The sequence below is a fragment of the Nannobrachium achirus genome, assembly GCF_963921795.1.
Source record: "Nannobrachium achirus genome assembly, chromosome: 11".
NCBI classification, from domain to species: domain Eukaryota; kingdom Metazoa; phylum Chordata; class Actinopteri; order Myctophiformes; family Myctophidae; genus Nannobrachium; species Nannobrachium achirus.
This window is the reverse complement of record NC_137820.1, coordinates 13,352,616-13,424,704: the sequence shown is the minus strand read 5'-3', so window position 1 is coordinate 13,424,704 and position 72,089 is coordinate 13,352,616. Positions and strand designations below refer to the sequence as shown.

At 42.6% G+C, this 72,089-nt stretch overlaps 2 protein-coding genes across 2 annotated transcripts; both read right to left on the bottom strand.

Moving 5' to 3' along the window:
• Positions 1 to 44,509: 44,509 nt before the first annotated feature.
• On the bottom strand, positions 44,510 to 45,496 carry LOC308294144 (kelch domain-containing protein 3-like; the record flags this gene model as incomplete). Its single annotated transcript, XM_080736868.1, has 1 exon — positions 44,510 to 45,496. One exon carries the CDS (start codon positions 45,494 to 45,496, stop codon positions 44,510 to 44,512), a length of 987 nt encoding a protein of 328 aa, XP_080592994.1.
• Positions 45,497 to 55,544: 10,048 nt separating this feature from the next.
• LOC308293754 (transmembrane and coiled-coil domain protein 3-like) lies at positions 55,545 to 71,881 on the bottom strand. The gene is made up of 4 exons (XM_080736376.1): positions 71,750 to 71,881; positions 59,749 to 60,734; positions 56,680 to 56,815; positions 55,545 to 55,981 (listed from the first exon to the last, which is right to left on the bottom strand). The coding sequence occupies exons 1-4, from the start codon at positions 71,813 to 71,815 to the stop codon at positions 55,679 to 55,681; spliced, it is 1,491 nt and encodes a 496-aa protein (XP_080592502.1). The 5' UTR covers positions 71,816 to 71,881; the 3' UTR covers positions 55,545 to 55,678.
• Between the last annotated feature and the right edge of the window lie 208 nt (positions 71,882 to 72,089).

The window sequence follows — 72,089 nt, the reverse complement described above, 5'->3', positions numbered from 1 at the left end:
GTTTTCTTGCACATACTGTAAATGAGGTGGTGGTAGGAAAATACAAAATAGACTTATGTAACTTGTGGGTGGAGAGGCAGTCTATCTAATCAGAAAATCATCGTTCCGCCTCGTCTCGTCTGATTCTGTCCAAAGTGTCTCTGAGCATGACACTAACTGCTGGCCAGAACTTCTGGGAACTCAGATTAGTGTTAGGGTGGGATGGGGTTTCTTTGTCACAGCACTGCTTTTAAAGTGTGGTTCAGAATCGGAATTTACTGCAATATTTGATGGTGATCTGAATCTGAGAACTCCCAAGATTGAAGATTGCTTTATGGGAGAGTGCTCATGTGCGTCTTGCGGTGACACGCTTCCTAGTTTCTTCTCTGAGCTGTTTTTTAGTTTTTTTCGCACTGACATTGCACTATTAGGTTGTGTTGGTAGTTTCTGAGTATTTTGCTTTGTTTAACAATGACAGTGAGATACTTGTTGCACTAACTAGCATTGACTGTTACGGTCTCTTTTTGTAAGACACTTTATGTATATATACTGTCTTATATATTATTCGCCCCCTCTATTGATGCACCTTCTCTTTATTGTCTCCACCAGCCGAAGGCTGAGGGAGAGTATGTTTTCCCCTCCGTCCGTCCGTCCGTCCGTCCGTCCGTGCGTCCGTCCGTGCGTCCGTGCGTGCGTCCTCGCAGTTTGTGAACAGCTAATCTCAGTCACCGTTGGCCCGATCGCTGCCAAACTGAGCACACACACTCCCTGGATTCCAATCTAGAACCTCTGCCCCACATTTTTCAAATCGGCCTCATGGTGGCGCTATAACAGGCCGATTTGTGTGGCCTGGTTGTTACCAGCTAATCTCCGGCGCCGTTGGCCCGATCGCTGCCAAACTGAGCACACACACTCCCTGGATGCTAATTCAGAACCTCTGCCCCACATTTTTTAAATCAGCCTCATGGTGGCGCTATAACAGGCCGATTTGTGTGGCCTGGTGGAGACCTGTGCTCGTTGGTACTGTACTGCACTGCTTTTGTTTTAGTTTTTTCCTCTTATCTATCTTTTTTTCTTACTTCTCTGTAACTTTGTAAATAACTGTATACTGCTGTGCTACAACTGGACAACTGAATTTCCCCCTTGGAATAATAAAGGTATCTATCTATCTATCTATCTATCTAGTCTTTTTCTTTTTTTCTTCTTCAGAAAAAAAGACAGCAAAAAATCATGAAAGAATAAATACATAAGGTAAGTAATAAGTCTAATAACAAGATCGCTGGCACTGATTCTTTGGTACCATTGCTTATCTACCGATCAACTGTGTCAAACACCAGCTTGCTGCATGCACTAATGTCACTATTAGCGTCAAACTGAATCAAAGTCCAGCATGTAATGACCTCATACCAAAACGGTAATGTGACTGCATGATGGCAGCTGGTGTTTATTATCATCTGTACGGGACAAACGGGTGACCACGGGTATATTGGGACCTTGTGGCTTTGGGGTCTTTCCTCACACACATTATGAGTCAGCCTATGACTATGTAACCCCCCACCCCCTTCCTCTCCCGCACGCACGCGCACGCACACACACACACACACACACACACACACACACACACACACACACACACACACACACACACACACACACACACACACACACACACACACACACACACACACACACACACACACACACACACACACACACACACACACACACACACACACACACACACACACACCACAAAGAAATAGCCTCAACAGCTGAGCATGCCCAGTGGGAGTAACCCACACCTCCCAGCAGTGATGTCACAGTGCACTCTGTCTGGAAGCTTCCTTGAGGCAGGGTGAGTGAATGCGTCTGTGGTTGAAAAGGTACTCACGTGTTTTACTAAAGTAAAAGTATCAATACTGCACTGTGGATGTGCTCCGTTAGAAGTAAAAGTCCGGAATTAAAAATAAAAGCATGAAAGTGTCGGCATCGAAATGTACTCAAAGTACCAAAAGTAAAAGAACAAAATGTTTGAAAATAGCAGATATACAAGATATATATCACAATGCGTTGCGATGCGACGCGTTGTGAGCTTGTAGATCGGCTATTTTCAAACAGCCTAGGTATGAAATAGGGCTAAAGTGGTTTATGTATGTTTTATAATATTATAATTTATGTCTGCAAAATAACTAGTGACTAAAGTTTTCAAATCATTCTAGTGGAGTAAAAGTACAATATTTGGATCAGAGATGTAGTGGAGTATAAGTAAAAGTATATTGGAAATTGGAAATACTCAAGTAAAGTGCAAATACTTCACAAGCGTACTTAAGTACAGTACTTGAGTAAGTGTACTTAGTTACTTTACACCACTGGAATGCATCTGAGGAATGCCTTGCCTGAAGTCCTGCCAGACAAACAACTGACCTCACCGCACCATGCAGAGCTCTGTAACACCCAACCCACCCACCCACCCTCCCTCACACACAGCGAGTGCGCTATGTCCCCGTGGTTCAGAATCCCACTCAACACTAGTGTGCCTAAATATCTAAGCAGCACATCATCAGCATATCATTTCTGAGACATGACGCGATCCTAAATGGCTATGGCGAAAGAGCCCTGTCAGTGGTCGCACGTAAACATTTACACTACAAGATGTTGCACTGGATTATGATTGAAAGATGTGTGTCCAGCACGGTGCAGACTGCAGAGTGATGCATTGCAGATAAAAGTTACAGTAGACAGACAGACATAGACAGATAGATAGACAGATAGACAGATAGATAGATAGATGTTTAAAAACTAAAGAATCTTTGTATTAAACATCAACAACAAACACATTACAAATAAACAGATGAATAAATACTAACATCTCTGTAGTGAAACAGAGGAATGCTGTCGCTTTGTTTTGGTTCCCTCCGTTTGTTTCCCCAATCCCTATTTAAATACTCGAGTAGCCTAATGTAGTCTTGCCTGTCGCTACGAGTTGGACTAAAAGATGCATATATACCAAACAAATTTTCCAAAAGCAAAACTACTCCGCATCAAGGGGTTTATTAGGTAGGCCCTAAAATTATGTCCTTGAGTCCTTTGGGGTTAAAACGGTTTCCGGTTTGATACTTCCGGTCAACGTGTAGTCCGTCTAGGACTACAACATGTCGTAGAGTGGTTTCCGCTCCCGACCGGATCAAACCCTGTAAAGTGAAGGGACCCTAGGCTAACCTCAGTCAAACTAATGCTGGTGAATGCTAGCCTTGTGAAATGCTAACCTACCGACGCTGGTGAATGCTAACCTGGTGAAATGCTAACCTGCCAACGCTGGTGAATGCTAACCTGGTGAAATGCTAACCTGCCGACGCTGGTGAATGCTAACCTGGTGAAATGCTAACCTGCCGACGCTGGTGAATGCTAACCTGGTGAAATGCTAACCTGCCAACGCTGGTGAATGCTAACCTGGTGAAATGTTAACCTACAGACGCTGGTGAATGCTAACCTGGTGAAATGCTAACCTACCGACGCTGGTGAATGTTAAACTGGTCGGACCAACGGTGCTTAACCCAGTTGCTTTTTTTGATACACCCGGACTGAAAGACCTGCTAAAAAACCCTCTCCCCTCACCTTGCAGCTCGTGGACGCTCTCCTGGTGCTTGTTGGACCTCTCCCTGGCCTCGTCCAGCTCCAGGAAGAGGTGCAGCACCTGCGAGCGCAGCTCCTCCAGCTCCTGCTCCTCCGTCAGCGGGTCCTCGTGTTCCTCCTTGCGGTCCTTCTCCTCCTCCTCCCCTCGCAGCTTCCTCTCCTCCCCTCCTTCCTCCTCCTCCTCCTCCTCCTGCGCTGCTCTCTCCTCCTCCTCCTCCCGGTCCATCTGCTCCTTCTCGTTGTCCTCCTCCAGGACGCCGCGCTCCTTGGCCGTGATCTCCGTGTTGTCCATGGTGGGGCTGCACTCCGCTTTCAGATCGCACTGGTCATCTGTCCGTGGGGGGAGGGGGGGGAGAGGTAAAAAGGTCGCGAGGTGAGAGATTGAAAGAGATATGCGGAAGGAAGCAGGGACGTGCAGAGAATGTTAGCGAGGCAGGGGCTGAGATTTCTAAAAGGGCCTTTGGTGGTAATATCGAAAATAGCCAACCTCCAAGCTCACAACGCGTCGCAGCAAGCATAATCATAAGCATCATTTATACACAGAAAGGGCAATTCTTTCAACATAAGATGCTGCATTCAAGTTCAGGAGAGTTTGGACAAGGCAATTCTCTTGAATGCCGCCTCAGGTATGGCATTGGAAAGTGAATTTCTTTCACCATAGTGAATACTGCATTCATGGTCTGGAGAGGGCACTTTTTTACAGACGTGTAAAGGGGCAGGGGCTCAAGCCCGCTTTGATGTCTATGCGTGTGCACATACGTTCCTGATGCGGAGAAATAGAGACGGAGGGAAACAGAGAGAGAGAGAGAGAGAGAGAGAGACAGACAGGAGGAGAGAAGTTCAGGTGTCAGAGGGCCTGTGTGTGACTGACTATGTCAGAGTGAGCCTGCTGCAGCAGATGATATTTTCGAAGACCAACAGCACCACCTTGTGATTCAAATCTCACAGAATCTATTGTACACAAATCAGACTGTAGGCTATGCTGCTCATGCTGAAGTCTGCTTAAGGTGCTAATTTGAATGTGCAGCATGACTGACAACCCCCCCCCCCCCCCCCCCCCCCCCCACCCACCGGAAACATGAGATCAGAAAGAGCTGACGTTTTGCCAAGAAATTGCCCCCAAGGGCACAATTCTTGGAAAAGAATAAAAACGTGTGTCGAAATGTGTCAAATGCGGATCGCTGACGTTAGACGGGACAGAATTGAACAAAGACCCGTGATGATGTTGTCGAGGGCAATCTTCAATACATCGGGCTCTGATAAAAAAATCCATTATTTTTCTTCTACAAAGAACCACAAATGGATTTGAATTCATGTCCAGTAGGTGGGGTGAGAAGCTGAGAAGTGAGAAGGAAGAGAGAGAGAGAGAGAGAGAGAGAGAGAGAGAGAGAGAGAGAGAAAGAAAGAAAGAAAGAAAGAAAGAAAGAAAGAAAGAAAGAAAGAAAGAAAAAGAAAGAAAAGAAAGAAAGAAAAGAAAGAAAGAAAGAAAGAAAAGAAAGAAAGAGGAGGGAGTTGGGTCAGCATGATGACTCACTCCTCAGCAATGCACCCCAAAGTCCACAACAACACAAACTACCATTCACACACTGAGCAAAAATGTGACTCTCATTTAATTTCAACAGCTGGCCTGTTGCTCACTAGGAGCTGTGCCCTGGATTATTTCAACAACACAGAGAAGCAAGCTTAGCTCTCCATTAGTAAGCAATGAGAGGGGAGCAAATCCACAGTTAATACGAAGTCACTTCCCTATTTATCGTTTTAGATTTAGGAGGCAAAAACAAAACAAAAAGGTCTTATGCCATTTGGGCCACACCAAAGCCAGTGGCTAAGTGGAGACTGGTGACAGTCACATCACAACAAATGCTGTCACTGAAACATGTGAATGCACGCGCACACGCACGCAAACGTACACGCGCACGCATGCGCGCGCGCGCACACACACACACACACACACACACACACACACACACACACACACACACACACACACACACACACACACACACACACACACACACACACACACACACACACACAGGGGGACAGAAATCTTTTCACATTTCATCGCTGGCCTACTGTCAAAAGGGTCAAATGAAATCCATCAGAGAGACAAATGGTTATGTGACATGAGCCATTCACATGGGAGCCATCTCCAAGTGCCTTGCTATTATTTGCCCTGGGAATGAGAAATAGATTAATGTTTACCGACCAAGCAGCAAGAAGAGAGAGAGAGAGAGAGAGAGAGAGAGAGAGACCAGTGTTGATTTTGTCGACTAAAACTATGACTAAAATGTTTGTCGACTGTTTTTTTTCACTGACGAAAACGAAATAAAAACTAAGCTGTGATGACTAAAACTAAGACTAAATATATTGACAATTTCGTCAACAAAATAAAAACTAGACTAAAACGTTAGGGAGGGACTGGTGGAGAAGAGAGTCATTTTATGTTTGGTTGCTCTCAGGTTTTGCGTGCTGAAAATAGCAGATCTACAAGCTCACAACGCGTCGCGCTGCGACGCGTTGTGAGCTTGTAGATCGTCTATTTTCAGCACGCAACCAAGTGTAAAATCAGTCATTACGATGCCATCAAGGCCCGCCAAAATACTTGAGTTGACTAAATCAATTAACTGAAGATTTAGTCGACTAAAACCTTATGATATTTAGTTGACTAAAATTAGACTAAAACTAAAACTTTTCAGGTGAGTAAAATGATGACATTGCCATTTTATTCAAAAGACTATGACTAAAACTAAATCAAAATTTGCTGTCAAAAACAACACTGTGTGACACAGGAGAGGAAAGAGACAGAGTAATACTCTAACTCAAAGGCTGCTTAATTTAAAATGACGCTATCTGGCATTATTCTGGCCTGGTTGACTATGAGGCTGGGGATGTGTTGATGTGCGAGCAGAATTGTTTCTTTGTCTTGTTATAGGCGAGAGAGTTAACCTTTTAACTGTAACAATGGGACACAGATTATACATTCTCATCCCACTGTGTTCATATGACATCAAATAGAGGGCATGCGGCCTTGCTCTCTGTCTGGTAATGATGTTAATTTGTACAGTGTTGCCCCGGAGAGCGCCGACGAGAGGTTTCATTGAGCGCCCGGGCGAGCGTCTCATTAAAGTTTGATACTGGTGTAATGAGCTAGTCATAAATGAGAGAGCCGGAAGGAGTGGAGAGAGTTGGCGCTGGCTGTGTGTGTGTGTGTGTGTGTGTGTGTGTGTGTGTGTGTGTGTGTGTGTGTGTGTGTGTGTGTGTGTGTGTGCAGCCACAGGCAGCAAATAGGCTATCAGGAGACCATAACGGGCCCCCTAAAACCGAACATTACTCCCCCTTACTTTTCAACCTAGCCTCAGAGTGAAATTACTCGGGTGGTTGAGATCATACACGCGTGGCTCATTCAGTTTCATGTTTTTTTTTTCTTCACAGAAGCGTCCATGCTGTTCCACCAAAGAAAGCAGACCCCGGGCTATGACATAAGAGCGTGCCAAGAGTGTGTACAGTACTGCAACGAAGCACTGTGTGACATTTGTACAATTGTACATACAGTAAACGCCATTAAAGGACAACTTTGTTTTTTTACAACAAGGGTTCATATTTTAGATTGTAATTAGAGAAAAGAAAAAGTGAGTGTTAAAATGTTTTCATTTGCTTCGTTCTATTGTTTTATCGCATTTACCGTGCTAAAATGTGCGGCATGCGTACACATGGGGGCATGCGTACAAGTGGCTAAATATGTCTTTTTAGACACAATAAGCCAGCAGTTTCTTTATTGCTATTTACAGTAACACTTCTAGCCCCCATCAGTCACATCCAACCATAAAAGGTTGCGTTGTATCGTGGGAATGGGCTTATTCTGTGTAAAATGACATATTTAGCCACATGTACGCATGCCCCCAACCACTGAAATAAGAATCTCTAAAACAATAGAAAGAAGTAAATTAAATAATTTTACAATTACAATCTAACAGATGAACCCTTGTTGTAAAAAACTAAAGTTGTCCTTTAAGGCATCACTTTGTTTCTTAGAGGGCATTTATAGCATGGGCCTCGGGTCTTGATGTGTTCAAGGCGTAGGTTACGTCATCTCATCATGTTGACTGCTATGCGCATTCTGGCTGCAGCACCTGAGCTGACGCTGCTGCAGCCTGCAGTCTTGGCACAGCGTCTGCGTCACACTGGGATTGCACTGGACACAGTAGAAACGGACCTTGAGAGCAGGGACGGAGTCGGCTCAGGGGACCGTTATCTAACCGCCGCACATTCCTTTGTAATCCCGTCGAAGCAAAACACATCCAAGCGTCAGTATACAGTAATAACTCGTGTTCCGCTTAGAGAAGAGACAAACAAACAAAGAGACCATTAGTTGTCTGTGCATGGGCTGACTGAAATCGAATTTAAACATTTTAACACAGAGGCATGGTCTGTTTGCTTCCCCGTCTTAGCCGTGTCTTAAACGACCCGAGCGCTCTCTCTGTAATGGAGTGTGCATTTTTATAGCGATGCAAGCAATGAGACTTTCAGCAGATGAGCGCAAGGGTTTTGGGGGAAGCGCTGCTTCTTTGAAGTTCCCAATCAAAGGCCTTCTATCCTCGAGAGAATCATTTCATAATACTGTGTAAGCATTTGAAAAAAGAAAAATGTCTACATATATAGCAGAGTTAAAAGATAGTAGTCAAATTATGTTTTAAAAAAGTTGGTGGAAAAAATAAATCTTGTCATTAACCCAGCTGTAACTATGCATCCCCCTTGCAAAACTGGGGACTGCAACACTGTGGCTTACATTAGCCTGCAGTATACAACCCATTTCCTAATATAAATATTTTACAGATGCTAAATAATGAAATCTTTTCCAGTATAGACTACACGCGTGGCATTTTGTCATAGAATTCCTGAAATGTTTGTTGGCATGTTGCCAGTTGCTGCAGGATGATAGCCTGTGTGCTATCTCATCTTATCGCTGGTAACATCTGGAGCAAAAAACAGACTTTGAAGAGAACTGAAAATCAACCGTAACAGAAAGAGCCGGAAGCCGTCCTCTGATCCAGTGAACACCCGAGTTGACAACACCGACTTGAACAGGCAGGTGCCAGCGGTGATGATGGTGTATGTGTGTGTGTGTGTGTGTGTGTGTGTGTGTGTGTGTGTGTGTGTGTGTGTGTGTGTGTGTGTGGGCGCGCCCGTGCTGTGAACGAATGTTTGTGACACACATAGAAAAGAGAAAAGCTATGCGAGTGGAATCTTGCTTCAAATTAGTTCCGTGATATGGAACTAATTCCATGATATGGAGCTAATGCAAGCAAGATTCTACTCACACGCATATTATGTGAGCGGCACAAGTACAGGGCTACGCGTGTGTCCAGTCTAATGCAGTACAGTATATACAGTATGCCCAGTTTGCATGGCCTATCCCTACACAAGGCTGCTGCTACACTGTGTGTGTGCGTGCCATGGATCTGCGTGGCTGTGGAGGAGGTTATGCATAATGCACAACGCCTCCTCCCGCTGCCTGCTTTCAACACGGCCCAAGAGCTCTGATGTTGGAGGCTCATCTCTCTTGTTGGCACACTCACTCCCTCAGCAACACCACCACTCAGCGGAGGATGAGCGAGCTGGGAACGAGAGAGAGGGAAAGAGAGAGACAGAGAGAGACTAGTCTGCTGTTTCTCTCACTCTCTTTTAGTTGATGAATCAAGTCATTTTCAGCGTGCAACATGGTCGTACCACCAAGTAGGGCATTCACCAAATATTCGAATATTCGAATATCAAAGTCACTATTCGACGTTGTTCACCGAAGTCGTATATTCGCTTTTTTTTATTGTTTTCTCTTTAAAAAATATATAGCCTAGTTTATAAAGCTTGGCTAGATAGGAAGTCATAAGAATGAGTTGTCAATGCCCGTTCTCAAACCTTTTTAGGCCGTGACCCCCAAAATAAACATATTTGAACTGGGGACCCCCACCATGACAAGCACTTGGAATGTATTACATTTAATGTGACTCGGTTCCGCAGATAAATATTGTGAAAATAGCCGATCTACATGCTCACAACGCCTCGCAACGCGAGGCGTTGTGAGCATATAGATCTGCTATTTTCACAATGTTCGCCTCTTGCTTACTTAATATTTGACAGCTTGGCCAGTTTGGCCAGTCCTGTCGAATATGCGACTATTCGAATACTTTGAGGTTGAATAATTAGAATACTAAAAATCACTATTCGTGAATGCCCTACCACCAAGTATAAATTCACTCAATGCGGCCCGCAGGTCAATATCGGAATGCCGATATATCATTGATTTCAGCTGTTACCAGGCCTGGAATTTCGTCATTTTAGGGGCAAGGCCACTTGGCCTTTGTTGTTGTCTATTTTTTGAGGGCACAAAGGTCAAATGCCAGGGCAGGAATTGGGCCATAAAATAAATCAAGATTTTAGTCCATTTAAATAATTAATTGAATGTAAGGCTTAAGGATGATTTAAATTTGAATATGTATATGACTATCTGCAATGAAATATATAACTGTATTTACAATCGGATCAATGCTGAGCCCTGCACCAATTAAACTGGATTGGTTTAAAGATGGGGATTCAGGGAAGTTAAGAATTCCGAATCTCAACAAAAGACACTGTTGTCTACATGACAAGAAAGAGGCAGAGGATGATGAGGCGAAGTGATACAGTCAGCTGGGGCATTAAGGCCACTGTGGCCTCAGGGCATGACATTTTTTGGAGGGGCACAAGGCCAAACTGAGGGGCAATAGCGGCCATGGCCTTTGTAAGTAAAGACAATTTCTTTGCATCTAAAGAGCCTCAGATTTCATCTTTCAGTGTGCGAGCCCCATCTTGTTGTTTATGGACTTTCATGCCGGCCTCTAGCACCTGTTTCCACTCCAGTAAGCCTTGAGTTTAGAATTAGAGCGCCAACTTCCCTAGCTCTTTCCTACCCATAGCAGGGTGAAGTGGCCTTTGGGCACGGCACTATGCTACTCAGTGGTGGAAAAAGTACTCAAATGTTTTACTTAAGTAAAAGTATCAATACTGCAATATAGAAATACTCTGTTAGGGTGCCCTCACACCAAAATACCTATGAGAGTGGAATCCGCGTTCCGCCAATGCATTTCAATGAGAGTGAAGAGGTTTCATGCCAGCAGAGGATTTCTGCAAAAAATGCTCCCTTATCATTGAAATGCATTGGCGGAACGCGGATTCCACTCTCATAGGTATTTTGGTGTGAGGGCACCCTTACAAGTAAAAGTCCAGAATTCAAAATGTACTTGAGTAAAAGTCCAAAAGTATTGGCATCAAAATATACTACAGTACAAAATGTTTACGGCTATTTTCAAATAGCCTCTGTATACAATAGAGCTAAAGTGGTTAATGTATGTTTTATAATATTATAATTTATATCTGCAAAGTAACTAGTAACTAAAGTTTTCAAATAAACGTAGTGGAGTAAAAGTACAATATTTGGATCCGAGATGTCGTGGAGTTGAAGTAAAATTATTGGAAATGGGAAATACTGTACTTAAGTACAGTTTTACACCACTACTACTCGCACGGGAGAAACGTGATACGATATACGGCGGTCGCATGGCCATGGTGACTCACTGCTCTCACCTCAGTGTTCAGGGTCTGTACCATATGGAACGTCCCCATGCTAATAAGCCCCACACTGTGCCATTTCCCCTCTGCGATTTCTGGCTCCGGAATTAAGAAGCGCTCCATCTTCCATCTGCCCCTCCCCATCCCAACCCCACCCAAACCCTCAGTTCCTTCAGTGACAGTCCAACGCCACCCTTCAAAAAGGCAGGTGGCCACAGCTTATCGTCTGCCCCGCGGTGGTGACACGGCTCTGCGTTGGCATTATTAAGGTCATCATCAAAGAGTGATAACACAAATCACACATGACATGAAGCCCCTGGGATAATCACAGAACGAGTGTGTGTGTGTGTGTTAATGTATGTGTGTGTGTGCGTGTGTGTGTGTGGTGGTGGTGGGGGGGGGGGGGGGGGCAAAGACAACCACGTTGCAGTAACCACAAGCATGGAACCCGGGATCTACTTAATGAGCCACACTGTTATTTAAATAGGAAATCCATGTTTGCACTTTAAAAGGGAGATGAGACTCGAAAGTGGGTCAGTATTCTGTAGGAATACAGATGTGATGCAAAATGTGTTGTAGTTTGACCTCATTAAATGAGCGTTCACCAAAAAAAGTGTGTCACTGTGTACGTGGGCGATTGCAGGGAATGCGTTTCTCCGTGCTTGCAAGTGTGCATACGCTCATCTGTTAGGTGAGTGTAGTATGCCTGCAGTGTGTGTGTGTGTGTTGGGGAGGTTGGCGAGTGCATTTCACACATCCATTGATTCTATTGAGGGCTATGAATAGAGGGGAAAGTACAAAGCATAGAAACCAGCCATGCAGGTGTAATCCTTTTGATCACAAATGAGTGCCTCCCACCTGAATGATATCTCTAAGGAAGAGCTATCACAAAAGGAAGGTGTGTGGGTGCGTGCATTGCGTGTGTGTGTGTGTGTGTGTGTGTGTGTGTGTGTGTGTGTGTGTGTGTGTGTGTGTGTGTGTGCGTGCGTGCGTGCGTGCGTGCGTGTGTGTGTGTGCATGTGCGTATATGTGTATGCGTAGGTCGGTATGCATAATATGCATGTGTGTGTTTAGCTAGGCAATTGCTAATAATGTAGCCTCCACCTTTGAAAATGGATAAAGACAGCAGCAGAGAGAAGCGCAAATGATGCTGATAGGATGAGCCATGCGAGATGAGAGAGAGAGAGAGGGAGAGAAAGAGAGAGAGAGAGTAAAAAAGAAACAGCTGTAGAGGAAAAACAAGAAAAAGGAGCCCTGTGAAATCATCGACCTCCTCTATCCACTGGAACTTTGGAGTGCAAAGTTTTCCATTATGCAAGCAAAGGGAGAAAGCATATGGCATAGTCGATTTCGTCAGGCGGTCGTGAAAGCGATGTGAGCGCATGCACTAACAAAACACCTGAAGTTGTCCAAAAATCCACCACTCGTCCTAGATAATGTGCCCTCTTGGCCCCCAAACTGTGGAATAAACTCCCTGCTGCACTTAGAACAACAGACTCACTCCCTAGCTTCCGCCGTGGTCTGAAGACTCACCTCTTCAGCCTCCACCTAAGAAGACCATAGCACTTCCCGTAGCACTCGCCTACCCCCAATGACCATACATGAAAGCTACAGTAGATAGCATTTTTTAGGTTTTTATTTAAAGCTTTTTTACTGACTAGGTGCTCGGTCTGCCTACGTTATTTTGTCTAGATTGATATTTCTATGCATTTGATGTATTGATGTTGATGTACTGTATGTATTACCTTTCTTATTGTATTGATGTATTAGCTTGCTTATTGTATTGATGTATTACCTTGCTTATTGTTAGTCGCTCTGGATTAAGAGCATCTGCTAAATGCCTAAATTGTAAATTGTAAGGTGGAAAACACCTTTTTGCTGTTTTTGTAAATGAGTGTGAATGTATATATATCATGTCATTAATTTCCCATGTGTTTCACCCAGAAAGAAAAAGACCCCCAAAAAGGTTGTGACTGATACTATGGGGCTTTTAAGCCGTGACATAATTTTGTAGGCAGAGGAGAACTCTGCCCCCAGAGCATTTTCTGTCCCTCGCTATTTCAACAGATCCGAGACAAAAATAACGACTAAAGTATAATTCTAACACTTTCCTTTCAACAACAAAGAGAAGAAAAATGTGTAAATAGTAAAAATAGTAAAAAGATTCACGGAAACTGGGGGCAGAAATTTTCCTCTGCCTACAAAATGATGTCATACTTAACAGCCGAATAACTGGCATTAATTAAACATCAGGAAGAGATCTTGTTGTATGTGTCCTCAGGGAGTATGGCCGGTCATGGGAATTCCACAGCGCCAGGGTACCCTGCTGGTTTGGAGCGGGATCAAAGTAGGAAGGGAGGCGGAGGAGAGGAGATCGCAGGAGCAGAGGGGAGAGGAGAGAAATGCTGGGGGCAGATGTATTCTTCTGGATACCAGGGACGTGTTGGGCCCCTGATTCAGCCCGGGAAAAAGAGTTGGAGAGGCCCGCATTTATTTTTTTTATATTTCGTCGTTGTCGGGTGGAAACCTTATGTCCAAAACCGTTTGTTTTGTATTTATCATTTTAATAATGATTTTTAAACTAGTGAAAACAGACGATCTACAAGCACACAACGCCTCGCGGTGCAAGGCGTTGTGTGCTTGTAGATCTGCTGTTTTCACTACTTTTGTGCAACGGCCTTGTATGATGAAGCAGGGCTTTGCTTTGCAAAAAAATGTATACATTTGAAACTTGGAGATACAAGGTTTCTGCCCGACAGTGACGATTTACTTTGTTGGCCGCACAGCCCCCAAAATGGAACGAAGGCCGACATTTTTTATTTATTTTTTTTTCTTAATGGCCGGCCTGGACCGGCCGGGAATTAACCGGCCGTTCGGGAGTTGTCCCGCTTTTCCCAATGGCCAGCACGTCCCTGCTGGATACACATACGTCATGTCCTAGTATGAGCGAATAGGGGAAGGGGATCAATGTCACGTGACGTGATTCATTGTTTGGCCCGACAAAAACTCGGACGTGTGTCTCAAATGATATGATTATTGGCAGAATCACGGAAAGTTTAGAATATTTGGCGGTCCCGTTTTCATTTTGCACAAGAAAGGTGGTTGTTGCAATTACCTGCACTGCAATACTTCACCATATGTTGCACTATGACGTAAAAAAAAGGAGAACAAAGAAATAAACATTAAATGTAACAACGTCAAGGTGTATGTACGTTCCGTAATGCAATACAAAGGTGAAAGCTGTGTTGTTTTCACCCGAATAGAAAATGGCAGCCTGTATGTGTGTCTCAAAGAATTGGCATAAATACAATAAAATCCTGTGTTAAAATGAAGTTTGCAAAACAAGTGAGTTCAAGACAGCTTAGGAAAGAAAGGGAGAGAGAAAGATAACAGAAAGAAGTCAGGAGGAGAGATATAAGGAAGGTCACTATAGCGTGTGTGGTTGGGAAAGATTGCTGATGATGGCTGTAAGATAAGCAGACAGCTTCTATTGCTTGCCTGTCACACTGATCAGTGAATCTGGGTTTTTGTGAGTGCACTCTCCCATGAGGAGGTGGCAGGTGAAGCCTTGTGGGCTTGTAGATCGGCCTTTTCCCGGGTGTGCGACAGAGTATAAGTTATTGCCATGGAAATGTGAGGCATTTCTTTCTGGGTAGCTTCAAATTCACCCAGGGCAGAATGGGAACAGATATGAGGAACAAGTGAATACAAATAAAAATAATATAAATAACAGCACTGCTTTGAACAAAGTCACCTTTCTGTAGGAAAGCAGAGACATTACCCTCGCAAATGACAACCTCGGTCAGAGGAGATTAAATACACCTTAATCCATTTCGATCCTCCAGTGCCTGTGAGCTGAACGGATATGAGGGTTAGGGTTATATTATTACAAGCCGTCACTCAATCCATTCCAACTCTGTCTGTTTATTAAGCCCTGTGTCATCACACGATGATCTACAAGCTCACAACTTGTAGATCTAATATTTTTGGTGCATGACACCGTCGCACGGCGGAGCATAAATGAGACATCACGGTCAGTCAGGCAAGATTTACAGCCAGATTACTCCATTCAATCAGCTTCAGTATCTGGAGCTTTGAAGGCTTGCTTGCCCAATGCTGTGACGTGAAAGATGGTCTCTGCCTGGGGTTATGATAACAAAAAACGAGACAGATCAGATGGCATCCATCTTCTGAAAGTCAACCTTGAGCCTGCATAAGGTAAAAATCCTCAGTGTTCCATTTTTACACTCTGAGGTAATTAAAACTAGAGGATAAGCCTGCTGCAGAGTAAAAATCACGTGAGTGTAAGAATGGACCCAAATGGACCATTCAAAACTAAGGATTTGTACTGTGCAACACTTGTTGTTTAGGAACAGATCACCCTCCACAAGAAACGTATATCCACAAAGTATCAGTAACAAATTGTCCAAATGATGTGAAAATAGGCTCATCAGAATGGAAAGACTCAGGTTTGGTCTCCGACGGTCAGCACCACACAGGAAGAGACAATCTGGTCAGCGGTCAGCGGTCATTGACCTGTGCTGCTCTTTGACCGTGTCCATAACAACATCCATCCTTCTAGCCTGTTTGCCTCAAACACTGCTTCTCTGTCCCAAAACACACAGGCCTCAACCACGCACACTTCAACATCACTGCTCCTCTGTCTGTCCACTCCAACCACACACACGCACACGCACACGCCCACACACGCACACGCACACACACACACACACACACACACGCACACGCACACGCACACACACACACACACACACACACACACACACACACACACACACACACACACACTTGGGTCACGAACTTGGCTCTTCCTACTTGGGTCACATCGAAAACATTCCTCAAATTCCACCCATAGCTGTAAAACTTTTTCCCCCTCCATTTCAGATTCTTCATGAGGCATACGATGGATGTGCATTAAAAAATGAGAAATTATAAGTGGAACGCTTCAGTTGAACACGTAGTCAACAACATGCAGCACGATGAAGTTCCCCAACAACAAGCCAATAAGCACACGGTGCCAAGTGCTATAAGCAGATGCAGGGCACACAAGCGACTCTCCAAAACAAATTCAATTGTAGCCTGAACATGTCACATAAACCTTCATACAGTAAATGAGCCGTCACGCATTAGCAGAGCCCAACACCAAAAATAACAACAGCACGCCTTTGCACACCAGATGAATTCTTAAAACAACGACTCATCAGCGCATCACGGATTGATGCCTTAATCCATCATGAACCTCTAACGAGACTAGTCCATCTCTCTCTCTCTCTCTCTGTTTCTTTCCCTCATGGCAGCCATCCACCCCATTACCTGCCACTGTGTAGACTCCATCAGATGCCCACAGATGCTATCGCTGGCAGTCGTGCCCTGCTGCCAGATAGATTAGGATGACTCAAAACAGAGACAGAAGCTCTGCCAGCACATCAGTCTCTCCACCTCCTTCTTCCACCTGACTGGTTCTCTCTCCTCCTCCACCACCACCAACCACCCACCTCCACCACCCACCTCTTCCTCCTCCTCCTCAGTTCGTGAAGCCACAGTAGAGGCAGTGAGGGATGTTTACCTTCTGCCGATCATTATCTGCTCTGTGGCGCTCGACTCAAAAAAACGGTCACACGGTAAGCCGGCCTAGACGCAAACAAACACATGCACAACAACCATGCAGGCAAAACACACTGTGTGACAGACCTGTGGCGTCCAACGCCTCCTCGATGAGCGGGGGTAAACTGAGTCCGTCCATGGCCCTCCTCCTGAAGGCTGCAGCAGAGGAGGAAGGCGAGAGAGAGGGAGAAAAGAGAGAGAGAGAGTGGGCGAGCGGGTCAGAGGCTCCACACACCCACATCAGCAGCATGGAGAGAGAAAAACACAGGGAACATTGGAGTACAAGAGCGTGCGCTCGTGGACACGCACGCGCGCTCGCACGCGCACACGCAGGAGGACGAGCATGCACACACAAACAAGCTGTACCTCGAGAGAATTGGTCGGATCCGAGCAGCTGAAGCCTGAACTGAGCGCAGCGTGGGAGAGATGCCGAGAGGGAAAGTGGGGTGGAGCAGAGTGGAGAGAGAGAGAGAGATGCTGCTTTACCAGACAGCAAGCTCTGTCACTCTATCTGTTGCTCTCTCTCTCTCTCTCCTCTCTCTCTCACTTTCACTGTGTGTTGCTCCCTCCCCCTTCTCTCATTCTCTCATTCTCTCGGTCTCTCTCTCTCTCTCTCTCTCTCTCACTCTGTTTCTCCCGCTCTCTCGGTGCCTCACCCACTCTAGTACTGTATTTCTGTACTCACTTCTTGTTTCCACTCATGTTTTTCATTGCCCTTGAGTTCTCTGTTTTCCTGCACTCACGCATACACATCACACGCACACGCCCTCGCTCCGGTCGCTCAGGCAAATCAAATGCATTTACCTAGAATGAGATCCAGACGTGCTGTTGTTGCAGCCGCTCTGACAGCTACAGTGCCGTAGTAGGTTACTGATCATTTCCCCTCCATTGTTCACTGCCTCTCCGACTCATGACCACAGGCCACAGCACTCCCCTCTCTGAACCTCCCCCTTTCGTTCTTCTCTTCCTCTCTCTCTCTCTCTCTCTCTGATCTCTACCTTGTTCACTCTCTCCCTCCCATGGCCCCCTTTCATCTCTCTCCATCCCTCTCTCACTCTCTTCTTCTAACTTTCCCTCTTTCTCTGTACTTCTCAATCTCCAGTCACCTTTCCTCTCTCACTCAGTGACTCACTGTCTGTCTGTCTGTTTGTTATCATTTATGCGCAAACGAACAGTGACTGATGTGCTATAAACAGCATCTGAACAACCTTCTCCCTCCCTCTCACCACCCACTATGTCTCTATGTGGGTCTCTCTCTCTCTCTCCTTCCTCCATCTTTATCACATCTGGCAGCTTATCAACCTCACATAACAGGCAAAAAATGCGAGGTGTGTCGTGACACATTCAGGAAATATGTCATTGTGGACAGACAAGATAGGCATAGAGAGAGGAGAGGAGAGGAGAGGAGAGGAGAGGAGAGGAGAGGAGCTGACTTGACCCCGTGCCCAAGTCAAAGGATGTTCTTGTCACAGTGCAGGAAGTGAACACAGACATTCTCATGTCAACCTGAAAACGGAAATGTTTGTGTGTGTGTGTGTGTGTGTGTGTGTGTGTGTGTGTGTGTGTGTGTGTGTGTGTGTAGCACAGACAAACTGAAAACGCGGAGAAGTTGTACAAGGGAGAAAGCAAAAGAGGCTGCGTTTAATCGCCCACGTCTTTCTGTATCTCTGTGTTCTGTGAAAGTGAGCCAGACAGACAGCAAGATAGACATAGACAGACAGCAACAAGCAACAAAAACCCCTCATTAAAACACACGTGTGCATACACACACACACGCACACACACACACACACACACACACACACACACACACACACGTGTGTTTTTGAAGCATTTCATGCTTCAAAAACCATATAAAAAAGCCAAAATAGATAATATTTACCACACTGTATGTATGGTAAATAAAATATATAGTGAAATGTATTTCCAGGGTCAAACATTTGCTCTCAAATATGGCCAATTTGAAATGTCTATTTTGAAATGTGTTATTCTGCAGTTGTGGGTGGAAATGTTGACAGTGCTGACTGACGTTAGTGTCACCCTGCTGGTATGTCTGGGAAGAAAAAAAGGTGTTTATTCTGTTTGGCTCACAACGTCATATGGTGTCTGCAAATAATTCTTGCTGCTCGTAAAACAAGAAGGGTGGGGCTTAACTGGCTGGATGATTGAAATGATAAGAAACTTCAATTAAACATAAATAAATAAATAAATAAATAAAAGCTTCAATAGATGTCACTGATTTGGCTAGCGTGAGCTCCAGATAGTGTTATTGAACTTGTCAACAACAGAAGAGTAGTACATTTTCAAACTGCAGTGACCAGACATACTGTATCGTCACTGTCGGGCAGAAACCTTGTATCTCCAAGTTTAAAATGTGTATGTTTTTTTGTTTTTTTTGTAAAGTAAAGCCCTGCTTTATCATGCATCATATAGTGAAAATAGCTGATCTACAAGCACACAACGCCTCATGATGCGAGGCGTTGTGTGCTTGTAGATCGGCTAATTTCAAGAGGTGATGCCATAGTTTGATACTTTTTCTGTTTTGTATGTGTCTATGGAGTTGACATTACTCTAACAGACCGCCAGGTGTGGTTGTAATGTGCAAATGTGCCTTCCCTGTGTATTTTTGGTTTCTTCCTGAAAGCTGAAAGCCTCAGAGTCAAAAGGTCAGATTGAAAAACACAGATTTAATGACATCATACAATCATCCCCTCCCCTTTTACCATACACCCAACACTGTGGGTGTGGCTAACTTCAGCTTGATTTCCACCCACTTGACAACCAAGTATATGAAATGGTGGGTGTGGCCTAGGGTGGATCTTAAATTACCTTTTTTTGATTTTCTTGAGTCTCACCCCCCAATTATGTTCCAATGTACAAAAAAATGCTTTGGTTAAAATTTGGTTGAATTTCAAGCATATTTAGAGGTAGCTCAATCAAGTCAAAGATTGTACATTTTATTGGTCAAAATCGAATTGCACTGCAGGCACATTTAAGTTATACATTACACATTATTCTTATACTAAGCACAGAAATTATATTTTTTAAGCTTACAAATCTAAACACAAATCTGATTACATGTTTGTCATATGTCAAACCAGAATTAATGTATTGTAGGAAATAGCAAAGCAAAGAATGACAATTTGCAATTTTTCATTTAACGTGCACAATGACATGTCTTTATTGCACACTCTTCAATCATACTCTTCAACACACAACAAGCACACAGCCCCACTTCCTTGTTTACCCCCAAAACCCCTGAAAGTCACTGCAGTATAGTAATTCAGTAGTTACAGTACAGATCAATTAAAGTTTGTTTACGGCTATCGGGATACTTGTGCCGATAGTCCTGCACAATTTGCAGCAAGTATTGGAGTTGGGACTCATCTTTAGTAATGAGACCACAATATTCTTGTATTAGGGCAACCCCACGCTCAGCATGATCATTGACAACATTCATCGCCTTCACTACAGCCATTTTTTAAGCTTACATTGACAACATTCATCGCCTTCACTACAGCCAGAGCGTCTTGGTAGTCCTCCCTGGGCTCCCACTCAAAGCACCTTGGAAAAAATCTTCAATGTTCTTCCTTGCAATTGTTCCAAGGTCAACAGTAATTCTCTTCATATGCCCCTGTTCACCATAAGTGATTGGAAAACCTTTGAGAAGCAGCTTTAGACACCTCAGCATTTATTGATGACGGTTCAGAGCTCCAGGAGCTACCCATCATGCCCGTTGGATGGCAAAGGTTATTTATTGTATGAAGATCTGGATGTTTCATGGCCAATTCAAACTGACCTTCAGGGAAGAAAAAGCATGCATGGATTTGTGCATTTTTGCAGTTTGCAATTATGTGAAGGCATCATAGGCATGGATGATGGCACCTGTTGCTGTCAGCGCTCCACTAAATGACTTGGCAGCTGTTAAAATTGTTGCTGGAATATTCATCAATAAATGCTGAGGTGTCTAAAGCTGCTTCTCAAAAGTTTTCCAATCACTTATGGTATTTGGCTCCAGAGATCGTCGGACTTGCATTGTTTGACAGTCAAGTGAGCGCGCAAACGAAGAGGCTGATGGTGAGAGCCATGAAAGATGGAAATGAAGATCATGAACAGGGGCATATGAAGATAATTACTGTTGACCTTGGAACAATTGCAAGGAAGAGCATTGAAGTGCTTTTCAAAATGATGGATCTCCCAGGTGACTTCCTTGACGTTGAGCCCGATGAGTGGGAGCCCAGGGAGGACTACCAAGAAGCTCTGGCTGTAGTGAAGGCGATGAATGTTGTCAATGATCATGCAGAGCGTGGGGTTGCCCTAATACAAGAATATTGTGGTCTCATTACTAAAGATGAGTCCCAACTCCAATACTTGCTGCAAATTGTGCAGAACCATCGGCACAAGTATCCCGATAGCCGTAAACAAACTTTAATTGATCAGTAACTACTGAATTACTATACTGCAGTGACTTTCGGGGTTTTTTGGGGTAATCAAGGAAGTGGGGCTGTGTGCTTGTTGTGTGTTGTGAGTATGATTGAAGAGTGTGCAATAAAGACATGTCATTGTGCACGTTAAATGAAAATGTAATTCTTTGCTTTGCTATTTCCTACAATACATGTACGTGATTCTTGATGCGTCTTTCGCCCGTTTTTCGTACCTTCACACCCCCGCGTCTGCCTCCACAACGCCGAGAGCTATCTTTAGAGGGGTCCCTGGTTCCTGTGCGTTCAGGCATTCCGGAGAAACGGACTACTTCACCCTGCCTGGTAGGCGAGATTACCTTTTGAGTAAAGAGACACACGGGCGACTACAAATATGGCGACCCCACTTCAAGATGCGCTGTGATTGGCCGGTAGTGTACCATGTGTGCATGATCGGCGATGTGATTGGGCAACGTATACACAACGTATACAGATGATGCAGATTACGTCATTTTGGCGCGAAATCCGGTCCACGGCCAGGATCATAGAAAACATATAAAGAGAAGGCTTCAGAAGCTGAAAATAACGGAGTGGGTGTTCTAAAACTTTAGCGATTTAACAGTTAGGACAATTTTAAGATTTGTTTTATAAAAAAAGAAAATGGTACAACTTTAAAAAATATAATTTCTGTGCTTAGTATAAGAATAATGTGTAATGTATAACACATAAAAAAAAAAACGATTTTGACCAATAAAATGTACAATCTTTGACTTGATTGAGCCACCTCTAAATATGCTTGAAATTCAACCAAATTTTAACCAAAGCATTTTTTTGTACATTGGAACATAATTGGGGGGTGAGACTCAAGAAAATCAAAAAAAGGTAATTTAAGATCCACCCTAGTGTGGCCACAAAAACAAACATAATTTTAACTCTTTCTGTACACTTTTCTGGAAAAAAACGTCCTCTTAGAATAATCATATACCGTACCTGTTCATCATGTTTTAGGGAGAAAGAAATCATGGCACCCCATCTTTCGCTATTTGAAATCATTTTTAAAATGATAAATACAAAACAAATGATATTGGACAAGGTTTCCAAACGACAACAACGATATGCAATGACAGTAGGATGAACTAATCCATACCAAGCATTTCCTGGTGGCTCAACCTGTTGTTTTGGGTCGTTGCACATCATCACCTCTCCTTCCTCTCTCTCCAACTGTGCTGCGAAGGAAGACAGAGAAAATAGTCAACTAGTACTTAAAGTTAATTCTAAATCAGGGGTCTTCAACGTTTTCAGGCCAAGGACCCCTTAGACGAGAGAAGTTTATATCACTTAAAGATTTGGAGGACCCCCTGTAGTAACTATGAGGACCCACTCGTTGAAGACCCTTGTTCTAAATGATTGATGAACCATGTGCAATGTAAAACATTAAAAATAAAATTCAATCTGAATGTTGACTTGTTAGATGTTGGCTGGATGCAGTGGGAGTGTCTGGGAGAGGAGCTGTTTGTTCTGGAACGCAAAGCGGTCTAACTTGTTACTGTAGGTCATACAGGCGGACCCTCTCCCACTCATACTGGCACTGCTGTCTTTGTTTTGTCCATATCCAACAAGCAGCATGCATGAAACTCATAGCCAAAGAGCTATGGAATGTATGGCTATAGCGTTGATTTGCATGAAGACGCACGCGCGCACGCACGCACGCACGCACGCACGCACGCACGCACGCACACAAAGAACTGCCTGTTATTTTACCCCGGAGTATTTGCATTTCATGTTTGTGGTATCTTGATAATGAACCATAGTCATTGTGCTAACTGCAGTGGAATCACTGGTTTGAGTGACTGTGCTTACATTATGGCTTCAAATAATGTGTGGCATGCAATGTGATAATCGTTGGAATGCATGCAGTCTGTATATCCTGACCTGCTTCAGTAAAGGCTATCATATCGCCGCTGTCGGGTGGAAACCTCATTGTAACGAAGGCTTTCACCCACTTTAACGTTATATGTGTATTTGTTAGGTCGCCATAGTTACCCACTGAATATTCGTTCTCCAAATCCGACATATCTAACGAACCTATCCAAGTCTGACATCACAAACCACATATTTGGGAGTGGTTGATCTAGAGCAGTGGTTCTCAACTTGTGGCTCACAACGCCTCGCAAAATGTAATGCCTCAACTCTTAGTGCTCGTCAGGGTGGGGGGTCCCCAGTTAAAATATGATTATTTTTTGGGGTCGCAGCTTGAAAAGGTTGAGAACCACTGATCTAGAGCTCCATAGAGACAGGAGACATCTAGTGCTATGGTAGGCTACGTAAAACTCCATATATGGATATAGCTGACTCATCGTGACATCGAGCATCCTGCCCATAGAGTATATATAATATAGAGAGCGGACCAGCCCCGCCCCCAGCTATCATTTCAATGCAAGTGCTCAGTGGCGTTTTGAAGCAGAATCCAGGTGCATTCTGGGGGAAATTGGTCTCTACCTAGAGACCAAAATGTTTGACGCCAAGACGTAATGACGTCACGAACTACGTCGACGTCCATTGAACCCTATTGTAGACCCCAGCGGCGAGCTCTTATGCTCGTGCTTGTCTGTTTCACCCCGCCTGAAATTCCAGCTTTGGCCACTAGGGAGGCCGCTTCAACGTTTACAAGCCGTTCTGGGGGCTTGATCCTGCCCAGCACAAAGAGGATTCTCTCCATGATAAGGAGAATAGTTTATGTTTATATTAAACATTGCATTTCACTCTAAACATTCTGAATTGCATTCTGAACTTTTGAAACCTGACATAGTAATGGTTGAAGCCCCATATTCAAACTGGTTCTTCCAGTTTGGCTCACAGACCCCATGTAGTGTGTGTGCTCTTTTGTTTCAGATTGCTAATTTACGACCGTCTGAGCTTAATGTATTGAAAGTCTTTTGACAGTGTTGTCCTCTAATATCCATGTGTGAGGTTTGTCTCAGTCTGGCAAAGGTGTTAGGGCCTTGGTCTGGCCTCCCTGGGTTGTGGGAGGAACTTGGCTCAGTATATGAGATGATGTTTTGGCTGTATGCTGGAGAGCTCTCACGAATAAAACCAAGAACGTTGTACTTCTTTCTCCTCGACTGCGTGATTATTTTCAGACTAAAAGGTGGAAATTCCTATCTATCAATGGTTCCCTGACCGCGGACTCAATATATCTGGTGCGCTGCTGTGGACGTGGTTCTTCTACACCCAGCAACTGCTCAGATTGACGAGTAAAAGAACTACGGCGAAAATTCGGTTAAGTATTGGTTTTATTCGTTAAAATAGGTTAATTTGAACAATTGGCTATAAAATTATAATACATCTGATGTAGTATATTTTGAATTAATTCTGCTTAATATGTACTAAATTTTAAAACATACTTAAAACATTTATAGTTTATTTTATATTTATAGTTTTAATTTGCCAGAGTGCAAAAGTTAAGGAGTCAATAGTAGACAACTTGAAGTCAAGTTGTATTTATGTCTAAATAGTTCAGGAAGATGGGCCTACCGGGTTCTATTTAGGATGTCCTGTCTATAGTCTTGTCTTGTTATAAATGTTTGTCTTTAATTAGCCACCTTGAAAGTCAGTTGGTATTTATGTTTTACATGTTTGTCTTTAATTAGCCACCTTGAAAGTCAGTTGGTATTTATCAGTGTTGTATTGTTTTACATGTTTGTCTTAGTTTTACATGTTTGTATTTCATAGCCAATTTGAAAGTCAATTGGTATTTATGTGTAAATTTGATTTCATATTTCAGTACGACAAGCAAGCTAATTGATGATATTATCTGGGTAACTATTCGGTGTGTGGAAGGCACGATATAATGCGGCTTGGATAAAACGAAGCGGCGATATAAAAGGCACCATTTACCATTATTTACCAACTATTTAATATAAGATGTCAAAAACAAGATTGTTGCCTGTTTTATGTTTCAATATTTTGTCTTTTACTAGCCAACTTGAAGTCAGTTGGTATTAATAAGTGTTGTCTTGTTTTATATGTTATATGTACACTATTTGAGGGACCAACTTTGGGCCTAGTTTTTAAGGTTTCTGGCATGGGGACGCCCGGCAGAAACCGTTTAGGCTACAGGTCATTGGTGAATTGTTTGTAATCCTCTTTAACCGTTTACACGTCAGACTTTTAGTCTGTCATTTAATCTGTGTTTCTTCTCCAGGTATTTGTATAAAAAGGGGTTGGAGGCTGTCTAATGTAACAATTATTTTAATGTCCCAATTTCCTTCAGGGTATGCTTGCAGTTTTAATGTGAATTTATATTTGTGTCACTCCTCCTAAGATGTGTGTTGTGAGTGACTAACGAGTGACTAACGACTAACTACTAATTCTAACTAACTACTAATTCTAACTGTACTTGGCATGCGCGTCGGATGTTTTCATATTATTTGTCCAGTAAAAGGGAATGGCAGATCTTCAAGGACTCAACACCAAGGGTCTGTCAAGAAGGTGCATTTGGGCCATGGTAAACGTATCGTCGATGGTTTGTATCACACATTTGAGGGGTTGCTAAGAATGTTGTGAAAAGAGGTATGCGAGAAAAATACAAATGTTTAAAAAGAAAAAACGGGGGATAAGGGGAATTTATATGTTTCTGTTCAAACATTGTATTTTTCTCTAATCGTACTGCAATAATTTCTTGATCACCTCTTGCCGTGAATTATTTAAACATTATTTAGACATGTGCATGTTATAGCCTACTATATGAATCTGTATATTGACTAAGCTACTGTATAAGCCTACCGCACATGTCCAATCCGGATGTGATTTAATTTGTTTTGAACAAAACCTTGGTAAAAATAAAACGTGATGATTTGACTTGTACTAACTATTCTATTTCCTTTTCAGAGATGGTGTGTTAGCTTCCTGGTTACTGGATTCATGAAGGACTACCAGAGACGAAACTGTAATTAGCCTACTCTACACCACAGAAGGATGAAGTGACAAGGCAACCGCCGCCATTCTGCTCTCCCCAGTTCTTCCTATCTGCAAAGCTGAGTGATCCCGGAGGGTTTTTCATCATAACATGCGACACAGATGCTGCTTCCCTGTCACTGAATATTCAATTAACGATGGAGAAATGGATTGGGCTATTTTCTCAACCCCAAATACTTGAACAGACAGTGCAACTAACTTCCCCTGAACAATACACTGAAAAGGATCTGACCTCCAACTCTGGAAGTCGGTTCGAAGAAACGCCCAAGATTGTGTTATAAAATGTAAATAATTGTCCACGTGATCATGGCCAAATGGTATAATGAATCCGCCCCATATATAGTCCTGAGTTTCCTAAAAAAGAGGTTTCCTCAGTTCACATGATTCACAGGTTTAGGAGAGAGAATGTTTTGTATACTTGTGTTCCCGTTGTTGCAAATTGATTATGTACGCAAGTGAAATACAAGTGTTTAAAATAAACAAATGTGGGATTGATAAGGAGAATAGTTTATGTTTATATTAAACATTGCATTTCACTCTAAACATTCTGAATTGCATTCTGAACTTTTGAAACCTGACATAGTAATGGTTGAAGCCCCATATTCAAACTGGTTCTTCCAGTTTGGCTCACAGACCCCATGTAGTGTGTGTGCTCTTTTGTTTCAGATTGCTAATTTACGACCGTCTGAGCTTAATGTATTGAAAGTCTTTTGACAGTGTTGTCCTCTAATATCCATGTGTGAGGTTTGTCTCAGTCTGGCAAAGGTGTTAGGGCCTTGGTCTGGCCTCCCTGGGTTGTGGGAGGAACTTGGCTCAGTATATGAGATGATGTTTTGGCTGTATGCTGGAGAGCTCTCACGAATAAAACCAAGAACGTTGTACTTCTTTCTCCTCGACTGCGTGATTATTTTCAGACTAAAAGGTGGAAATTCCTATCTATCACTCCATTCCTTGCCTATATCTCCAAGACACCACTTTTCAAGACTATGTCCTCGTTCAACCTTCAAACTCCTTATATGGTTATGGCTGAGTCATGGTGACATGAGCATGACAATGTGATCCGCCGGCCCATGCAGTCCTCCCTTAGGGGAATTTTAATATAGGATCACAAACATAGCAGATACTACAGGCTCATGTTGTGAGCGTGTAGATCAGCTATTTTGGTCACTTTTGTGTGATACTGCATGTAGTGTCACAAAGTATGGAAATTAATTTACAACAACGAAAACATAAACATTTGGAATATGGAGATATGAGGTTTCTGCTTGATAGCAACGATACTGCTCCTTTAAGAACCTAACAGTAGTAGTCTAGTATTCATCCCTGCTCTAAGTCATTCATTTATTCATTCAGTCCTTTATTTAACCATCCCTCAGGCACATGTTCGGATAGACCTTAATTTATGATAGGGAGGTAAGTGAACAGCAAATGAAAATACAAATAAGAAAAGAGACGAAAGATCACAATAGCAATTCAATTTAGTAAAATGTACAAACCAGTTCTGTTTCCCCCAACGTCCAGTGGCCTAGACAGAGGTCAGAGTGACCATCCAGTTAGTTATGAGCTTGTCGAACTGCTATTTTCGGCTTATGTCTCCCCCCCAGAATACGGATGCTGGGGTTTAAGCATCCCTCCCAACCCAAGTCATACAGCATGTGTCATCCAGTGATGTAAACCAGCAGATTGCATTGTAAAGCCACTTAATTTGTTCCTCATACAAGATGGGGAAGTAGTGGCGTTTCAGCTCAAGTCGCTTGTTTGTGGACGACAGTAGGCTACTCAAAAAGCTGTGTAATCACTCCAAAGGAGAGACAACGTATCATTGTCACTGTCAGCCGGCTGTGTAACAGAATGTGTGAACTATAAAAGACAGTGCTTCTCAGCCACTGGGCTGGCTGCCTTGCCTTCACGCTAGATGGTCGCTTAGCAACTAAAGGAAATTGGAGGTGCCTTTGAATTGGGGTTAACGAGTTGCATAAGACCAGAAGCATGATCAATGCTGGATTTTGTTGAGAAACTGACACATATTTGTTTTTGTTTTGTTTTTTCAGTGTAAATGGAAAAAGGAACTTGTACAAGGGATGTAAAGGAAGTTGACTTGTTGTTTGAGTAAGCACAGTACACATACTCCAACATAATGTCAAAATACTCTAGTCTTTACAACTCTAACAGAAAAAAACTGCATAGAGACAGTTTTGCAAAGTAAGAAAATGCATTTCTAACCAGAGATTTTTACATTGTGTGTCACATTCATACTAGACTAGAGGATGACACGGGAGTGGACTTTCACTCCTGTCACGTCCCACTCCCAAAGAAAAAATCCTGTCCCATCCCAATCCTGGGCCAGAGTAAAAAACTCCCGTAGATTTTTTCCTGGTCCCATCCCGCTCCTGGTCAAAATCACTCCCGTTCACCTCCCGCTCCCGAAAAAAATATGTTTTTCCATTTTGATCCATATTATATTTGATATCATGTTTATTATTATATAATGTATAACTGTATAATGTTCGCAGTTCGAAGACCTCACTTTTCTTGTGCTTTTTTCCTCCCAAACTTCTAATAAAGTAGCACTGTTTATTTCTGCGGTTTGATGAACTGGTCTGGGATGATTCCCGCTCCTGCCCACTCCCGGTGATTTTCATTCCTGTCCCTTCCCGATCACGGCAATGATACAAATTTGACTCCTGTCCTGCGGGAATCCCACGGGACCCACGGAAATTCCTCAGTCAAATGTCAACCTCTAATTCACACATTGAATACATCTGGGAAACAAAAAGGTCCCAGGTTTGCGTCCCAGGCCAGCTATATCAAAGTTTACTTGTGCAAGACACTTGACTTAACTCCACCAAATTTCTCCCTATGTTTGAGCGGAATCTAGAGGGAACAAGCTCCCTCTGCTCCCTCTCACTCTAGAGAAGTAGTTAGACAGGTATATGGGCACTGTTACACCAAGTATCTTCAAGACCAGGAGGCCCATTGCAAGTTGTTCCACCTTGAGCCATCCCAGCCTAATCAGCCTATACTTGCAAAGTGAGCTGCGGTTAGGTGAGTACTGGGTTTAGTAGCATGCTTATCAGTTTGTTTTGAGAGGTCTGACGACGTGATATGGAGTGAACCATACACAACCAGGTAAGCATGTGTGTAGGGATGGGTATCGTTCACCTTTGAATCGATACGATACCTTTTTCGATACCTGGGAATCGAAACGATACCCTTTTCGATACCATTTTCGATACTTTTTATTTATTATTATACATTTTTTATGGGCTATTTTACACACCGAAATAGGTTATTAAGCTAATAATAAACATTATAGGCTATTGTCGGCTATTTTACACAGTAACGAATGTAGCCTACTAAAGCAGTCATTAAACTCTCAGTAGCCCAACTGTTACAGATGCGACCGGCTAGGGGTGCCGTTCAATAGTTTTTACGTGAACCGATACTCGATAGTATCGACGTCATGCTATCGATACCATTAAAAGTATAGCAGACGATACGCATCCCTACATGTGTGTGCACACGCATGTGCGTGTGTGTGTGCGCGTGTGTGTGTCTGTGTTTACACAAGCGTGTGTGCCTGTGTGCTTGTGATACTGCTGTAGTAGCAAGGCAAATGCAACATGGACTGTGTTGCCATGACAGCATCGACAGGAAATAGGAAGGGCCCGGTGCTGCCAGAGGATTCTAAATAAGCATGGAAGTTGCTGAAGAGGTCACGACTTTCCCATGTTGAATGACGTAAACACTCACGTTCACAGCTGCACACACACACGCACACGCACACGCACACACACACACACACAGCATTTATATTTCCAAATAGATTTAAAAAATCACACCCGTGTGAAGTGGAGCTGTGTGTGTGTGTGTGTGTGTGTGTGTGTGTGTGTAGATCATGTGTACCGATTTTTGTGACATTTGAAGAAAATATGTAGGAAAAGGAGCAAAAAGTGTGTTTTGGAGAAAATTCAAGATGGCGGAAAATCTATCCTGGCGCAAATGGGCGTGGCCTATATGGGGAGATGCGTCTTGACCCAAGGAATCCAGGGAAAAAATAATTTTAATTTTCCGATCTACGGTTCAAGAGTTACGGGGCAAAACGTAAAGTGGGACGTTATAGCGCCACCATGAGGCCGAGTGATGTAATTTTTTTTCGATTCATTCTTAAAATCATTATGAATCTCCTCTCCGAGGTTTGAAACTGTAGCTCCTATGGTTTACGAGAGAAAAATACTTGAAAGTGATTTCTTGCATTGTCCCATTATAAGTCAATGGGGACAATTAAGCGTCGTTTTTTGCCGATTACGTCGGCATGGTAAGGCGGATCGGAACGAAAGGTAATAGAACACCATTCCCGGCCGAGCCGCACATTTTGATGTATATATTGCGCGAGTGGCGTAAATGGTGCGGCACTAGTTACGCGCCGAAGTCAGGCTACATACACACAGACACACAGACAGACACACACACAGACACACACACAGACCCACACAGCCACGTATAGGGAGCTGCACACAGCTCCAACAAGTGCTGTTGCAGAGCAAGCTTTAGTTCATGATCTAAAAAGATCAGACTAAAGGCCCATTCCCACTGGGCCAGATAACAGATAAAAAAATCTCTTTCTCCATATTTTTCCATTCAAAGTGTATGGTAGATACCGATAAAAAAAATATCTGCCACAGATATTTCTTTTATCTGGGGCAGGTATTTTTTTAATCTGTATCGACCATCCACTTTGAATGTAAAAATATCTGGAGAAAGAGATTTTTTTATCTGTTATCTGGCCCAGTGGGAATGGGCCTTCTAGCTGATCTACAAGATCAACATGTCGCAACGTGTTGTGAGCTTGTTGATTTGCTATTTTTGCTACTCCTGCGCAGCACTCTTGTGGGACGAAATATGGTCATTTATGAAAAGACATGAAATGTTGAAATATGATGGAGGTACAATATTTCAGCAACAATATTGTAACTATGTTCGTCAGTATTATCTGCCATACTGCAGTGTCAAATGTAGGGCTGTCACGATTATGACATTTTACATGACGATTAATTGTCACTCAAATAATTGCGATTAACGATTTAATTGTGTTTTTGTCATTGACAATTACAGTTCTGTTTGGCTTGTAGGCTTTGAAGTTGCACATGGCAGATATGACACACTAACTATACAAAGAAATGAAGGACATATTTGACAACTTTACACTTTAAAAAGAACATTGATAGTGGAAATAGTAGATCTGCTATTTCCACTATTTTTAAAATGTTTGAACATATATAAAAAAAAAATCAACATGTAAATGATTATTATGACGATTATCCCAAAATAATTGCGATTATGTCAAGTAATCGCGATTAGATGATTATGTAATAATTGTGACAGCCATATAATAACAATAATAAGAGGAACAAGGACTGAAAACGGGGTAGGTGCATTTCGCAGCACTCCTACAGGTCCACTCACCTCTCATCGCCATGCCAACCAAGCTTTTTGAGAAGCGGGCCCACATGGGAGAACGGAAGGGGCCCCAGGATAATTAGCAGCTCATTATAGAGCCTGTTGAATGGGTCTCTGAGCTCCAGGAGACACCGCCTGGAGAGATGAATGGAAAACACGGGTGAGACCTCGCATCAAAGAGAGCGACACTCACTTTTATGGAACATGTCTAATACAGACACACAGCAGGGACATCTGTGGGAACAGGGAGACAAAGGGTGAGAAAATATGTCTCTCCGTTTCATACACCCACAAACATGGCTCCTGATCCATCCATTTTTTAAAGGCATTTGACGTGTGTGTGTGTGTGTGTGTGTGTGTGTGTGTGTGTGTGTGTGTGTGTGTGTGTGTGTGTGTGTGTGTTTCAGACTGAGTCATAAATATTGGAGGTAGCCTACTTATATATTTCCTCCCTAAAGGCCTTTAGTGCTCCATGAAAAACTAAGCCAAGCTAATACTCCCACACACACTTCGGTCTGCAGAAGACACATGTAGATTCACATGACCGGGATGGTTTACAAGGCTTCAAATAATTGACAAAACAAAACACGCACGCAAACGTCAAGTCACTTAAAACTAGACCAGGTCACCTGGTTCTGCCAGACCCGCAATGAAAATCAGAATGCAAGGAAGGGGTGCAGCACTGCAGCTCGTCAGCCAACTCAACTCAGCTGGTCCCGTACAGGTGACGGCACTCAAGGCAATCAGCCGAGCGAAGGGAGGGGCAGATGCGTGTGTGTGTATGAGTGTGAGTGTGAGTGTGAGTGTGTGTGAGTGTGTGTGTGTGTGTGTGTGTGTGTGTGTGTGTGTGCGTGCGTACGTGCGTGCGTGCGTGCGTGCGTGCGTGCACAGTGAGGAAAAGAGGGACAGTGAGGAAAAGAGGGACCGACAAAGCCTTTTGTAGGCCGACCCTCTGGGTCTGGCAAAAATGGTTGGATTAGGAGCAATATTTGTGGGTGTTATATAGCTCTTATATATCACAGGAACATTACGTGGGAGCCAGAGATCCCCAGTTAAGCTGTCTATCTCTCATCCACATCCTAGTGTCTGTTTCTGTCAGCAGGTTTGTTATGCAGGCAGCCCCCAATCATGCACTGTCTATAACCCAGGGCCAGGAACTACATAGCCACAAGCAACTAAATTCTATGCAACACCAACCACTGACAGCCCATATATCCAAACAGTAAAGTCCTAGCTGAAGTTAAACACAGAAACATTGCAGCTGTACGTAAAGCTTGAATTATACTCTTTCTATCTGTAAAGTGTTCCACTGTAGACATGTTGTGAGCTACTTTCTGACAATAAATTCTGTGCACAAGTGTTGTAGTTTGATCGTTTTCAATAAAGCGCTTCCAAACGCGAACACTTTTTCTGAGACCTGGTGATTGGTCAAAACAGACAGGAGGAGAATGGAAATGTTCCACAATAGATGCCTCAGACGAATATGCCAGATCTTTTGGCCTAATAAAATCTCCAACAATGACCTGTACAAAAAAACAGGGAACCGGAGCACCACCAAGGAGATTACACACAGACACCTGAGATCATGAGATCGCTGGGAGTGGACGTGTGCTGAGGATGGTCAGGACCGCAATCACCGCATCAACAAAGGTGGTTTTAAAAGACAACTCCGCACTAAGGGTCCCGGACCGGGACCCCTAGGGGGTCCTCAGAGTTACTACAGGGGGTCCTCCAAATGTTTGTGTGATAGACACTTTTTTTCTTCTTTTTTATATTAACCACTTGAACCCTAACGTCCATATTCTGAGAACTTTAGCCAAAAATAGCAGAACTACAAGATCACCGGGGGTTGAGGGGGTCCCTCAACCCCCGGTTGAGGGGACAACATTTTATAGATGATAAATACAAAACGAAAGGTTTTCGACATACAAGATATGCTATAAATATAAGGTGCTGGGAGTGAAAATTATAATGTAGGGGTGCCTCGGATTAAAAAAAATATTCATGGGGTGCCCTGAGACAAAAATGTTTGGGAACCTCTGTATTAGGCAGACATGCCCGTCGACTCCAGCAGCCCTCATAGCTTAGAGTGGAGCCCATAAGCCTGTCGCTTTTACGCTATTTGTTGCAGTCAAAATTCTTTTTTTCATGAACGTGTTACGTGTTACGTGCCCAACAGATAATAGGCTGTTCTGTGTTTTGCCAAGTCCCGGAAAAGACGTGGTGTGATTGGCCAGTACAGTCACTTTGATTGGCAGTTGTGCCGAATACTCACCCCAAATCATTATTTGCAAGACTGTGGTGGATCATGTGGGACAACAAGGCATGGATGTGTTTGCAATGAAAACAGATGTTGGAGCTTAGCTCCTTCCAGGAGCACTACTTAAAAATAGAATTTAGAGTTGCTTGCGGCTAGGAACTATATAGCCTATTAAATAGGCTAACAGTACGGGTCAACTACAGTGGCACAGAAATAGGCCGTATTTCTGTGCTAGCTGACCCATACTGTCCTGTAGGAGTTTGTCTATAACCAAAGCTGTGCATGGGTGTGTGTACTGTATGTATGTTGTCCATATGTTTTTGTTTACACATGTATGCAAATGTGTCCTGTGTGAATACAACCTGGGTGGGAACGTGCATGCATGCCCACTCATGTGTGTATGTCTGCATGTGTGCAGCCAAGCATATATCTTATCCCATTGGTTCTCAAAGTGGGGTCTGGGGAGTACCAGGGGGTCCCCAGCTAAATGATAGTTAGGAACCAAATGGACCCTTATGGGTATGTAACTCAAAGGGTGTTCAAATGGAACCAAATGGATCATTTATGTATTATATAATATAGTTTGGGGTCTCAGAGATAGAAATGCCATTAAAGTGGGGGTCTGTAGCCTAGAATCCATGTCAAACTGGGGGTCCTTGAAATGAAAATGGTTGGGAATCACTACTAGTACTGCTCCTCCATGGATCTGTGTGGACTCTTTGATTGCCCTTGACACATTCTATTTTCAAAACAGTAGAGGGCGCTACTCCACCGCAGTCCTTTTATTCTATTGTTTCAAAACACCATTCAAGTACAGAACTCGGTGCAGCTGGCACTAATTGAATTTGAGGTGAATAAGAAACGTAATACAATGCATTGAACAACTTAACGAGTTTACCAAAATCATTAAAGGAGTGTAAATCATCCCTACTCTCATTCAAAACCGCTCTAAAAGGGCACTCACACAGGTTAGCCTGATTTCAGACTCTACGCTGGGGCTTCACTCAGAGAGTGGGCGGGTCTATTGGCTGGAGCCAGGCTACTCACAGGTGGCTGCATGCAATTCGAAACTGGCCCTGGTAAAAGGTCAAAGCCTTCCGCTGCATTGAATGAGTAGGAAAAGCAAAGGACCCCAATGGAAACAAGCCATAGGCTTTCCTGGGTTTAAATCCTCTTAGCAGACCTTGTATTTGAACTGCACTTGGACAGTGGACTCAGGACTGTGCACAGAGATCTTCAAACGAGAGAGTCAATTCTTCCAGGAAAATGTCTACTGTTTTGTTCATCTGAGCATCCAGGAGTTTCTGGCGGCAGTCTACCTGTTTGACTGTTTTACACAGAAGAACAAGGAGAACGTGGAGGTCCTGAAGACATTCCTTAACAATGATGATTTCAACTGCAACTGTTCCCTGTCTGACTTCCTGAAAGCTGCAATGGAAAAAACTGTGCAGAGTGAAAGTGGCCACCTGGATCTCTTTAACCGCTTCCTGCATGGACTCTCACTGAAGTCCAACAAGAGACTGTTAGGGGGTCTGCTGTGTCAGGCAGATAGCGGTGAAAAGGAGATTCAGAAAGCCATCACCAACCTGAAGGAGATGGATCCATGCAGTGGCTCTCCTGACAGATGTATCAACATCTTCCAATGCTTGATGGAGATGAAGGCATCCTCAGTAAGTCAGGGGATCCAACAGTACCTGGAGTCAGGAAAGGAACTCTCTCATAGGCAGTGTTCAGCTCTGGTCAGAATGCTGCAGATGTCAGAGGAGGTTCTGGAGGTGTTGGACCTGGACAAATACAAGACAGAATTCAAAGATCATCGAAGGATACTGATCCCAGCTGTGAGGAACTGCACAACAGCCAGGTTAGTAATCATTCTAATATTGACATGTTGGAGCGTGTTAATTAATTAATATTCATTCATTCATTATTACACTCACAGAGCGAGAGATTCATTGTGAGGAATGAGAATATTATATTCAGTACCGTATGTGCGTGTAACACACACACACACACACACACACACACACACACACACACACACACACACACACACACACACACACACACACTAATAAAGGAAGGAACCCCAATCTAAAAATATTTTGTGCCAGGGACCCCCCTACATTGTCTTGTTACAATGGTTCCAACACATTTCAAAGATCTCTAAAATGATCACAGAACGTATCACTTTGTGACATATTGTGAGCTTGTAGATCGGCCATATTTCAAAAATAACCAATACCCAGAATACAGTGCTAATTCAGTCAAATTGTGATGCTATAATTACTCTGTGTGTGTGCACTTGTAAATAGAACATGGTTCTAGGGCTGGGCACGGACCACTTGCACGGTAACCGCCATACCGCGATATACCACAGCAGGTGGTTGCACACTGCACTGCATGTTTTCGTTGCGTTTCGGAAATCCGAAAGCTGTAGGCCAGGGAGAGAGAGAGGAAAGGGAGAGAGAGCAAGGGACTCAGTGCAACAGCTGCGAAAATCGAAAAAAATCAAACCTGGTCCGAAAATAAATACGAAACGGGCGGCAGTGTGCAAACGTGATTGACATAACGTGAGGTTGATTTTTTTATTCACGCACTCCGAAAATCACTCCGATATTCGGCCCGAAAAACACAGCAGTGTGCAAAGACCTTAACACAGTGTCAGGTCCCTACCCACGGTTTTATTTTGTTTGTATTTTTTCCCGCCATGGGAGCGGAGGGCGGGCTATTTCTTTATTGAAAACGAGCGAGTTTTAATACTGCGGAGGAGCGAGGACCGCCTGCCGCTCTGCTCTGGGTCGCATACGGACAGACACAGAATCCTCAAAACTGGAACAGCAGTGGCCTCGTACAGCTGCACAGTGGTGAAAGTGAGCTGGAACGGCCGGAACCCCCGTTCCGTTAAAACATTTGGGGGCGGAACGGCGTTCCGTTAAGAGGAGGAGAAGCCAGCTGTCAAAATCCCATGTTAAATAACCTGCCACAAACGCACGTCCAGGAAGAAAACAATAGCCTATACTAAAGTCAGACTAACATACAGTAGGCTACACAAGTGTTACTAGTTAGACTATAATTTCTGATAAAGTGCTTCTAAATTATTCCCGTGGGTTTGTGTAATCGATTCTGTTTGTTTCAGTTTGACACGGAGCGGGTAGAGGTGGGACGTTCGTGAACGAATCGAGTCGTTTGAACGGCTCTTTGAAATGAACGATATGATTCGGTTCACAGTAGGGAGCCGTTCCTTCGAATGAGCCAGTCTTTTGAACGGCTCTTTGAAAGGAACGGATCCCAGAGATCCGGCTCACTTCAAAGAGCCATACATCCCATATCTAGGAGAGACTCGATCGTGTCTGTCTGTGGCACTGTGCCTGCCATGTAATATGTCAGGTTCTGGAACTGGAAGTCGACTAAGGGCAATTGATTCATTTAGTGCCTGTGCTAATGATGCTTCATTTATTGGAGCCTCCTGACAAGCTGTGCGCTGTTCAATGGGACAAGGTTTTAACATATTGCTGCGTACAGGCTTTAAATCACAACTGTTTTCCCTTGACTCTACTTTTAACTCTTCCTCTGTGTACACTTTAAGCTTGGCTTCCATAACCGCAATGTCTCTTTGATTTTCCAGTTGCCTCAGTTGTTGACGCTGTGTATCTATAAAGGCTTCCCTTTCACATTCAACCTTCTTTGCAGCTAACTGAGCAGCTATTTCAGCTCTCTTGGCTGATATCTCTGAGGAAGGTTTGGAACGCTCTGTATGTTCAGAGGATTTAGAGTTATCGGAGGCTGTGTGTTTAGAGGACTTAGAAGCCCTGGAAACTGTGGATCCAAATATGGAAGTAGCATATTCCTTGTTAAGCAATAGACGTAGCCTAGGAATTTCTTCCTCAGGATCAAATTCTTCATCTACCTCAACTAGACGTAATCTCAATAGCTGTAGTAGATCTGCTGATACAGCAACACATGCGTCTATTCTTCTTCTAACCTCCGGGGAGGGTGATGACTGAGAGTGACATCGTAATTTTTCATACTCTGCTTTAGCTTCTAAATCATGCTTCTCAAGAGCATCTATCATGTCACCCAAATCAGTTTCAGAGCACAGGTGTTTTAATTCTGAACGAATATCCCTTACTACAGTTTTCCATTTCTCATACACCGTGTAGAACTTCTTTTCACCTTGAGTTAATTGTTGCTGTTTTAACTCAAGCATCTTTGGTGTTAAGCGCTTCTCTCAAGAAGACTTCCTTTGTTCAACTACTGTATGTGCCTCTGAATTTTGGTCAGTATTGTACCCAATGTCTAATTCCTCGGTCTGTTTTGACTCATCGACTTGGTGCAATCTAGTGGCTGAAAAGTGTAACTGTCACCATTTGCTGCCCTTGTCGGAATGGTGGGAATGTCACCATTCCGACACAATTTAACTAGTCGGAGTGGTGGGATGTTTTTCTGTCGGAATGGTGGGATGTTTCCAAAATGAAGAAGTATCACCATTCCGACAATTAGAAGTCAATGTCGGAATGGTGACATGTCGGAATGGCGAGAGGACCCCATCCTGAATGACATTCAAAACGGAGTAGCTCTGTAATTAAAATCAGCTGTGTTTGGAGGGGGACCGTACCTATGTTCCCCAGGTTCTATGTTCCCCATTTCTCCCCTCAAAAAAGGTTCTGTTTCCCGCATACCCAAAAAAAGGTCCTATGCTCACCACTTAACCCCACAAAAAAAGGTTCTATGTTCCCCGCTCAACTTAAAAAAGGTTCTATGTTCTCCATCCAAAAATGCATGGGAAACATTAATTTCTAATTATTAATTAAATAACAACTCAAAACACACAATAATGGGGAGAAATTACGAATACTAGTGGGACAGGGGGCTTTAGGGACATCTGGACACCATACTTTTGTGATGACTGGGCATCTGGACGAGTGGGCACCTGGACATCTGGGCAATAGGGACATTTGGGCAGACATGTGGGCATTGGACGTGTGGGCACTTAGGGGTTGAGACATCTGGGTACCTGGGCAACTGGGCACCTAAATTAGGATTGCCTACATGGTTTCTGGTGGGGAACATACAGTAGATCCTTTTTTTGGTTGAGCAGGGAAAATAGAACCTTTTTGTGTGGAGGGTGGGTGGGGAACATAGAACCTGGGGAACATAGAACCTTTTTTGGGGGGAAGTGGGGAACATAGAACCTGGGGAACATAGGGTGGACCCCTTTGGGGGAATGCCAGCAATGGGAATAAAACAGGTGAATGTAATCAAAGGTTCATTTATATTCAAAAAAATCGATCTACATGTATGTCATCACGCAGCACGTTTCTGTTTACAGGAAGTAATTAAGATTTAGCCTTGTATGGACCTTTGATATAAAAATACAAAAAAAAAATATTTTCAATGATTGCCCATATAATATGATTACCACGGATAAGCTAAGTGTGAAAGTGTGATAAGAAAGTGTGAAAAACATATTTTTTATTTCACTGGGCCTTTAAGGAAACCAAAATATGTAAACAAATGACATGTGGTCGTACATCTATAGAAAGAACATTTCTTCACTTCACTGCTATAGAGTGGAGCAACAGCAGCACGTTGTGATAATGTTTATTATTTCATGTTTGCGTTCCAATCAAATGACAACAGTGGAAAGTTATGAGCACATTTCAATTAAATATGTTAATCACAGAGCTTATTAGCTTAGCCTGAAAAGTAGCCAAAACACACACACACACACACACACACACACACACACACACACACACACACACACACACACACACACACACACACACACACACACACACACACACACACACACACACTCATGCAGCACCACAGGGAACATGGTCTGATCTGTTTTGATTGATAATCTCTGATTTTACATTTAATCTGTCATTACAGCCTTGTTGACTGTGACCTCGAAAAGGAACACATTGAGGTTGTGGCTTCAGCTCTCAGTTCTAATCCATCTCATCTACGGCACCTGGACTTAAGTTACAACAACCTGTCCCGGCTGGACCTGGAGCCGCTCAAAGCTGCACTCAACAGTCCACATTGTAAACTGGAAACTCTACGGTCAGATTAATTCACAATACTTATTTTCACGAGTGATCTATTATGTTGTTATACTGTGAATAATGTGGTGATGCTTTGTTTGAAGAGTGGTCCATGTCTGTCTGTCTGTCTGTCTGTCTGTCTGTCTGTATTTTCAGTGGTGAAAATGTAATCTAATTTATTTTTAGCAATACCACAATGCTTTGATAGACTTAGTAAAAGTACTGCATTCACATTTTTTACTTGAATAAAAGTACCAGTACCAGTACAGTAAATATATAAAGTAACAAAAGTTATAGTATGCAATATGAAGAATGCCCTGTTCACAATTGTTAAAAGTTTAAAACTGTGTATACTTTTTTAGAATATAGCAGATCTACAAGTTCGTTGTGAGCTCGTAGATCTGCTGTTTTTTTTTTTTTTTATCCAAAATATAACAGGTAAGGTTAATGTACATTTTGCAATAACAATCTAAATCTGCAAAGTCAATTCTAACTACAATATATGTTTCAAATAATGGAGTAAATAGTTCCCTCTGAGGTGGTAGAACAGTACAAATATAAAGTATTACAAAATGGACATTATCAAGTAACATAAAGAAATACCTAAGATTTGTACAGATCTTGTTATTAGTTACATTTCACCACTGGTCTGTATTGGGTGAAGCTCTTTCCCAAATGTTTGACCCAGGTGGACAGGGTTTTGAGGTTATCATTTCTGTGAGGTTAGGGTTAAGGTTAGGTTTAGGGATAGTGTTTGTAAGGTTACAAACGCCCCTGTGTGTGTGTGTGTGTGTGTGTGTGTGTGTGGTGGTGTGTGTGTGTGTGTGTGTGTGTGTGTGTGTGTGTGTGTGTGTGTGTGTGTGTGTGTGGTGTGTGTGTGTGTGTGTGTGTGTGTGTGTGTGTGTGTGTGTGTGTGTGTGTGTGTGTGTGTGTGTGTATGTGCAGGGGTGTGGGACCACATTCTGGGCCCTGGGTACAAGGATTCACTGCGGGCCCCCCATGGATGTTCTTCATAGGGGGAGGAGGGGGTTTAACCCATTTAGACTGGGACATTATTACGCATTATTTTGTGCTTTAACTATTGATAAAAGGAAATATACAAGCTCACAGCACGGCACTCAATGCCACACTGCGACCTTGTAGATCTGCTATTTTTGAAAAATCATGAACATTTGTGCAAGTATTTGAATATTTCAAATCCTTCTAAGTTTTCTTTTTTTGAAAGACCTATGTTTCTATGGACGGGTTTCTTGTTTACAAACATTGAGACTAAATGCACAGCTGACTGTATCATGTAATCAAGTCTGTCCAATCCCCAAACCTGTTGTTTTGGGGAGCGCTGGTTTCATTGGCTCATTTTGGTACCGACCCTGCGCACGCATCTAGTTTTATCAGTGTAACGTGGACCAGAAACCCGTCTATGTCAGTGATGCTCAAACTTTTTCATGTGAAGGACCCCCAAGTTGTTTTGTATTTGGCCAGGGAACCCCATCTCAAAATATTTAGTATCAGGGACCCCCTAGAAGCAAACTTTTAGTTGCAAATATTCGCTTAAAAATACATGTATTCAAAGATTTACATTACTTGTCACAAAAAATAGCAGATCTACAAGCTCACAGTGCGGCACTCGGTGCCACGCTGTAAGCTTGTATATTTGCAGGATTCACTGCAGGCCCCCCATGAATGTTCTTCATAGGGGAAGGAGGGGGTTAAACCCACTTATTACGCCTTATTTTGTGCTTTAACTATTGACTACCTTGGGCACTAGTAACTCAGTCCCACTCCCCCCCTCCCCCCTTGTGACGCCCCTGTGTGTGTGTGTGTGTGTGTGTGTGTGTGTGTGTGTGTGTGTGTGTGTGTGTGTGTGTGTGTGTGTGTGTGTGTGTGTGTGTGCTGGGACCCCCTGGAAAATAAAACGGATGCTTTCCTGGCTTGAATGGGTTAATACATTAATCTTAAATGAAAAACCTATGTTTCTATGTCATTGATGCTCAAACTGTTTCATGTGAAGGACCCCCAAAATTATATGTATTTGGCCACGGACCCCCATCTGAAAATATTTAGTTCCCGGGACCGCCAGAAGTAACATTTTACAATTACAAATAGTTACAATATTCGCTTAAAAATACATGTATTCAAAGATTTACATTACATTTTCACAAAAAATAGCAGATCTACAAGCTCACAGCGCGGCACTCGGTGCCGCGCTGTGAGCTTGTAGATCTGCTATTTTTCAATAGTTAAAGAATAAAATAATTAAGGCCCCTCTACCTTGGGCCCTAGTAACTCAGTCCCACAACCCCCCCCCCCTGTGACGCCCCGCGTGCGTGCGTGCGTGCGTGCGTGCGTGCGTGCGTGCGTGCGTGCGTGCGTGCGTGCGTGTGCTGGGACCCCCTGGAAAATGACACGGATGCTTACCCGGCTTGAATGGGTCAATTCATTCATCGAAAATGAATGTATTAATGTTGGTCGATTAACCTTTTTCATTGATTGAAACTAAATAAAATCAAAGCTATGATGATTAAAACTAAGACTAAATATATTGACAAATATAAACTAGACTAAAATGTTAGGGAGGGACTAGTGGAGAAGAGATCCAGTAGAACTAAAAGAAAAGTCATTTTATGTTTGGGTTGTGCTCTGAAAATAGCAGATCTACAAGCTCACAATGCATCACGTTGCGACGCGTTGTAGAGCTGATATTTTCAGAGCGGAGCCAAGTGTAAAATCAGGCATTGCGACACCATCAAGGCACCGCCAAAAAAACAAACATTTTGTCGTCAAAATCAACCGTAGATTGAAAGTCTAAAATCTTTAAGATCTACAAGCTCAAAGCGTGGCGCTCAATGCCACGGGGAGAGTGTTTTCTGCTGGTGATTCAGTCAGAGTATATCAAAGTGTGCGTTCGTATATGCGCACTGTGTGTGGTTAGGGTTAGGGGTTATGGTTAGGTTTAGGCATAGTTTTACTGAGGTTAGGGTTAGGGTTGGGTTTAGGCACTCACTACACTGAGCACGCACCCTTTGATACGCTCGGACTGAAACACCAGTAGAAAACACCATCCCCAATGCCGCGCTGCTAGCTTGTAGATCTGCTATTTTTTAAAAATCATGAACATTTGTGCAAGTATTTGAATATTTCAAATCCTTCTAAGGTTTTTTGAAAAACCTATGCTTCTATGTCAGTGATGCTCAAAATTGTTCATGTGAAGGACCCCCAAAATGGTAAGTATTTGGCCGGGGACCCCCTTCCAAAATATTTAGTTCCAGGGACCCCCCAGAAGCAAAATTTGAGTTACAAATATTCACTTATAAAATACATGTATTCAAAGACTTGCATTACATTTTCAAAAAAAAAGAAAAAAGAAATAGCAGATCTACAAGCTCACAGCGCGGAACTCGGTGCCGCGCTGTGAGCTTGTATATTTGTTATTTTTCAATAGCTAAAGTATAAAATAATCAAGGCCCCTCCACCTTGGGCCCTAGTAACTCAAGGATTCACTGCAGGCCCCCCATGAATGTTCTTCATAGGGGGAGGAGGGGGTTAAACCCACTGGGAACGCATTATTTAGTGCTTTAACTATTGAAAAATAGCAGATATACAAGCTCACAGCGTGGGACTCAATGCCGCGCTGTGAGCTTGTAGATCTGCTATGTTTGAAAAATCATGAACATTTATGCAAGTATTTGAATATTTAAAATCCTTCTAAGGTTTTTTTGAAAAACCAATGTTTCTATGTCAGTGATGCTCAAACCTTTTCATGTGAAGGACCCCCAAAATTGTATGTATTTGGCCAGGGACCCCCCATCTCAAAATATTTAGTTCCAGGGACCCCCCAGAAGCAAAATGTGCACATTTTTACTTAAAAATACATGTATTCAAAGATTTGCATTACATTTGAACTGTACCGTCATGAAACTGTACCTTTTTCTATGCAAACTTCTAATAAAGTCTTCAATCAAATCATTACATTCTCACGAAAAATAGCAGATCTACAAGCTCACAGCGCGGCACTCGGTGCCGCGCTGTGAGCTTGTATATTTGCTATTTTTCAATAGCTAAAGTATAAAATAACTAAGAACCCCTCCACCTTGGGCCCTAGTAACTCAGTCCCACCCCCCCCCTCCCCCTTTGAAGCCCCTGTCTGTGTGCGAACGTGTGTGTGTGTGTGTGTGTGTGTGTGTGTGTGTGTGTGTGTGTGTGTGTGTGTGTGTGCATGAGTGTTGATGAGTGTTGATCCCCTGCAGTTTGGTTTAGTGCACCTCCAACGTAGAAGTATAATTCTACCTCCACTTTTCAATGGGAATGGAGTGGTCTCTTGTCATGTGTGAGTTTCTGCCAAAATACGCTCCGTTCTCAATGTTTGAAAGACGAAACAGAAACCGGTGGAAGAAATGCATTTACGGGACATGTTCAGTGAAACAGCAGACTGTGGTACATCTGTGGTATTTCTTATAGTAGGACATGTTCAGGGAAACAGCAGTCTGTGGTATTTCTTATAGTAGGACATGTTCAGGGAAATAGCAGACTGTGGTACATATGTGGTATTTCTTATAGACGTTGTGGCAGTGTCCTTTGTTAATCATGGCTGCCAGTTCCCACCTGATGTCATGTGGGAGTTGCGACGTCTCCAGACCGCACTGAAGAACCGCTAGCTTGCATAACACCTTGAGACCAGGACGTAGGTCTAAGGCGTACAGGTCATCAACGTGGCAGAGTCTACGTCCTCCAAAGAAGAAGACACGGTCTCCCACCACGGCACTGTGCAAACATGTTGCACACGGGCCTTTGCCCTTGGGCTTTAACACCGTCCAGGAACAGGTCTTTGAATTAAATTTCCACAGATCATTGTAGATACCACCAAGTATGTACAGCTCTCCATCGTAGGCAAAGGCTGAGTGTCCGGTTGAGCGTCCGTACCGTACTCTCGCATGAAGATGTGTAGAAGTGATGCTCTGCCAGCAGCTGGTCTCTTTGTCAAATATGCTGATGCTGTTCTTGTACATCCCCACGCCCCCGAATACATACATCTTTGTCCCGATGACGGTGGCAGAGTGAGCCCATGTACAAAGTGGCGGAGTACCTCTGGGTTTCACTAAAGACCAGACCATTGTGGCGGTGTCCAACTTGTACATGGTGTTGGTGCATTGCTGCTCATTCAATCCTCCAAAGACGTACATGACCTTCCCCCAGACGCAGGCCGAGTGTCCCTGCCTGGCCACTGGAACTTCCTCACAAACCCCAAACTCCAACCATCTGTGGGTGTCCACATCGAATGCCGTGATATGCCCCTGGCGGCAATGCGCACCCCAGACATAGATAACGTGGTCTATCAGCACAGCTGTGTGGCTGAAGTTGGCCTGTGGTACAACAGAGGGACGTCCTCCTATTGGTCCAGTCGTCTCTGGGGGCAACGTCTCCCAGCGCAAAGACACCGCGTTGAAGATGTGAACGAGCATCACGCGACACGGGTTGTCAGGCATCGTGTCACACAGGTCGTCCTCATCGGAATCGGCCTCATCGTATGAGGGGACCAAACGAGCCGCTTCTCCAAAGCAGAACAGCTTGAGCCCTACTGTTACAACAGAGCCATATAATCTCGTTCCGCTATTTGTCCATTCTTCTTCCAGATGCAAAGTCCAGTGCATTATTTCAAACACAACCACTAAAATGGTAAAATACCAAACAATACACGTGTTCAGGGTTCTTGAAGTTCAGGAGTCCTGGCCAAGGATAATACTATCGTACGCCATTGGTTTCTGCACTGATCATTTATACAATTCAGCTGTGTTTGCTCATGTCGTCATGATGAGGTCATAAGTCAGCTATGCCCAAATATAGATTTTACGGGTCAGCTATGCCCCTATTTAGAGTCTTCTGCCGGTACCACCAAGGTGTTGCTGATCCCACACTTGGAAAGGAGTCAGTCAGCTTAGGTGGTTGGGGCATCTAGTACGGATGCCCCCCCGATCGCCTTCCTAGGAAGGTCCTCGATGCACATCCCACAGACCCTGTGGCAGACCAAAGACCAGATGGAAGGTAGTAACGTACAAGTAGTAACGTATTAAGTAGTAACGCCTGTATCTCATCAGACAGTATTAAGTAGTAATGTATTAAGTAGTAACGCCTGTATCTCATCAGACAGTATTAAGTAGTAATGTATTAAGTAGTAACGCCTGTATCTCATCAGACGGTATTAAGTAGTAACGTATTAAGTAGTAATGCCTGTATCTCATCAGACGGTATTAAGTAGTAACGTATTAAGTAGTAACGCCTGTATCTCATCAGACAGTATTAAGTAGTAACGCCTGTATCTCATCAGACGGTATTAAGTAGTAACGTATTAAGTAGTAATGCCTGTATCTCATCAGACTCAACTTAACGAGTTTACCAAAAGCATTAAAGGAGTGTAAATCCCTACACTCATTCAAAACCGCTCTAAAAGGGCACTCACAGGTGGCTGCATGCAATTCGAAACTGGCCCTGGTAAAAAGTCAAAGCCTTCCGCTGCATTGAATGAGTACAAGGCAATTAAAGGACCCATAGGGAAAGGACCCCATCATGGAAACAAGCCATAGGCTTTCCTGGGTTTAAGGGTTTAAATGCAGTTTCCTCACTTTCCTGTGTTTTATTCAATCAATATTCAATCAACCAGAGGGCTCTATACTCACCACATCTTTGATATGCCCATTATATTTGGTATTGCCCGTAATTTAAGATACATGTACCAAATACCAATTATATGTCGGTAATATGGTGCTGATTGCTGAATAATTCAGATAAATATTAACAAAAACATGGATGGATGTTTATGTCACCGAAAACATGTTCCTGTTTCATCTCTGCTTGAGTTTTCTCCAGTTAGCTCTCCCACGTCTATGGTGTGGTATACCTCCCTCTGGTGGTGAGGAGTTGGTAGAACGACTCATATTCATTCATTCATACATTGCACTGGTCCTCCTCAAACATTTTCATTTCAAGGAAGGACCCCCAGTGTGATATACAACATTAAGCCACAGAGCTTCATTGGGATCCCAAACTACCAATTAATTTAACTCTGAGTGAACCAAATAGGGGTATTTATGTCATGTGGGAAAATCCGGTGGATAGCCTACAAGCATGACATTTGGCAGTGGCACACATGTCCCTTGGGTGATCATAAGTCATCTTGGAAGAAGGGGTGCCCAAAAAACATTAAACAGGAAGTGAGTTAGGTCTATTGAATACATTCAAAATGGCCACCTAAACTGGAACAGTATTTTCTAGTGTGAATTCACAGTGTGAATGTTTTATATTGTAATGGTACTTTAGACTGATGCTAGGTTCTTGGTTTACATATGATCCTAGATTACTGAGGCTGAGGCACTACGCAGTTAGAGGCTACTACGCAGTCGCTATAGATGCATTTGATGTATGTGCATGTTTACCTTGCTTATTGCCTACATTGTAGGCCTAAATTGTAGGTTTGTTTTGAAAACCATGCAGTATGGTAATGCACAGGTGTGTGAAACCTTTTTTTTTTTTTTTTAATAATTTTTTACTTTATGGGAGAAAACTGAAGACAAACATTAAAAAAAGAGAAGTATGACTAAGTTAGAGAAGTGGTCATTTTTATCACCAACTTCATCATGGGTGGACTGGAAACAAAAGTCAGCCTGGGAATATTAATTGAAGCGGCTCTCATAGCCTATTCTTTATTTGTGTTTATTTTTAGTAGTGAAATCTGAACTATCAATCAAATAAATACAAATTAAAGGAGTAGGCCTAGTGCACCCACCCCCAAAAAATACCTCTAATTACACACCCCATGAAGCCTTGAAGTCATGGATTTTGTATTTATTGTCCCATTCCTAAAACTCTCTTCATTGATAGAAAATAAGTAATATTTTGGTTGAACTACAGTCCTCCTGGGCCTCAGCATGATAACCTACAGGGCAAGACATGGTCTGTTTTACAAACCAGCATTGTAAGAGAATAAGTGGTCAATTTTTGATCATCAACTTCAGGTTGAAATTTGCCGACCAGTAGAGATCATATCTCAAACTAAATATAAATGGTGAGAAATAGCACGAAAAGTGGTTCTCGGGCTCATAACCTTAGGGGAAGAGAGAGAGAGTGTGTGTGTGTGTGTGTGTGTGTGTGTGTGTGTGTGTGTGTGTGTGTGTGCGCGCGTATATATATGTGACAACTATGCAGACTAGACTAAACGAGATAAAAATATGTGGCCCTTCTGTCCATTAAAATTTGCTTTGATTTGACGTGTTTGATGTGTTGAGCTTAATTCCCCCTATAATGCAAGGTCCATATGGGCTACCTGTTGACAAACATACTGCAAACCCATTTTGAGGACCCGAACTGAAAAACGTCAATATTAAGTACATATATGGGCATTCCCAGACGATGCCGTTAGGGCAACCACATACAATCCCTTTTGATGTCATCAATATTAAGCCCATATCTGGGAATGCCCATATATGGACAGTGTGTCAGTCTCATGTTAACCAGTGTGGTTGCCACGACACGAGTCACACTGAATGCAAATGAATTCCGTCCTTGTACCATTTATGCCCATAAATGGAGATCCCTGATGTCATCAATACTAAGCCCATATCTGGAAATGCCCATATATGGACATATTGTGTCAGTCTCAAGTGGTCTATGATGTCAGACATCAGTCATCTCCATATTTGGGAAAATATAGCCACATTTTTCCAACTTAAAACAACCAACCAGGTCTGTGCATTTTTTGTCAAAGTTGATGCCCAGCAGTCTGCTGTCACCCAGGCAGATGCGCCATTAGGGAGGTCACTTCTCCCCCTTAGGGTTTTGCCGGTTTAAGTACTGTATACCTTCAAGAGCAGAGCAGTACAAAAAAGTGACTAAACATTAGTTTCAATAGTTTGCCTGAAGAAGACTTGTTTTTGGTCAAACAGGTTCCACGTTTGTTCTAAATACAATGGTGGGGGATTAACCTTTTTCGTGCTTTATCCCCTTCTACATTTATTAAAACCGTGGTTATTAGTTCAACATCATTATTTAACAATTATCATGAACAAATACTACATGGTTGTGTCATGTCATGACAACTGGCATGGATCAATATTCTAGGTAATTATTGAAAATATTGTGCACCCCTGCTCTAAACCTACACAGAGTGTGTGCGCTTGGACTTAAAGGACCTACACCATGAATTTTCACTTTTTCTATTTTAAAACCTTTTTTTGGGGTCCCACTGGCACCTTCTATCCTCACAAAGTCCTATTTCTGTACATTGTGTCTTTCCCTGGTTTTGGGAAGACAGAGATGAAAAGCTTTCCACAGGTTCTCAGAACAGTGCTGTTCTGAGAGTTGATCCGTGTGCTGTGGTAGAAAGATTTATAGTGTAACAAATAAGTGTACTGTATGTGGTCTAAAGAATCTCACAAGGCTACTTACTCTTTTAGATGTACCTGCAGCTGTCAATCTAACAGCTGACATCCATGGACTGTGACTTCTACTCCTACTCTGTGTCAGCATATTATCTGTACCCTGTGTAGCTATTTGTATGTTGTCTTTATCTTTAGTACACAATCCTTATAAGAACATGTTTAGAATAGCATCTGTGTCAGAAGGGACTATAAGAACTGTAGGATAATGGTACAGGGGAGGCTTGTGCCCAGAGGGGCTGATGGGAGAGGCCAGGAGGCCTTCTCCCCTGATCCTGTGAATGCTGATACTCTGTTCAACTTTTTGCCTCTTTGATGAATAAACCTGTCAATTCTTCAAATCCTTCATCCTTGTGGAACATTAATATTTTCTATAATATTTGGCGAGCTAGCCAGGAGCAATATTTCATCTTTCACCATAGATGAATACTTGCTCAAAAGAACCTGGGATGAAGGAACTTTTTGGAAAGAAGATTTTTGAAGCAGACCTAAAGCAGGTCCACCACCATGGAGGACAAAGAGGAGACCACTGCAGAAGAAACTTGCAAGCTATGCAAACTCAACAAGAACTGACTTTCAAGCAGATCTACAAGGTCGAGACCTCACAGATTAACAATAATCTTGTGATGACTGCAGCCTGTGATGACATCTTGGACAGAGAGAAGCTTGCTGTTCATTTACAAGGAAAGCAAGCCTGCCACCAAATCACACAGATTGACAGCGGAGGTGACGAAATCGACACCACGTCGAACACCAACAGACTTTTGCCACAGTAGGAGGGGACCAAGCCAAGGAGACACATGCTGGGACGTCAGAGAGCCACTGAACTGGACGTCACATGCCATAAGCCAAATGAAGATGGGAGGAAAGGAGAGACGCCATGAAGACTACAACAACTATGTGTTTGATATTAAGCTGAGTAATTTATATAGGGATAATATTAGCTAAAAGTTGATATCTAAAATATGAGTCAACAAGGCATTTGCCACTAATGTGAGAATATTTGGTTTTATGGTCTAAACTCTGGTATTCCAACAATTGCAGAGTTGTCGGGCAGCTCCGGACTAGGATAAATATAGAACCGTAACCAGACGAAAGATATTCTCTAGGACGGGAGTGCATGCGGGCTCTTGATTTTGTAAAACAGAGTTTCAAAGTACAAACAAATATAGATTCACATTTACTAAATTCTAATTTTCTCATATTTCAGTGCAAACAAGCAAGCCAGTTGGTAATGTTATATAAAACATAAGATACCAAGTACAAGTCAAGTTTGAACTGTGATTGACCATGCATGTAAAAGAGTCATGCATTGCAAGTATTAACTATTAACCTAGGTCGGGAATAGTGAATTAATTATTTAAATTGCTATATCAACATGTAGTATTGCACTCTATAAATCTCCTGTCATATGTAAATGAATAGACTATTCATTCACAAAAAAAAAGTGTGGAATGTGGTAGAAAGATTTATAGTGTAACAAATAAGTGTACTGTATGTGGTCTAAAGAATCTCACAAGGCTACTTACTCTTTTAGATGTACCTGCAGCTGTCAATCTAACAGCTGACATCCATGGACTGTGACTTCTACTCCTACTCTGTGTCAGCATATTATCTGTACCCTGTGTAGCTATTTGTATGTTGTCTTTATCTTTAGTACACAATCCTTATAAGAACATGTTTAGAATAGCATCTGTGTCAGAAGGGACTATAAGAACTGTAGGATAATGGTACAGGGGAGGCTTGTGCCCAGAGGGGCTGATGGGAGAGGCCAGGAGGCCTTCTCCCCTGATCCTGTGAATGCTGATACTCTGTTCAACTTTTTGCCTCTTTGATGAATAAACCTGTCAATTCTTCAAATCCTTCATCCTTGTGGAACATTAATATTTTCTATAATAGTGCACGGATTCCCGTTTTTTTTTTCAGAGTCAACATTGTTTTTTTTTCAAAAAAACTTTTTTTTTTCAAAAAAAAAATTTTTTTTTCAAAAACTTTTTTTTTTTTTCAAAAAACGTTTTCTTTTTCAAAAAACTTTTTTTTTTCTGGAAAAACCCCACTAGATGCGCCCCTGAGCAAACAGAGGCCTCATTATAGTAGAGCTAGAACAAACAAAAAGAATGGTCAGAGTGTTTGTTGAGGGTTAAAACCTGTCTAAGACTCAATTTTGAGCATATATTTATACAAAAAATATAGTTTTAAAAGCATGGTGTAGGCCAGGGGTCCTCAAATACAAATCTTGAAGGTCCAGAAATATTTTTTTGAAACAGGTCCGGGTCCGAAAAAAAAGGCGAAGGCGAAATAAGGCGGATACATTTATACAGTATGTACTGTATGTATGTATGTTTATTTTATAATCATTAGAATTGTTTATTTTAATTATTATTATTATTATTTGGAACTTTGGAAATCTCAGTTGGAACTGTTACCCCTGCTACCCGATGCTGGATAAGCGGTTGAAGATGGATGGATGTATGAATGGATAATTATTTATGCATGTAGAGTAGGCTACATTATTTACATTTATTGTGTAGCAATAAAACACTGGCTTATAGTTTAATTATTGGAAACTAAAGAGCATGAATGCAATATTAGGCTTGTCGTTCAGAATGGAAAATAAAGTGAAACTTAGCGTGAGGGGGAGAGGATTACTTGACATTCAGATGACACACTACTGCACAAGCCAGACTGCTGGTTGCCTATGTCAAATGGCCAGTCAAATCAGGGTCAACGAGTCATAGTTATTAACCTAACACAGCCTAGGATAGCTGGCAATAATATGCGACGACACATCACATTGTTAAAGACGCATGATCACGCATCGCGAGTTTCGCGACCATTTCTCGTCTAATGCAAGCAGTTGGAGCCTTACATCGTGGATATTAATGTGTTGCTGTTGTCCTCTCCAATTGAACAGCCAAAGGTAGAAGATCTCTAAATTATTAATCCAGTGGGAGCAATGGTTTCCAAGAGCTTTTTTTCAGGCAGCGAGCGACATGAGTGTGTGGAGAGGGGGGGGGAGCAGCATGGAGAGCGCTGCTTCGGAGGGAAGGAAAACCTTTGATCTACAAGCCCACAGCACGTTGCACCCGCTACGCTTTGTGGGCTTGCAAATTGGCGTAGGGGTGTGTCTTGTGAGCCTGTGTATGTGTTTGAGCGAATGAGCACATACACACCCACGCACACACAAACACAAATCACACAGACACACAGTCAGTCCGATCGTCAGATACAACTGTGCGGAGATTTCTCAGAAATGTGCCGCGGTCCGGACGGAGGTGCGCCTGGGTCCGGACATGGACCGCGGTCCGCCTATTGAGGACCCCTGGTGTAGGCCCTTTAACATTTCTCTTGCCTGTATATCTTTGGGATTTATTTGTGTGCTACTGTGTAACTTGTAAACTCTGCATATACATTTTGCATTACTACAGACTTTGCACACCTGCCTTTTTCTATACCAGTTTAGCTCTCTACCCAAAAATTGGTAAATAAAGCAATACTTTCAGATTTCAAATCAAAACGTGAGCAAGTTGATTAAAAATGTTTTGTTTTAATTTAAACAGAATTGTCAGACAAAGGCACATGACGCATGGTAAAAGAATGAACCAATCACTGTCCAGTGGAGTTGAATGAACACTGCATGTAAACCAGAATTGTGTTTTGTGGGGACATCTTTTTCATCAGATGTGCCAAAACAGGAACAAACGGCCTTAAAACAGTCGTAAAAGGCCAATGGCAAGTGTCTAAAGTAAGCTGCAGGTTATGGCAGACAAAATGTTAAACACATGGTTCATATTTCATATGAGGTGCTCCAAGACCAAGTTCTCAACTTTGGGGGCCCAGAGTGCTGATGTTGTCACATAATCAGGGACTCGGTTGTGCCTAGGATACTACTGTAGGTGATTAGAAAACTAACAGTGGTCTAGATTTCTCCAGGGCAGGAGTTGAGAACCGCTGTCAAAAGCCAATGGCCATCAGACACACGTGAGCGAATACATTGGCCAGTCCCAAAGGTACACATCCTCGGCTATCAAATAGCCGAGGAGACTTCTGTCCTCTGATGCTGTCTGAGTCTTCTGATTGACCAACAGGAATAGTAAACGAACAACAAAAACAGAAAACGAGCGCTCCTATCACAGTGTAACAATTCTCCTCTCAATCACAGTATTTTAAACAGACACATAAGACTACCAGACAAGACAAAACACACATAAATAACTAAGGAAGTGACGAATAACTGCATGTATGTAAATTAAAGTCGGTATGTGTTTGTCGATGTTTATGAATGCACACATGCGTAATTGTGAAAGTTTGTTTGGTCATAGGGTTCGAGTTGGAGATAAGTATCATAAATATGTAGTCACGTCTGTAATTAAAGTGAGAGACAGAAAGTGGTTTAACAACAACCTGAGAGTGAGCATATGATTAGCTGATATGTGAGAACACACATGATTCTTGGACATGAGAATATTAGGCTGCAGGAGGAAGATTTTGACCAGCAGCACGGAACCAGCTGGTCCAATCAAAATCCATCCGAATTCAACACCAACACTCATGTTAAACATGGTAGTAGGGGTAGGCGATATGGAAAAATACAATATCATGATATTTTCCCAAGCTGTATCACGATACACGATTTTATCACGATTCTTTTTCAAGTTGGTTTTTATGGTTAATTTTTAAGTTACTTGACGAAAACTAGACTCTCTGGGTTCCTTTTGGGAGGTCTAAATTGAACTTTACAAGTATGTAACTCTGACAGTATACAAATGAAACCAAATGGACCCTTATGGGTCCATTTGGCTCTGAAAAGGCATATCGTGGAGACATGATATCGTCTCAATGATATTTATCACCATATCGCCCACCTCTAAGCCATGTTGTCATTCATGAGAGAATATGGCGTTTTTTTGTTCTATTGGAAGTAAGGGTAAATGATACTCATCATTACATGCATTACCTGTCGTTTAAATAGTTGTTGTTTACAATATGTAACAACCCTGACTATAGTACAGTATGCTTTAATGGGAGATCAGATAGCTCAGCTCTCACTGCCTCCCATATAACTCAAACCCTGTTTGCATGCAGGCTGTAGATGTCCATATGTCTGAATGTGTCTTACGTTTGTGAACATCTACATGCGCGTGTGCATGTTATTTTGTACATGCAAATTGCAATACACTATTTGCAACAAAGAATAATAATGCAGAATTTTGGGCCAATAGCCTTACAGTGGTCTCAGTGGTTATTATTAAGGATTTCTCACACCCACAATAATGTCATTCCTTCACCCGCCCCTGGCAACACCGGTCACTCCCCTGGAAGATTTACAAAACATTCCCCACTAAAATCATACATTTCTAAAAGTAGTGGTCTCAGGAATATATATATACACAGTGTGTGGGTGTATGCATGTGTGTGTGTGTCTACACACACACAAATATATACACGTACATACTGTATATATACACAATATACATATAAATAAATCATATATTGCACTTACAAGGTAAACAGACAAACGTTTGCGAGATGACCGTCCCTAACGGACAGACACAAGGCAATAAGGAATAAGGTTAAAATTGTGAGACAATACAAACACAACATTTAGGCTACAGAATGTCCTTCGCCTTTCTAAAAATGCTCTAATCTCTCCAATACACTCAATCAACACGCTAGCCTTCCGCGACCGGCCCAGAGATCAAGCTTGAGGTTGTATCGCGTGTTTGTGCACTTTTGCATGCTTGGAAAATTCGATTCAATGTTACAGTCAGAAGTTTTAAAGGGTGATATTCATAGCTCATAGCTCAAGTAAAACACCCTGCTGCTTGTCACAGACACTGCAGTTGTGGAATATCTTTCTTCAATTATCACCGATGTAGTCTACAATTATACAGTATTGTATGACTATCAACAGCCACGAGTGCATTGCCCTTCACCTCCCCTTTTTGACTTCTTTAAATGACTAATCAAGTAGGATATGTTTTTAACTATGGAGCGCACATGTAGAACATGCTAAAATGTTATTTTTGTATATTAGTATTCAATTAATAAAAATCGTAAAATGAACATGTGAAAACATGTCCTCGATTAAAATTAAACGTGTTGATTAACGCTGTACTTCTGTGTCTTCTGGCGATTGTACAACCAATCCTTTCAAAGACGACTTTCTATAAAAGACAACTGACAATTAACTCTGCGTCAGAGGGCCTCGGGCCATAGGGCCATCAGGCCATCGGGCCATCAGGCCGGCACAAGCATCCGGTCCACGGTACACTGCAAATGCTCCCAGCTCCTCCAGAATATGGCCAGAAAGCACACGCCCAGGAAGGTGGCCACGACGTGGTGTCGGCTCCTCATGAGCGGCGCCGCGAACTTGGCCGCCGTGGAGACGCACACCAGGATGACGGTGGCGATGGCCAGCATGATGTTGATGCTCTTCCCCAGCAGCACGCGGGCATCGCGGCTCTCCAACTGCACCGTCTGCTGCTGCTGCTGCTGGAGCTCCAGCTTGGACACCCGCGTCTGACACGACTCCAGCGCTTCCTACGAGACAGACAGACCGACCGAGGGAGAGATGGCAATCAACATCATGCTTAATCCATTCAGAACGGGTACACATTATTGTGTATCATTATTTTATGCTTTAACTATGGCAGATATACAAGCTCACAGCGCTGCAAGCTTATAGATCTGCTATTTTTGAAAAATCGTGAGTGTCTTTTGAATCCTAAGATTTTTTGAAAACCCTATGTTTCTGAGTCAGCAATCTGGCTAGCCATCGTCAAAGAAAAGGTCCTTTTCACTTAAATGGAGCTCAGTTAGTCTGTTCTTGAGAGACTATTATGTCAGTGGTTCTCAAACCTTTCCATGTGAAGGACCCCCAAAATGATATTTATTTGGCCACGGACCGGACCCCCATCTCAAAACAATATAGTTCCAGGGACCTCCCAGAAGCAAAATTTGAGTTACAAACGTTCGCTTTGAAAATACATATATTTAAAGATTTGCACACATTTTCACGACTTTTTCCAAAAATAGCAGATCTACAAGCTCGCAGCTGTGAGCTTGTATATCTGCTATTTTTCACTGGTTAAAGCATTCAATAATTCTAGGCCTAAATGGGTTCATGTCTCTAGATGGGAGACAATATAATTTGAATCATGAGATTATTCTACACCTTGAATCATGTATATGAATTTCATTTTTATGTAATTGAATGGACCTGCTGCAATCCTAAGTACCTGTATGTCTCTGGCTCGTTCATGGGCCTGGTAGGCCACCCGCTCTTCAATGCTAGCCAACTCCTGCTTCAGGTTAGCCGTCTCATTCTGGTGAAGCTCTGTCAGGTCATTCAGCTGGTCCTCCAGACGTTCACACCTTGTGAGCAATAGGGAAACTTTTGTTTTATCTCCTTTGCAAAGAGGTCAATAAAGATCACAGGCATTCAGTCATATTCTATTTTTCATGCCATGCTACATTCAATGGCATTAAGTGAAACCTTAACTGGTCACAAAAGGAACAAGAGCATTCAATAGTTTTTGAGCGGTGCTCCTGGAAGGAGATAAGGTCCAACATCTGGCTTTGTCTGGGACGCAAAACGTGGCCTATATCTGGCTTACATCTTGGCACAAAGCGCTCAAAGTTTGTTGTACGTCCACTAAATGTCCAGGCTCGGAAGCATGGCCTACATCTAGCCTACATCTTGGCACAAAGCGCTCAAAGTTTGTTTTAATGTACACCCAGGGTCACAATGGCAAAGCTTTGCAGGATAAAACATTTGTAAATTAGAGATCAGCTACACTTGTGTCCCTCCAGGATTATGCAGCATCTTTTGAGAATTTTCAGGTAAATATTTAATCAGTAAAGGAGTAGTTCACCCCCAAAATGACTTTTTTTCTATTGATTAGTCACGCCATGGAGAGTAGAGTTCAATAATATTTTTAGTTTTTTGTCACATTCCTAAGACAAAAATGATATATATATATTTTTTGATATAAATGAATAAATTTACCCCCATTCGTTCTGGATGGGGACCCGTTTCGAAACGGGTCCCCATTCGGAATCAATGGGGGTAAATTTACTCGAATCAAATTTTTGTCTAAGGAATGTGACAAAAACAAACAAATATTATTTAACTCTACTCTCCATGGCATGAGTAATCAATAGAAAAAAATGTCATTTTGGGGGTGAACTACTCCTTTAAAGGACATTGCGAGTGCTGGCTGTTTTCTCATTTCACAATGTGGCTTTAAACAAATGTAATGTGCAGGTCAGTTACTATTGGAGCAGTCACTGAAAACCATGATTCTGCAGCGGAAATGCATTACTATTGTAGCTCTAACAGTAATGTATTAATTTGGCTTAGTCATAGTTTCAATTGATGGTAAAATGATGGATTTCATTATGTTCATTGCCAAGAAAAACACAAAGGTCTGGAGGATAAGCAAAACTGTACTACTGGACTCTGGATTGGTCCATTTCAATGTTTTATTCAGAATTAGCAGGGGTTGGTACTGTATGTAATGTAAGCTGATATATTGTGTAGACTGGATGAATTATTATCTATTTATTAGATCATAATCACAATCCTGGAGGGCCTTGTTGTAGGTTATTAGATATAATGTAGAAATGGCTTGTTTTTTAAACATTTTCTTAGATGTGTATATGTGACCACTGATCTGAATGTATTAATTTAATTGTTTTTTTTTTTTAAATCTTTTTTAATCCTTTAACAAATGTTTTTCCTTTTAATGTGGCACTTTGAGATTTGCTTCAAATATAAAGTGTGTTACAAATAAAATGTATTATTATTACTTGGGTTGTATACTGTATATGTCTACATCATCTGTTGCCCTCTACTGGCTGTTTCCAGTACAACATTAAACACCACACACCAGTGGTTTCCTGAAGATGACATACACTTCTAGTTCAGTTTCCCATAGGTTTGCTTGATTGGCACAGCAGCAGATTTTAATTATAAGATTACATAACATGACACTTTGCTGCTGTGCCAATCAAGCAAAGCCATGGGAAACTAAAGCAGAAACAGATAAGCCACCTTCAGGACACTATACTATAGTGGCTTATACTGTAGCCAGGCCCCAGTTCCTATCAAAATACAAGGACAATAACCTTTTGCTTTCCTTCATTCTCTCTCTTCTGTGCTCTTTTCTCAGTTTGTAGGGCTTCTCTTCTGTGCTCTTTTCTCAGTTTGTAGGGCTTGTAAACTCTATATAACAAATGTATTCTGCCAGTCTATATAGCCACTCAGTAGCCATTGCAAACAATATAATGCCCAGTTTCCAACCTCATAAATATTTGTTGATTAAATCAACAAATTGATTAGTTGAGTATTAGTTGACTAAGAATGTCTTTACGTAATACATTTGATTTTGACTGACAGCTGATTGACACTAGCCACTGGCAATGGCTGTTGTACTGTAATTGGTGTTCAATCAAACACTCCCAAAGTGGTGACAGTGATTACTGTGGAATTATTTAGAAGGTTGGAATGTCTTTCAGGTAGTTCATTGTAATTAGGTGACATATTCTGAGAAAATGGCCATAGTCACAGAATGTGGTGGGTCACCAATGTTGGTGTACCATCTATTCTAGCGTATACAATACATGGCTCGCTAGTAGTTGGATTGAGTACAGTGATTGTGTTTGGTCTTTGAAGCACTATTATGAATTACTCTGCAGTAAACTATACTACCAACAGATACTCTAAAGATTTTCTGATATCCAGTTCTTTCAGTATGTAGTCTGTAATATGCTGACATTAATTTAATTAAGGTTTGAGAAGGTATATGTTATGTCTTAATTAAACAACTTAAAATAATTATGCAGAAACCCAAGGCAGTTAAAAGTACTAGAAGCTGAATGAAAATAAGACCTGTATCTAGGGATGGGACGATATGAAACTTTTATATCACGATTATTGTGACAAAAGAAATCACGATTTACGATATTATCGCGATAATCAAAATCCATTATCCTGGGGCAGAACATTTGCCAAAAAATAGTCGATTTCTCACAACGCGTTGTAAGCTTGTAAATCGGCAAGCTTGTAAATCGGCAACTTTTTGGCAAAGGCATTTCATAGAGTGAAAAAAAGAAAGTATATTATAAGCAACTTTTTACCAATTTTAGAAGGTTTAAGTGGTATGCAGCTCTGCAAATAAAAGGTGAATTGATCCCAGTGCATGATGGAGGACGATGTCCTGATAAATTAAATCTCCACGATACGATTATCGTGAGTGTTTTTTTAATCACGATAAACGTTAATATCGCTTATCTTCCATCCCTACCTGTATCGCTCCTCCTGCAGATTCTGGTTGAGGATGCTGTAGTCCCTCTTGAACTGGGTCTTCAGCTCCTCCAGGTCATCCTCCAGCTGGCTCTGGGCCTCACGGATCTCCCTCACCTCCTCCAGGCTCAGGGCTAACTTGCTGTGGTGACTGTCTCCGCCAGCATCGTGCCTGTGGCCATGGCTCTGCTCCACGCCTCCGGCCACGGGGTTCCCATTGCTCTCGGCTGATATGGAGGCACTCTCGGAGGAGCACTCATCGTCACTGGGGTACTTCGGCTTGGCCACCAGGGTGGTGCTATTGCTGAGCCCCTTACCCGCACCATCAGGCGGGAAGGAACAGGTGCTGTCCAGGCTGGTCTTGAGCTGGGCGATATTGTCAGCGCTGCCAAACTTGTTCCGGATAAGGTTGGCGAACTCCCGCGGCTTGCTGAAGAAGAAGGGAGGGGAGAGGGAGACACCGGGCCCAATGGTCTTGATCTTGTCCAGGGTCGGGTGCCTGCCGCTGCCCGAGCCGCTACCCGTCAGCTCCTTGGGCGACTCCCTGGGCATGGTGCTGTGCTTGCCGAACGAGTGACGAGAGGACGAGGAGGGAGTGGGGCTCTGGACCAAGACTTCACTGTCTTTCATCTTGCGGTGGTACTGCTCCAGCTTCTTCTGCATCTGGGAAATGTTCTGCGCCGTCTTCTGGTTCTTCTTCTCAAACACATGCTTGATGCGCCCCACCTGCTGCTTATCGGCACTGCTCATCAGCTTCAGGTACTCTGCCACGTTCTCGTCGCGCGCCGTCTGTTCAATCTTCAGCTGCTCCGTCACCTTCAAGATCTTCTGCTGGAGGCTGTCCATGCATGAGCGGCTGCGGTGCACCTCCTGGCCCTGCCCTGGGCTAGGACCGGCGTCGGTGAGATCCAGGTCCAAGTTGTTCTCAGAGGAACCCCGACGCATCGGCACCGAGTTGCTCAGGACACCGGCCTCACTGCGGTCCACCTACAGGGAGAGGACAAAATACAGATGAGACACACAGGTCAGAAATGCTACATAAAAAAGGTTTCAAATCTAAATGAGTGAGAAACAAGCTGGCTATAAAACAGACAGCATGGTCTTCAAACCATTTTGCACACATTCCAAGTGCTAATGGAAAGCTAAGCATTTTCTTTTTCACATGTCTGTATTTAGTACTGATACTATATTAGCTTATCTATGTACTTCACATTACATTGGCTCCTCCTCACTGTTCCACAATTGCTTGAGCATGACGAGCTGGGTGTGTACTGTACAGTAGGATAGTTTCTGCATGTGAAGTATTTTAGCTTTAGGGCCAGTCCCTAATTCTGTGATAGTATAGCAGCTTCCACAGCAGCCACCATGTACAGTATGAGAGAAGTGCAAAATTCTGCGCATTGATGTCACCGTCGATAATGACAACAACAGACGTTATGTATAGGGTTTTACAGTAAAGTCCCATTTTTGTTCTTCTAGGCTCCATAATCACAGCAATACTTGAATGTACATACGTACATACGTATGAACTAATAAGCCTCTATCTAGAAATACAACTGCTCAAAAGTCCTCACTACAGTACCATGCCAGTTAAAAGAGGAAAATCACTAGAGTTAGCTGTGACTTGAAATAAGTAACATTACAGCACTGCTACAAAAGAGAACTGTAGTTGGAAAGGTCATGGCCGTCCAAGGAGTTGAGAGGGTTATATAGCATGAGAAATACTGTGCTCAGAGGAATGCCACACTAATCCTCGATGGATACAACATAGCTGGTACGAGCAGTAAACAGATCACAGTGGTCTAACCAACACAGTAAAATCCTTTGTTCTTTTTTTCCCTTTTTACTTGTAACTCTGACAGTGTAACAAGGTTAAATGAACACTCAGTCAAGATTTTACGGTCAAGGCTTACTTAATCAGCAAATCCTTAGCATTTCTACATCGCCATGGAGAGGTTACGTATAGCATACTAAGATTCTTGAGTGTTCACTATTACATATACAGTAGATTATATCCAGATCCCACGTAGATATACTAACTTCTTGTCACATGACAGTCAGCTGGACCCAGGCAATTGGGGGGTAGGTTGGGGGTGGGGGTGGAGGGTGACAGTCAGAGTGCAAAAACAGGATGATCAAGCATGAGAAGTAGACACCGGATGCTGACTAACATCAAGTAGACACAAAAAGTGGGGTTAAATGTGCACTCAGCAAAGCGGGTCTTTAGTTATTGCCTCACATTCACACGTGAGTCCGTGAGTCACACTTTAGAATTGTGATATAAGAATGTGCTGCCATTATGCATGTGGTTCACCAGAATGCATGATTCCCAATGCCATTTCTCCATACTGTAATGTAACCATTTTACATGCATACAAAGACACTTGTGTGTGTTTGTTTTCACCCTATGTTCTCTCTGGGCTTTCTGCTGTTTTATTACTGTAAAGCCCTTCATAACATATTGCTTTGAAGGAAAAAATAAAAAAGCTGACTTCGCTCTCCCTCTCTCTCTAGCCGCCTTTATTTACATGACTGATGCTGAGTATGCATACTTATCCATACACAAATGTCCTTATGTATTCTAACACACATTCGTTGTATGACCAGAGAATAGCATGTCTCTTTCTCCCTCTTCCCGGTGTCCCTCTCCCCCTCGTTGGCATATGTCCTTCTTGAACACAAGACTCTTTCTGTGCAGAGAAAACAACTCACACTTGTGCTGCTGCACTGGCTGGGACTATGCTGCGATGAGCAAACTCCTGCATGTGGATTCAATGACCTGATGTACTGTATAGCCTGAGGAACTCCATCTCCAATTGCATTCAGGCAGTGAGCTGTGCAATGCTTAGCACCTGACAAAACAATCGGAATTTAAAAACCTCATAAAGCTTTTCGCCAAACCCGTTTGTCAAAGGCGAAGATAGCACTACAGGAATTAAATGACTTCTTCCTCAAAGAGGAAGCATAGAAGAGGCTGGTGTGTAGGCCGCTCAGATTACCAAGTCTATTAGAGTTCAGAATCACAAACACAAAAGGCTGTTTGTTTGGCGGCGCAGTCGCAGCCAGGACGACATGCTATGCTGAAGCATTACAGTCTTGGCAGTGCTGGAACTGCTCGGGAGAGTCCCCCACCATGGCCTCTGCTCTGAAATGTTTAGGATTTCATTCTGCAGCTTGAAGCGCGCCACTGAGGGGCATGGTGAGGTCCAGGGGCGTCAATTGGGTATGGCAGGGGTATGCAGCTGCCATACCCTGGGTCCAGGGGGGGAGAATAAAAGTTACTTTTAAATATAAATCCATGAATGTCTTTTTGTCTATCTGCGCTGGTTATTATGTTGTTAAATTACAAATGCAAAATTTAACTAAATGGTCACTTTAACAAGGTACTATGATTATATTCTCCATGCTTGCATTCTCCCCATCTTGACAGAATGGTATATTCCCAGGTTCCGCAGGTCAGCTGCACAGGTGCAATGCATTATTGTTAATTGTGGCACGCTTAACAACCATTTCCGGGCTGCCATATCCAGCCCAAGAAACCATAGAAACCTGTGTAAAAAACTGAAAATAGCCGATCTACATGCTCACAACGCCTCGCAGCGCGAGGCGTTGAGCATGTAGATCTGCTATTTTCTCAATAGAACCGTGTTATACAAAATGTAATGCCTCTTTTCCTTGAGGACTCCCATCTTTGCCATACCCTAGCTTTTGCTGAACTGACGCTACTGGTGAGGTCCAGAGGTATTGTACTGTGGTGGTGTACTGGATTGTAGCACTTAGGCACTGTTATGTAAATAAGAATCACCTTATACTAGGTTTCCCCTTACCTCCAAAAAGACTGGATGGGTCTAAATCAAGAGACAGACAAACCCTGAATTCAATGGAATTCCCCCATATCTTCATATCCCCCCATATTTCTAGATTTCTGGGGTCCATCTAGATGCAAAATAACTAAGAGAGAATTACAGAGGTAAAACATTCATACTAGATATTTATCGTACATTGCATGGCTGGTAAGCGAAGCACTGTAGCTTTTACTTAATGATAAAAATGTAAGGCCTTTGGCAGTATGAGGCCTGGTTTATGAGAACAGCTCAAATAGCAGAATAACACAATCCAGATGTTTCAAGCTTCAGATGTCCCTCCCTCATTATCCGGAATGACATCACAATACGGCAAAAACGTGCTGACATGCACCGTCATGCCATTTCCATGTAGGGGTGGGCGATATGGCGATAATTATCGTATCGGCGATACAGCTTTGCCACGATATGCTTTTTCAGAGTATCGTTTCTCTCGTGATACAAACAGTCTCAAGGCTCTGAATACAGCGAGTGCACGTTCTATGAGTCGCAGCTCTAGTGCTTAATTTATACTTCTATAGTACGGTGGTGTAATTCGCCAAAAAGAACAGATCTACAAGCTATAACGTGTCGCGGCTCAACGTGTCATATAGCGTGAGGATCTGTCCCCTGCTTTCACAGCCCCTCCCCCGGGCAGCACGCAGACAGGCTACAGTGTCTACAGCACTGACTGAGTTGTGATTGTGCAGGAGCACGGCACAGTGGTCCACGATTTAGTTTCACTTTCACAGGACTTAGTAAAGCAGTGATGCAGCTTGGCCTGCATTCTTTGAAGCATATTTTTCATAATGGATGCATTAAACTAACAGGACGCAAACTACTTATCCGTCCTGCTATCGCTATCAGCCATCAAAGCTGAGCTGTGCTGGAGTCTCCTCTCCATAGCTGTGTGTTCTGGCAGTATCGATGAGATGATTTAGATCACCTTGTAAATCCATGCTTCTGTTTTTATTAACTACAAACAAGTAGCTATTTGCCGCTATTTGTAAAGTGCTTATGTTTTCACCATTGATGCATGCGTGTGTCGTCGCGAATCGCGGTGAAATCGTCGCGTCTATTTTGCGTCTATTACATAATTGGCTTAGTTATAAAAACCATGCCATTATTGTTAGTAGAAAAGCGAAAAGCTAGGATGATAATGAGTGAGTAGTTCTCTAAAAAGAAAGCTTGTATCATAACAAACCTCCTGACTTTGGTTGGTCATAAGGTAATTTGTTTTCCCTAAAGTTTCAATGGTAAGGCATGGGTTGTTGTCAACCTGTGGGTCGAGACCCCCAGAGAGGTCCCGCCAAATTGTTTTGAATATAGCCGATCTACAAGCTCACAACACTCAAAAAAACATTTTAAGGGAACCCATAAAACATTTCTGGGACCCATTTGAATAACCTGAACCATCATCACACCAACTAGTAAATATTTTGAGGTAAAAAAATGATAATTGTTTTATCAAAAATCTGAATGTTATCATTAAAAAAACCATAGATTAGGCTATCTATCTTTCTATCTGCAGCATAAAAATGAATAGATTATCTATAGAATATCTGTGTGGGTCTAATAAACCAACCATAAGGTAATTTGCTTTCCCTCAAGTTTCAATGGTAAGGCATGGGTTGTTGTCAACCTGTGGGTCGAGACCCCCAGAGAGGTCCCGCCAAATTGTTTTGAATATAGCCGATCTACAAGCTCACAACACTCAAAAAACATTTTAAGGGAACCCATAAAACATTTCTGGGACCCATTTGAATGACCTGAACCATCATCACACCAACTAGTAAATATTTTGAGGTAAAAAATTATAATTGTTTAATCAAAAATCTGAATGTTATCATTAAAAAAATCATAGATTAGGCTATCTATCTTTCTATCTGCAGCATAAAAATGAATAGATTATCTATAGAATATCTTTGTGGGTCTAATAATCATAATAAACCTAAAAACTCGCTTAACAGTATCGTGATAATATCGTGTATCGTGATACTGCAAGAAGCATATCGTGATAATGCTTTTTTCCAGTATCGCCCACCCCTATTTCCATGCCAATGCTGATTGCTACCCACAGCAACTCACTAGTGCAAAAGTCTCTGGCTGAGTAGCTCTGCTTAAATGAGGGCAATTGTTTAAGCGCTGCCCTATTTCTCACTCTACTTCCTAAAGACACACAAGGGTGTTCTCCGGAGGATTTTATTTTAGACAGTAGGTTTAAGGTGGGCTCCAGGTCTTTGGGGATGCCGATTCCCAAAGACACTTGCAGATGACTGTGTAAATGGAAGGCTGGCAGAGACATGTTAGATATTAGATAATATTGATTATGTGGCTAATTTGAGAAGACCTTGTGAGTAGGCTAACAGCTAGCCGCAAATTGCATCACTAGGTTCTTTTTTAATCTGATGAATCTAGGGTTGCAATACCTCCCATAGGGATTCAATGCATCAAAGGTTTTTTTTCTTTTGCTATCTGATTGTATTAAACAACGTCAAACTCACCAATATTGCGGCTCTATGGAAATCTTGAATTATCCTCTTTCTATCTGCAAAGTGTTTGTTTCAGAACCACCGTAGACATGTTTTGAACTATGGAAGCGCTTGTCTTCAATAACGCAACGTCCCGCTGCCTGATAGTGATTTCCCACTAGCACTTCCAAACTCCAATACTTGGAACAAAAAATAAATCACCTAAACTGGGTTTCTTGACAGAAAGTAACTCATAACATGTCTACGGTGGATTTTTCTGAAACAAACACTTTGCAGATAGAAAGAGGATAATTCAAGCTTTCCATAGAGCCGCAATATTGGTGAGTTTGACGTTGTTTAATACAATCAGATGGTAAAAATAATGGGCAGGTGGCAGAGGTGTCTTCTAGTGGCTAGATGGGGTCGTCCTGTAAATGAAAGGTCACACGTTCAATCCCTGTAACTGGCTCTGTGCATGAATCTAGAAAACCACCACAAACTGTAAACATTATTTCAGTGAGTTGTTGTTGACCACCCTACCCTACTTATTCGATCTAAACACTCTTAAAGGAGTAGTTCACCCCCAAAATGACTTTTTTTCTATTGATTACTCATGCCATGGAGAGTCGAGTTCAATAATATGTTTTGGTTTTTGTCACATTCCTAAGACAGATTCGAGTAAATTGATTGATTCCGGATGGGGACCCGTTTCGAAACGGGTCCCCATCTGGAACGAATGGGGGTAAATTTATTGTTATCACATTTTTGTCTTAGGAATGTGACAAAAAACTAAAAATATTATTGAACTTTTTTCTCCATGGCATGAGTAATCAATAGAAAAAAAGTCATTTTGGGGGTGAACTACTCCTTTAACTGTGTGACTATCCATGACGAATAGCTGGTCTGTCAACAGCAGTGTGAGTGAGATGGCCTTCCTTGGACATGTCAATGTTTCGGTGGTGATTCATGTTAAACTTGTATGAGATTTATGAGGCGTTCTGAAAGGAGGCCAACTCAGGTGAGGTTAACCACATCAATGAGTCACACAAACACCACTTGGAGGCCTGCTGCTGTCCAACCCACTTTCTAGAGTATCATCCAAACAACACAGTGGAGAGTAACCCACCTAACCCATTCACCATCGCTGTAATCACGGATAGAGGTAGTGATATATTGCATTGACCGATACATCGCATTGTGTACCATATCTGGATTGTTGGCTAATAACAGCGATATAGCAGATTTATATATAAATTCTTCCGTTTTTTTTCCTAAATGATTTTTAAATGTGTGAGGTTTTAGCTTGTTTCAAAATAGCCTAGATAATAAATGATGTACATCGTAATTGTTGACAAATGTGTTAATTTGATATAATAATAAAAACAGTCACATGGATTTTGAATCGGAAAAACAGAACATTTCAAGCACACACTTGTGCTTGAAATGGCATTATAAATGCCCTATAATGCATTATAAATGCCAATAAGAGTGTTTGGTGTGTACAGACTCAGCGAACACAACCTTGCAATAGAGAAAGGCCGCCACAGACAGACCCCACTTCCAAATGAAGACAGGCTATGCACCCCCTGCACACAAAATGTGGTGGAAACAGAGCTACACTTTCTAACCACCTGCAAGACATAAGAGACACATACTTTCCACAGATTACGTACACCCAAAGTGAGTTTGTAAACATGACCAACGACAAAAAACGACCTACTGGGAGAAATACAACAATGTGCGAACACAGCAGCAAGATTTGTGAACTGTTGCGATAAAAGCAGGCTACAGAATGGAATACAACTACCCTAAGGTCTACAAACTATTGAATGGCATCCAGACCTACTGCACATACAGTATAAACAGAGCTGCTACCTTAAAAACACGTTTTAATGTTTTCTTCCTTCAATGTATAGTATTGAAATTGTATTGAGAAAAAGGAAATGCTGATATTTGTTCCAAAAAGCTTCATACCCTGTATATACTGTACACAATGCTGTACCCCCTCCAACTGTATGTTCCCTATTCATGCCAATAAAGCTCATTTGAATTGAAATTGAAAATGTAATTATGTAAAGGGTAAATAATAAACATGCCTGCCTAAAATTAAAGACGTGTGCGAGTCAGACAGTAGAATCAGATTCTTTTTAGGATACAAAGTGCGCTACATTAATTATGGATTTCGGAGATTTGTTTTTGTATATTTCCCATTAAAACCTTTTGTATTGCATAATATTGTCTCCTTTTTCATATTGCTTGTTCTCCAAAAAAATTCTATTGGCCTTGAAAAATCGTTGTGCTCTAATCAGGGACGTATGGGGGTCCTCGCGGCTGGGGGCTCGGTGCACCTCACCCCTCTATACGCCCCCGACCCACACGCTGCCCTACTTAAATCTCTGCGTCTGTTTCACAACATGACCCATTTCATAGGCTCTGACCTCAGCAGCATTAAAGATCCAACTGCATTTGTCAAATTTCTTAAGACCTTTATTTGTATAAAAGAAGAAAAAAAATCTTGTATAAAAGGGGCAAAGTTAGGCAGCTGGATGAAGATATGCACTGAAACCAAACTGTAAGACTTCAGAAGATCATGTTCCACACTTGCACGTGAGTCTTTTCCCCACAGACGCGGAACACAAAAGCTGATGCTGATGTCAGCACTTTGAAACATTACTTCCCTGTAACAAAACCAAACGCTCCTGTTTGCTTAAGAAAATGCCTTTGTTATTAATCCTCTCTCTGACCCCACCCCACCCACCCTACACACACTCCTAAAAAGCAGGCAAAGTGGGTTGATCCGGAACTGGGTTTACTGCTCTATACCTTACGCTATCTAAAAAAGACTCCTATGGCTGCTCAGAATCAGGTATACACCCAAAGAAAACACCCAAAAAAAACACCCTGTATTTGTTGTTGGTTTCGGTTCAGATAAATTCAGCACTCCGATTCTGACTTCTGCTTTTGTCTAAACTAGGATCTCTCCATCTTCCAGTGCCATGCCATTCATGAATGGGATCATCGAGACCATTGATCCAAGTTGTAATCTGTGACGACTGGCTCAGCACGTTGAACAGAATCACAAAGTGTGGGATGGGCTTCTGTCACGATACCTCTCTGGGGCAGCACATGGCTGAGAGTTTTGTCTGAGTGACTCGCTCTACAACCCCCCCCCCCCCCCCCCCCCGCTGGCATGCTCACTGAGATGGAACAAATCATCTCTTTAGCAGAAGAGCAGTGCCACAGAGAGAACAGGCCTGCCTGGCTGCAGTGCTTATTTGTATTCCCTCCAGGACCCTCATGGACTCGGACCATCTCAGGACCCACACCGAGACAGAAGAATAAAGAGAGCTTATAGACAGAGAGAGAGGACAGTGGGAGAGCCCCTCTTTGAAAACTGTCAGGAATTAACACAACCCTCCTCCTCTTCAATGCCATCTGCATAGTCCACTCCAGCTGTCCCTGCTGCCGAGCTTGGATTGTGAACCTCTGCTTTGTTTGGAAGTTAAATAAAATAAACAATGTTGAAATAAGGAAGGAAAGACGCAGAGATTGATGTCTGAACTTTCCTCAGTGACCTATTGCGTCATACTTTTTGTCTATTGTCTCCAGAAAAGCTGGTCCATAACCAAATCAATAGCCCATTAACAGCCAACCTCAGCCCCTGGGGACTATGAATGCACTGAATGGAATTCAATTATAAAATATAATAAGTATGATAAATATGCAGCTATTGTCAATGGACTGATTCACAGTGAGAGCAGGACAGCATAATTACACCGCACAGAGCACCCAGATGTGTTGTTGCAATATGTCGCATTAAACAGTGATACAAAGGTCCCTTCTACGAGGAGGTTGTTTAACCCTTTCCAATCTTGTAAATTTCTATTCTTATCTAATTCTCATCTTTGCCACTCTACCCTCAGAGGCAGGGTTGCATTGCACACCACAATGCATGCAAATTAATACAGATCATTTGTGGGACCAAATGTGAACGTTTACTGCATTGCTTCTGAGCTACGGACACGTAGGCTATGCTATTTGCTGTGATGATGCAAGTAAAATCTAAATGACAAGATAAACACGAAGTCTTTTCCCCCTTATTCTTTTACATCAGACAGATGGATATCAAGTTATCAACATGAATCCATCATCCATCCATTGAAGCATGCTCAGTGCTAGAGCTGTGAGGCGAGGTGTTCAGAGACATCTGGTTCTACATGTCAGATTTGACAATCGGGAAAGAGCTGATCCAAGACATCTGCAGTGCTGCTGTACTGCATTGTTAAGAAATTGGGGAGAGGGGAGGGGAGACACCTTTTGGAGGTAAGCGGGTGCAGAGACGCAGGCAGAGTTCCTTTAAGGATACATGATCCATCAACTTCATTTGAAGACAAAGACATGGAAGCCCTTCGTGGCCGTCTTTAAGCAAAGAACAGGATTAACTTCTTCACTTCATTAGGCAGGTTTGCACAATAGCACATACCGATACCAGGTACTACCTACAGTACGAATTCTACGAAACAGACTGTCTGCACACACACACACACACACACACACACACACACACACACACACACACACACACACACACACACACACACACACACACACGTTGCACAGGACGGGACACATGCTTAGGGGAGAATTCCTCTCTGTGCTGTCACCTAGCTGCTGCCTGCCTGCCTCGGATACCTGAGTTTCAACAGTTTCAGTTAGATTTTGTCATATAGCCCTTGGGTATTTTTCATAAATGGTTTGCGCGCTAGGGCTACACATAGCACAATGTCAACACCGTGTCCACATATGCAATAAATTGCATCATGAACTGTGTTTTGTTTGGGGCAGCACGTACACAAAACGATACACTGTACTGTACCCTGTTAACATGTTAGCCGATACTGCAGTGGTTCTCAACCAGTGGTCCGGGTACCAGCTAAATGATGAAACCAAATGGACCCTTACGGGTGCATTTGGTTTCATTCTAAGCTCTCAAGAGTTAACTTGTTGTCAAACATAGATCAGCATTACAGTTAATTTACAAGAAGTTGAATCATTTAGAGTAGAATAATTGTTATTTCGCATCAATATGGAATTGTGAACAAAATCTTATCCAAAGACAACAATATATTCCGTTTTACATTTCATCAAATGGTGGTCCGTGGCTCAAATGCCGAATAAATAATGGACCTTGATATGAAAAATGGTTGAAAACCACTGTAGTACTACTGCTACATGCTGCACTGACGCGGTCTGCTCTAATGATCTTATTGCCAGGTTTGGCAGGAAACACATATTTTGGTGTAGGATATGAAACAATAGTGGTATCACACAGAGCTACTAATATCATTCTCTCTATACAACAACAACATTAGCCTAAATTCGGCTGAATTTGGGACAGGGCATACCAAAGCCTTCACCAACGTGTTAACAGAATAACAGCCACTGGCTCGAGAGAACCAGACATTTACGAAATCATTTTCAATGGCTTCAAACACAGCATGGGGGGGGGGGGGTACTATTGTTTGGCCGTAAATATCATCCCGTACCATATGCTACAAAATAAAATAGGACGCACCAGCTGTTCGCCGCACATGGGAGATGAACGGGGCGACAGTTTACCGCTGGTACAGCTAGCCGAACATTCAAAATTAATTAATCCGAAATTTAAATTAATAATGATCGTACTCACCATTCGGCCGTTGAGGTATTTTTCTACTTCGGATAAACTTCGCACAGACACGTCGGCGCTGGGCATAATCCCGAGGTGGATTCCCCTGCACAGTTAAAAACTTGTTGTGATCAGAGTCGATCTCTCACTTCAGTGGTGGTCTCTCACATACTGCATATGAAGCCGACAGTACATGTCGACCCCTCCTCGCATACACAGACACACAAACACACTCTGTCCACTTCGGCCAACGTTTGATCAATGATCATCATAAGGAGTGGACCAGAAATACCAGAAAAATGTGGAAACAAACTCCGCCTTTCTCGCTCTGCTGAGCAGCAGATAGAGGTGTGGTTAAGTC

Excerpts from the sequence above, each read along its gene's own strand:
- LOC308293754 (XM_080736376.1), bottom strand. The coding sequence starts at position 71,815 with ATGCCCAGCGCCGACGTGTCTGTGCGAAGTTTATCCGAAGTAGAAAAA. Across the intron at positions 56,816-59,748 it reads CTGCAGGAGGAGCGATACAG|GTGTGAACGTCTGGAGGACC; the intron begins GTAGGGATGGAA and ends ATTGCTCACAAG. Across the intron at positions 55,982-56,679 it reads AACGAGCCAGAGACATACAG|GAAGCGCTGGAGTCGTGTCA; the intron begins GTACTTAGGATT and ends TCTGTCTCGTAG.